This window comes from Euprymna scolopes, chromosome 12 (genome assembly GCF_053919585.1).
Source record: "Euprymna scolopes isolate OS-2025 chromosome 12, ASM5391958v1, whole genome shotgun sequence".
NCBI classification, from domain to species: Eukaryota; Metazoa; Mollusca; class Cephalopoda; order Sepiida; family Sepiolidae; genus Euprymna; species Euprymna scolopes.
Window position 1 is genome coordinate 31,866,117 of NC_136493.1, and position 72,089 is coordinate 31,938,205.

The window sequence follows — 72,089 nt, forward strand, 5'->3', positions numbered from 1 at the left end:
CGGTGTGTATGTATGTATGTATGTATGTTTGTTTGTAACGCTAAAACTTTTGACAGACACAACCAAAGTTGACAAATTAGGTAGCATATTGCACCTTGATCACCCGGATGACAAATATCGAAATTTCACGTCAAACGGACAACTAGAAGGGGGTTAACTGATCATTTTTCTCCCAGGGGGGCCCCCCAAAAAACCTGTCATTTTAACATTATTCATTAGCTGTCACGTGACGTGACGTCAGCTCAGTAAAATGTCGGCTACGCTGAGCCTCTGACGTACATTAAAGCTGCCTGCGAGGAGTATCATTGATACTATAACACAGTTAAATATTAGTTTAAGAGTCGAACCGTTATTACCAACGGATTTATCGCACTTCAAAAAGAAGAATCCCAAAATTACATAAAAATTGACGTAGGGAAAATGTTTTTATTTTTGCTTGAAGTTTTTTACCGGCGAAGAAAGATGACTATGCTCTTTGCTATAGTTTACCATGTAAACAAGGCTTAAGCCATTTTGTTTTTACCTCCTAACTCTGTTAAACTGGAAGGGGGAGGGGTGGCTATCAGTATAAGGCCGCTTAAATACACGAAAATTACTTTTATACGAGTTTGTTTTCTTATGAATGGAACCGCGTTTATAGGGGGGAGGGGGGAGGAGGCAATGTGCACAGTCTCCCAAGCATTACCTACTATAAAAAAAGATGCACATTTACCCTCTTCTCTCACCCTCTTTCTCTCTCTCTCTCTCTCTTTCTCTTCTCTCTCTCACTCTCTTTCTCTATCACCCTCTTCTCTCTCTCTCTTTCTCTTCTCTCTCTCATCCTCTTTCTCTCTCTCTCACCCTCTTCTCTCTCTCTACCTTTTTCTCTTCTCTCTCGCACCCTCTTCTCTCTCTCTCACCCGCTTCTCTCTCTCTACCTCTTTCTCTTCTCTCTCGCACCCTCTTCTCTCTCTCACCCGCTTCTCTCTCTCTACCTCTTTCTCTTATCTCTCTCTCTCTCAACCTCTTCTCTCTCTCTCTCTTACCCTCTTCTCTCTCTCACTCTCTGTGTACACCTTTTTCTCTTCTCTTCTCTCTCTCTCTGACCCTCTTTCTCTCTCTCTCACCCTCTTTTTCTGCTCTCTCTCACCCTTCTCTCTCTCTCTCTCTACCTCTTTCTCTTCTCTATCACCCTCTTTCCCTGCTCTCTCTCACCTTCATCTCTCTCTCTCTACCTATTTCTCTTCTCTCTCTCTCCCTCTGCTCTCTCTCACCCTCTTCTTTCTCCCTCACCCTCTTCTCTCTCTCTCTCACCCTCTTCTTTCTCCCTCACCCTCTTCTCTCTCTCTCTCTACCTCTTTCTCTTATCTCTCTCTCTCACTACCCCTCTCTCTCTCTGTCTTACCCTCTTCTCTCTCTCTCTACCTCTTTCTCTTATCTCTCTCTCTCACTACCTCTCTCTCTCTCACCCTCTTCTCTCTCTCACCCTCTTTCTCTCTTACCCTCTTCTCTCTCTACCTCTTTCACTTCTCTCACCCTCTTTCTCTCTCACCCTCTTTCTCTGCTCTCTCTCACCCTCTTCTCTGCTCTCTCTCACCCTCTTCTCTCTCTACCTCTTTCTCTTCTCTCTCTCTCACCCTCTTCTCTCTCTCTTACCTATTTTGTAATATATATATATAGATATATATATTGTACAAACTATTGTACAAACTATTACCACTTATCAAGGCCTATAGGCCACTCGAGGATGAAAGTTTAAAAGTGCACAGTAGTCAAATTCGGCAAAGATGACGGAACCGCTTTAAGAGGAGGATGAATTATTCAGTGACTCCAACCTATTTTGTTACATATATGTATGTATATATTTTTGTAAAAAATATATATTACTACTTATCAAGGCCCATAGGACACTCGAGGATTAGAGTTGAAAAGTGCACAGCAGTCAAATCTGGGAAAGAGGATGGAACCGCTTTAACGGGAGGATGAGTTATTCAGCGACTCCAACCTATTTTGGTATATATATATTTATATCTATATTTATTTTTAAATATATATTACCACTTATCAAGGCCCATAGGCCACACGAGGATGAGAGTTTAAAAGTGCACAGTAGTCAAATTCGGCAAAGATGATGGAACCGCTTTAAGAGGAGGATGAATTATTCAGTGACTCCAACCTATTTTGTTATATATATGTATGTATATATTTTTGTAAAAAATATATATTACTACTTATCAAGGCCCATAGGACACTCGAGGATTAGAGTTGAAAAGTGCACAGTAGTCAAATTCGGGAAAGAGGATGGAACCGCTTTCACGGGAGGATGAGTTATTCAGCGACTCCAACCTGTTTTTTTATATATATATTTATATCTATATTTATTAAAAAATATATATTACCACTTATCAAGGACAATAGGCCACTCGAGGATGAGAGTTGAATAGTGCACTGTATAAAAAATACGGTAAAGAGGATGGAACCGCTTTAACGGGAGGATGAGTTATTCAGCAACTCCAACCTATTTTTTTATATATATATATATATATATACTTTTATTAAAAAATATATATTACCACTTATCAAGGACAATAGGCCACTCGAGGATGAGAGTTGAAAAGTGCATAGTAGTAAAATTCGGGAAAGAGGATGGAACCGCTTTAACGGGAGGATGAGTTATTCAGCGACTCCAACCTATTTTGTTATATATATATATATATATATATATATATTTTTCATAAAATATGTATTACCACTTATCAAGGCCCATAGTCCACTCGAGGACGAGAGTTGAAAAGTGCACAGTAGTCAAATTGGGGAAAGAGGATGGAACCGCTTTAACGGGAGGATGAGTTATTCAGCGACTCCAACCTTTTTTTTTATTTTGTAAAAAATATATATGACCACTTATCAAGGCCCAGAGGCCACTCGAGGATAAGAGTTGAAAAGTGCACAGTAGTCAAATTTGGGAAATTTGTTATATATCTATTTTTTTGTTACTTAGGCATTTCCACTTATCAAGGCCCAGATACATCTCGAGGATAAGAGTTAAATGTGCACAGTAGTCAATTGGACAATAAGGCCCAGAGGCCACCCGAGGATAAGGGTTGAAAATGGCAGTAGTTAATTGGACAACATAGTAATCGTTAGTAATGGAAAGTCGGGAAATTTGTTATATATATATTTATATTTTGTTTAGATAGGCATTACCACTTATCAAGGCCCAGAGGCCACTAGAGGATAAGTGTTGAAAAGTGCAGTAGTCAATTGGACAAAATATAGTAATTGTTAGTAATGGAAATTCAGTAAATTTGTTATATATATATTAATATTTTGTTAAATACGCATTACCACTTATCAAAGCCCACAGGCCACTCGAGGATAAGGATTGAAAAGTGCACCGTAGTAGTCGGTTGTAATGGAAATGCGGGATATTTGTAATATACCTATTTTTTGTTACTTAGGCACAACCACTTATTAAGGCCCAGAGGCCACTCGATGGTATTACCACTTATCAAGGCCCAGAGGCCACTCGAGGATAAGCGTTTAAAAGTGCAGTAGTCAATTGGACAATATAGTAATCGTTAGTAATGGAAATTCAGTAAATTTGTTATATATATGTATATTTTGTTACATACGCATTACCATTTATCAAGGCCCAGAGGCCACTCGAGGATAAGGATTGAAAAGTGCACAGTAGTCAATTGGACAATATAGTAATCGTTAGTAATGGAAATTCAGTAAATTTGTTATATACCTATTTTTTGTTACTTGGTCATTTCCACTTATCAAGGCCCAGAGGCCACTCGAGCATAAGAGTTAAAAAGTCCACAGTAGTCAATTGGACAATAAGGCCCAGAGGCCACCCGAGGATAAGGGTTAAAAAGTGCAGTAGTCCATTGGTCAATATAGTAATCGTTAGTAATTACTACTTCTCAAGGCCCAGAGGCCACTCGAGGATAAGGGTTGAAAAGCGCAGTAGTCAATTGGACAATACAGTAATCGTTAGTAATGGAAATTCAGTAAATTTGTTATATATATATATATTTATATTTTGCTAAATACGCATTACTACTTATCAAGGCCCAGACGCCACTCGAGGATAAGGGTTGAAAATATTCAACAAATTTTTTATCTACAGATTAGAATATTTGTATATAGGGTATTCAGACATATGGAATATATCTAGCATAATCTATCTATTATATCTATAAAAGTCAGAATGTTTGTGTGTGTGGGTGTGTGTGAGGTAGAGAGAGAGAGAGAGAACAATTCTTAACCTATATATTCAACAAATTTTTTATCTACAGATTTTAAATTTGTTATAAAGGGTATTCATACATATGGAAATATATCTAGCATAATCTATCTATTATATCTACAAAAGTGAAAATGTGTGTGTCTGTGAGAGAGAGAGCAATTCTCAACCTATATAATCAACAAATTTTTTATCTACAGATTAGATAATTTGTATATAGGGTATTCAGACATATGGAAATATATCTAGCATAATCTATCTATTATGTCTATAAAAGTGAGAATATGTCTGTGTGTGAGAGAGAGAGAGTAAGAACAATTCTCACCCTTTATATTCAACAAATTTTTATCTACAGATTAGAAAATTTTTATATAGTGTATTCAGACATATGGAAATATATCTAGCATAATCTATCTATTATATCTATAAAAGTGAGCATGCGTGAGAGGAGAGAGAGAGAGAGAGAACAATTCTCAACCTATATACTCAACAAATTTTTTATCTACAGATTTGAAAATTTGTATATAGATTATTCAGACACATGGAAATATATCTAGCATAATTTATCTATTATATCTATAAAAGTGAGAATGTGTGGGTGTGTGAGAGAGAGAATGAGAGAGAACAATTCTCAGCTTATATATGCAACAAATTGTTTATCTACAGATCCGAAATATCACATTTGTATAGAAGTAGAAATCTGGATACCTATTCTGATACCTAATAAAAGAAAGGACACTCTTTGGGGCGGATTTTGATGATAACAAGTCACTAATAAGAAATTATAATAAACATTGAAATAATTTAAGAATTTTATCAAAATAAAATTGCATGGTAATCACCCAATTTCTGCCACAAAATTTTGATTGGCAAAACTCATAAACAGAAAATATATATTTTCTAATTTCATCTTTTTTTTTATATAATCTGATTTGATGTTTTCCTTAATATTCAAATCACTATATTTTGCTGCTTAATATCAAATACAGCAAATGAGTTATTTTTTATGCATCAAACAATTACATTTTCTCATTCATCCAAACTAATCACTGAACATCAATTTCATATTTTCTTCACTAAAATATTACTGTGCTTGATGTCATCAAGTGGAGCGGATCATTTTTTTTTCATTTGTTCACACATTTTTCCAATTTATATATATTTTGTCTAAGATTCTTAGCCTATGTCATTGCATACCAAGCTGTTTATTAAAAGTTACGGTTCACTGTAAACACATACGTTACACCAAAATAAAAACGCTTCAGATAATGTCTTGATATTCAATTAAGTTTCTCACATGACATCTTATGAAGTTAGTAGAAATGTTACAGACTTTTGAATCTCAAACACTTTCAATACTGTGCACTGATATTTTCTTTTTTGGAATATAAGCACATTCATGATTTTTTTTTACAAACGTCAACAAATTTCACAATGTGTAGCAATGTACTGAAACAATTATAAAAATATTTGTTTTTATTTTGGATGATGCAGGGCATCCGAAGAGAGATTTTTCTAACAAAATGAAAGTATAATTTTTAGCAATAGGTATCTAGGAAAAGGCCACTACATACGTTATAAATTCCAAATTTCCACAACCTGGCAAATACTGGTACACGCTAGCAAATTTAGATTTGCAATTACAGAATATGATTCTAATTTTTTCCTTTGCTCTTTATTCTAACACTACACTAAGTTTACTGTTTTATTTCGCTACAGTTGATATTGTGTAGAACAATAAGAAAATCATAGTGAACAATGCATTCAACAAAATTTCACACACATTTCTAGATACCTATATCTAATAAGTTCAAAAGAAAGGACACACTTAGGGAGGTATTTTGGTGGTCAAGTCACTAAATAGAGATTAGCTGGTTTCCCGGCATAGCCCAGGATGTAATAAAGATTGACTGAAATACATGTTCTAGCTGGTTTCTAGGCGTTGCCAGGGATGTAATATAGACACATTATGTTGTATATTACCTGTTCTCTTCTCCCTAAGGTAAAACAATTTCATATACATGCTGTAAATTACCTATGCTAGGGATAAAACATGAACAATACCAGTCCGGGGGTAGATAAAACAAATAATACATAGAGATGAAAGATTCGTCTCCCCTAAGAATAAAACATATGTTCAATATCTGCTTTTGTTTTTTCATTGTTTATACGGTCCCGAGCAACGCCGGGTAGCCCTGCTAGTCTATATATATAAAAGTCAAACGTCTGTGTGTATGTATGTATGTTTGTTTGTAACGCTAAAACTTTTGAAAGACGGAACCAAACTTGACAAATTTGGTATCAGATCGAAGCCCCATCACCCGGATGACAAATATCGAAATTTCACGTCAAACAGACCACTAGAAGTTGGTCAACTGATCTGTTATCTTCGAGGGGGCCCCCAAAAAACCTGTCATTATCTATATATATAAAACACAAATGTTTGTTTGTAACGCTAAAACTTGAGATGAAAGATTCCTCTCCCCTAAGAATAAAACATATGTTCAATATCTGCTTTTGTTTTTTCATTGTTTATACGGTCCCGAGCAACGCCGGGTAGCCCTGCTAGTACTTTCATAAATCAGAATCCATTTTCTGTAGGCTGTTTTTGAACCCAGTCAACGACGGGTACTTTTGCTAGTATATATATATATATATATATATATATATATATATATATATATATATATATATATATATATATATATATTTATATAATCACTCCTTTTTGCTCCTTAAAATAAACTGTACGCATATTCTATGTGATAAGCTTTTTGCTTATCACCAATAGTACTTCTCATTTTTCTGGTCACTAAATCAATTCGTGCCTTAATGAATATTTATGTTTGTCCCATTTATTTTGCAAATATGATTAAGTTGCCTGTTTCTCTTTTAATTCGTATTTTTTTCTCATCGTGCATTCCAGACTAATCCCTCGGATACTTGGTAATCTCAAGTCTCAAGCTTCTTTAGCTAATTGGAAATAAAACCCCTGGCGTATTTCAATCAACATACATATAACACAGATATACACAGACATACACGCGAACAAGTGCGCACACATGCGCATTGTCATTTATGAGTATGGCTTTTACACACACACACACACACACACACACACACACACACACACACACACACACAAACGCAGATGTATCTTTATATTAGTGAGGGGACGATTCCATTATTTTTTCCGATTCCGATACAATTACCGATTCCAAGTTCGATTCTTTATAAATCTCGAAATGTTAAACTATAAAATGGTTATTTTTCTTCCGATTACCCTATAAACACGTCTTAAATGGGTATATATACATTCTTAGACTTTAGAATACACTTGTGTGTGGGGAGGGGATGATCTATAGATTTTAATTGTACTGGAAGTTAAAATCCAAAAAGATTTATTATTTTATTATTACTATCAGTAGTGGAAGATTTTATCAGGTTGGCAAGAAAGTTCTTGCAGTTTTTCACTTTTAAAATCGGATGAACATGTCCTGGCTCAAACAAAAATTTATTGATCGAAATAAACACCATCAGAATGAACACACTTTTGCCAACTAAAAACAAGTGTATTTATGCCAATAACGTAAAAATCTTGCGTTCTGGTGGCGATGAAGTTGCTGAAGACGTTTTTAATATCGCTTTGGTTTTTTGAAGCATTTCTTATGCAGAAAGTTGTCGAGATGCTTGAAAACGTAATAATCGGTAGGTGAGAAGTCTGAGAGTATGGCGGATGAGGCAGAGTTTCATAACCCAATTCGTTTTACTTCTGCAGGGTCGATTTAGGCACGTTCCGTCGAGCTTTGTTGTTGATGAGAATTGGGTTTTTCTCTTGATTAATGCTGGGTGTTGTTGTCAAAGTTTCTGATGCATATCATCCATATGTTGACAGTACTTTTCCGCCGTAATGGTTTTGCCTGCATTTAAAAAAAAACTGTAATGGATGAGACCGGTCACAAACTATCAAACAGTCATGATGACCTTCTTTTGATGCATCTCTGACATCGGAAAATTTCGTGGAGCTTCGTTGGCGTCTAACAACTAAGCTGAGAATCGCCAGTTGTTGTAAAGAACCCATTTTTTCATCGCATATCACAACCCGGTCGAGAAACGGGTCGTTCTTGTTGCGTAAAAGAAGGGAAGATGTGTTTCTTTTGGTTGTCGTGCAGTTCGTGAGGCACCCATTTATCAAGATTTTTTTGTCTTTCCAGATTGGAAAGTGACTGGAATTTTGATGGAAATCGTCGTATACGTTACGTGTAATTCAGAAGCAAGTTTTCAAACAGTTGTGCATGGGTTGGCTTTGACTAAGGCTCTTAATTGATCATTGTCAACATCCGATCGCTGACTACTACGCTTACCATCTTCAAGGTTTTTGTCACCATCGCGAAATTTCTTAAACCACCATTGTGCTGTGTATTCAGTAGTGGTTCCTGGGCAAAACACTTCGTTGATATTGTAAGCTGTTTTGGCAAACTTTTGGCCTAACTTGAATTAAAATAAGTAAATTTTGCGAATTTGCTTATTTTTCATCTTGTATTCAATGCTCTGAAAAGAAGACATAATAGCCTTATCTTTATTGTTTGGATTCATCGGTTTACTGTTATCATCTTGAGTGTCATTTTCACAACGTTTTGGTCGGTGTCACCTCCGACCTTCTTCTGGTCGTTTCTGTTGAATTCGGTAATTTGAACGGAATTTCGAGCGGAACCCTTTATTTACTTCACGGGGGTAGCGTGTTCTTGTTCCATCAAAACATCGAAAAATACAACTGCGAATTACTTAGGACCTCTATTCCTTCAGCTAAAGAAGCACACACACACACACACACACACACATATATATGCACATTAATATATGTGAGACCCTCACAAGCACAAAGAAACACATTCACGTGACCATTTAAAAATACGTATTATTATAAACAAAGTAATAACAAACAAGAAACATATAAATACGCATAGCCAATTAAGAATAAGTACATTGTGTGCGCGCGCACACACTAACATACAAGAGATAAGTTGAATGCCTACTGGGGAGAACTTGAATGCCTACTAGACACCATCCTCAGGTGTCTTCGGTCTCTCTGTATCGAGATTTGTCACAGACTCTAACATGAGGATACTTTTCATTAAAAGCAAATTCCTGAAAAAATATATATATAAAAAAATTATTGTGGTGTCCTCTAAAGCCATCTAGTTTGCCCCACCCCTCCAGTTTCGGACGGGGGCACTCCCTTCATTAAGAGGGTAGCTTTGTGTTATACCGTGGTAAAATGTGTCCTTCCATCGTGAAAACCACGAGTTGAATGTGCAGGATTCTGTAATAATGTTTGAAAGCTCGAGATGAATTCCCGGTGTCTAGCAACTGAAATGTTTGGGTTAATAAAGTTATTAGATTCAGTTGTGCTTTTTCAAATTATTCCTGTTGCTGGGCCAGAATTTGTTTGAAAACTTCTGCGGGGATAGACATTTTTTTAAAAGTGTTTTTGTTTATTTTATTTCCAAATCTTCGTCCCCATTTGTTATATGGTGGGATGCGTTAGGATCAATATAAAGTAAAATATCTTACCGCAGGGTGTCAATAATAAATTTAAAAAAAACCGTTGACGATGAGGAATTATATATAAAAATATGAAGAAAAGTAAAAACACATACTGGCAGGCCAACACACAGGATAAAAAGGGCCCCTCAATCCGTTTATACACCAGGCGGGAAGAGATCAACAACAATATAAATTTTCTAGTCTTTAGAAACGACATTCTAGTTATGACAGAGGTTAACCAGGATCAGCCATCAGGCCTTAATACTAGAGGTCCTGGTCCCCTATCGCCATCATATTTAGCAACAAAGTATAATCAAAGGAGGAGGCTTAAAAGCCAGGCCATGGACTGTTGTTCAAAAGAAGGTGTTGCTATTTTGCTACCACTACTTAAAATGTGAAAAGTGAATCAAAACAGCAAATCAAATCCTGATCGAAAAGCATATACACACGACCGTTTTATTTAGGGGAGAGTCACTGTTTATCAAGGCGCAAAAGCCACTCGAGGATAAAGGTGAATAACTGCTAGGTGCCCGATGAGACAACACCATGATGGTAAGTAATGATGAAAATTGAGTAAAATCAAATTATTTAAGAGGACTGCACAACGAGAAATTTATTTAAATTGACCTTGAAACCATGTTGTTGCTAGCTGGTAAGCAGCAACGCGTTATAGTTTTCTACAGGCACGAAGTCCTAGAAAACAAACTTTGTTCATGGAATTTTCGTTTAGTTTTAGGCACAGATAAGAGAGTAGGGGAAATTGTTGACAGTAGTGGTAGCTAGACGAGTGTTTGTTGTGGTTTAAGAATGCTTGAATGACGTACGCACAGAAACGAAAAGTAACAGACACATAAATACGTGGACTGTAACGAATACACACACAGAGATACACGTATACACATAAGATCACACATTCATAGACATGTAAATGGACGTGACTAGCTACGAATGTGGAGAGGAAAAAGTATAGAAATTGAAATATTATTGAATTAATTTGGAATTCTTTTTGAGATTAGTAATTTTTATAATTTATTTCATTTTATTTATTTGTGGACTATTATCATCCTCTAGTTGTTCTACAAGGTTTCGGATGATTATTCCTCTGGCCTTCGTCAGGTGGTTAATAATATAACAATCGGTACGAACCCGACAATTGGAAGAACAAAATATATAAATGTGGATTTATAAGATTAAAAAATCAAAAAATCCAACCTTGATTACCTTCTGAACCTGTGGCACAGTGGATAGAGATGCGGAATATCTATGATTTCAGTTGAAAGGTAGCGGTTTCGATCCCATCCAAAGTCGGTCAGAGGATTAGTTGGCCAAACCGTGGTGAGACAGCAACAACTATGGAAAGCAATAATGTTACAGGAAAAAGGGCTGTCCCCTTTCCATGTAAATAAGAAGAACATTAGATAAGTGAAAATGAGATTAGGATATGGTGAGATTCGAACCTTGTATGCAAAGTTAGGAATTGGAATGTTATAGTTTAGCTATTGTTAGATTCTATTAGAAATAGTTAGATATTGTTTATATCGTAAAATGTTGTTCATTCTGTTGGAATCGGAATGTTAAAAAGGCCAGCCAAAAAGAATGAACAATACAAATTAAAAATATATTGTTATTGTTAGAGTCATATGCTGAGAGTTCTTGTTGTCAAAAGCGTGTGCATAGCCACGTGAATAAGTCACGTTTGGAAAAAACACTTCTGACGTCATAACGAAGGGGGTATTCTCAATATAGGAGCTAGAGTTAGTCAGTTCGGGGAGTTGAAGAGTTGGGAGCAGTTAAGTTGGGTTGAGTTGGAGTTAGAGTCCTTTGGAAGCGAAGGGAAGAACATTAAACTATGTAGATCCCAAATGTGAATTCCTGACGTCATCAGCATTTGACCGGTCCAATGAATAAAGAATCAATTGCCATGTGCCATCTTTCAACACCCAAAAGGTAATGTGTTAATAATCATTTGTAGTGTATTTCCTCTCCTCTGTGTTAAGAACTTGTGTATATCGCCATTCAGTATCTAGATGAAGTCCCTAAGAAATACCAGAACTGTATAAATATCTCCCCCTCATTATCACTATCGTTATGTCTGTAGATTAGTCCCGTTATATATGAATCCCCCGTTATATATCTTCAATATGTGTCCCCTGATATTCAACAGTAATTGCTGTGGATGTAGTTGGAGGATTCGACATTCCTATCCGGTCGCAGAGGAATAATTGTCCAAAACGTCAGAAAACAACAACTAGAAGATGAGGATAATAGTCCAAAAATAAATGAATAAAATAAATAAATAAACTAAAAAAATAAAACAAATGAATAAAATAAATAAATAAAATCAATAAATAAGATAATAAATAAAATAAATAAATGAGAAAATAAATAAAATAAATTAAATAAATAAATAAATAAAAAAGATAAATAAATAAAATAAATAAATAAGATAATAAATAAAAAAAAAAAATAAATAAAATAAATAAAAAAAAAATAAATAAATTAAATAAATAAATACAATAAAATAAATAAATAAAATAAATAAATACATAAATAAGATAATAAACATAATAAATAAATCAAATAATAAAATTAATAAAAAAGATAAATAAATAAAATAAATACATAAAATAAATTACATAAATAAATAAATAAGATAAATAAATAAAATAAATAAATAAGATAATAAATAAAATAAATAAATAAGATAATAAATAAAATAAATAAATAAAATAACTAAATAAGATAAATAAATAAAACAAATAAATAAAATAAATTATATAAATAAATAAGATAAATAAATAAAATGAATAAATCAGATAATAAATAAAATAAAAAAATAAAATAAAATAAATAAATAAAAAAATAAATAAATAAAATAAATCAAATAAATAAATAAGATAAATAAATAAAATAAATAAATAACATAAATTAAATAAATAAATAAGATAAATAAATAAATAAGATAATAAATAAAATAAATAAATAAGATAATAAATAAAATAAATAAATATAATATATAAATAAGATAAATAAATAAAATAAGTAAATAAGATAAATTAAATAAATAAATAAATAAAATAAAATAAATAAATAAAATAAATAAATAAAATAAATAAAATACATAAATCAGATATTAAATAAAATAAATAAATAAGATAATAAATTAAATAAATAAATAAAATAAATAAAATAAATAAAATGAATAAATAAAAAAATAAGACCAATAAATAAGATAAATAAATAAATAAAATAAATAAATAAATAAAATAAAAAAATAAAATAAATAAGATAAATAAATAAAATAAATAAATAAAATAAATTAAATAAATAAATAAGATAAATAAATAAAATAAATAAATAAGATAATACATAAAATAAAAAAAAATAAATAAATAAAATAAATAAATAAGATAAATAAATAAATAAGATAAATGAATAAAATAAATAAAATAAATAAAATAAATAAATAAGATAGTAAATAAAATAAATAAGTAAGATAATAAATAAAAAAATAAATAAAAAATAAAATAAATAAATAAAATAAATAAATATAATAAATAAAATAAATGAATAAGGTAAATAATATAAATAAATAAAATAAATAAATAAAATAACATAAATAAATATGATAAATAAATAAAATAAATAAATCAGATAAATAAATAAAATAAATAAAATAAATAAATCAAATAAATACATAAAATAAATAAAATAAATAAAAAAATAAATAAAATAAATAAATAAAATAAATAAATAAAATAAATAAAATAAATAAAATAAATAAAATAGATAAATAAATAAAATAAATAATTAAAATAAATACATAAAATAGATAAAATAAATAAATAAATAAATAAAAAAATAAATAAAATAAATAAAATAAAAAAATAAGATAAATAAATAAAATAAATAAATAAAATAAATAAATAAATAAAATAAATAAATAAGATGAATAAATAAAATAAATAAGATAAATAAATATAATAAATACAATAAATAAATAAAATAAATACATAAAATAAATAAAATAAATAAAAAAATAAGATAATAAATAAAATAAATAAATAACGTAAATAAAATAAATAAATAAATAAGATAAATATATAAGATAAATTAAATAAATAAATAAGATAATAAATAAAATAAATAAATAAAATAAATAAAATAAATAAATAAATAAAATAAATGAAATAAATAAATAAGATAATAAATAAATAAATAAGATAAATAAATAAGATAATAAATAAAATAAATAAATAAAATAAATAAATAAGATAATAAATAAAAAAAAATAAAATAAATAAAATAAATAAATAAGATAAATAAATAAATAAATAAATAAGATAAATAAATAAAATAAATAGATAAAATAAATAAGTAAGATAATAAATAAAATAAATAAATAAAATAAATAAATAAAATTAATAAAATAAATAAATAAGATGAATAAATAAAATTAATAAATAAGATAAATAAACAAAATAAATAAATAAAATAAATAAATAAAATAAATAAATAAATAAGATAAATAAATAATATAAATTAAATAAATAAATAAGATAAATAAATAAAATAAATAAATAAGATAATAAATAAAATAAATAAATAACATAAATAAAATAAATAAATAAATAAGATAAATAAATAAAATAAATTAAATAAATAAATAAGATAAATAAATAAATAAATAAGATAATAAATAAAATAAATAAACAAAATAAATAAATAAGATATTAAATAAAATGAATAAATAAAATAAATAAATAAAATAAATAAATAAAATAAATAAATAAGATAAATAAATAAAATAAAAAAAATAAATTAATAAAATAAATAAATAAAATAAATAAATAAGATAATAAATAAAATAAATAAATAAAATAAATAAATAAATAAATAAGATAATAAATAAAATAAATAAATAAATAAATAAGATAAATAAATAAAATAAATTAAATAAATAAATAAGATAAATAAATAAAATAAATAAATAAGATAATAAATAAAATAAATAAATAAAATAAATAAAATAAATAAGATAAATAAATAAAATAAATTAGATAAATAAATAAATAAATAAGATAAATAAAAACTAAATAAATAAATAAGATAAATAAAATAAATAAAATAAATAAATAAAATAAATAAATAAATAAAATAAATAAATGAGATAATAAATAAAACGAATAAATAAAATAAATAAAATAAATAAATAAAATAAATAAAATAAGTAAATAAAATAAATAAATAAAATAAATAAATAAGATAAATAAATAAAATAAATAAAATAAATAAATAAAATAAATAAATAAAATAAATAAATTAAATAAATAAAATAAATAAATAAAATAAATAAAATAAATAAATAAAATAAATAAATAAGATAAATAAATAAAATAAATAAATAAAATAAATAAATAAAATAAATAAATAAGATAAATTATAAGAAATTGAATCTTCTGAAAAATTAGTGGACATTAAAATGTCTTTTTGCCATTATAGCTCGCACCATATATTATCAACGGATAATGATTTCGAGATATTATAAACGAGCAGAGTAACAGAGCGTTCCCCGGATTAAACAGTGTTTCTAACTTGTAAAAACATTAAACACGTTTAAATATAAATCAAAATAGAACACATATGTAAAGATACGTTTTGTAAGCCATCCAACGCAAACAATAAACAATCTAAATTAATGTTTATCGATATATTTCGGTGAAGAAACTTGCCCTTATCAAAAGAAAAAATCTTTATAAGGGCGAGTTTCTTTGCCGAGATAGATTGATAAACCAGTTACCTTTTCCCCCTTGTACAATGTGCTCAAGGTCAGAAGAAAGAGAATCATAGTCATTCTTGCTATTGTCGGCCTTTGAAGTGTTGTCATAGATGATAGCATCGTCTGCATCGACGAATGATCTAAGAATGTGACTTCGGAGATCATTGATGAAGATTACAAAGAGAGCGTGGCCCAGGATGGAACCCTGGAGGACGCCAGCGTTGATACTATCAGCTTTTGATTTATGTCCACCAATCACTACTCTCATAAACCTATTAGAGATAAAGGATTTAATAATTGAGAAGACATTTTCAGCTATTCCATAGCTGGAGATCTTGTGAAGTAGACTTTTATGCCATACCCTCTCAAAAGCTTTTGATATATCAAAAGCAATTGCTCTAGAAATGAAGCTCGCGTCGAGAGATTCACTAATGGTTACAGTTAGCACATCACGTGTAGATCTTGCAAAACGGAAACCATATTGCATGTTACTAAGTGATTTCTATTGAGATGATTGACCACTTCTCTATTGAACACAGATTTCAACCACTTACGATACACAAGAGACTGATTGGTGTGTACTGAAGGGGAGATGATTGATCGCCTGAATTTTTAAATACAGGTCATACTGAAGAGGTTTTCTAAAGTGTTGGGAAGCATTTCTCCTTAAGACAACATTTAAACAGCTTTGTATGTATGGGAGCTAGTTATGGTTGATTATTTTTTAGCACTATAATTGGCATGCCGCCAGGGCCAGTTGCTTTACTGGAATCAAGGGTTTTGATATGCACACATATACTTGCATGCAGCATAAGGTGTTTTCAGTCACAGGAAGAAATACGGTGGGTAGGAGGTCCTGATCGCAGAGGGTAAAATTTGCGGCAAAGTTCTTTGCAAAGTGTTTTAATTTGTTAGATGCTGACAAGATTACTTCAGATCCATTGATGATGGTCGAGATAGAAGACCCGCCTCTGCTCAGGATCGTATTTGTTATTCGACAAAACTCACTGAACCAAGTCGCTACTCAGCTACTTTGGACTTGGTGGACTTGGCATATGACTCTCTCGCGTTTTTTAATACTCTTTTACAGTGGTTGCTACTAGTCTTGAAGGTGGCTTTAATCTCAGTACATCTATTTCACTGAAAGCAGTGGAAAAAGTGATTTCTGTGCACAATGGCAGCGGCATAATCTGGAGAGAACCACAGTTGGTTGTTGAGTTCCTGCTAGAATTTCTTGGATAGTATGAGGCAGTCTATGCCGACAACTAACCAGTCAGTAAAGTCTTATACCATAGAGAAAACGTTCATTTTAAACATGGAACGCAGAAGTATATCTGATATAATTGTACGGGAACTATCCCAATCAGCCATAGAGTATCGCTATACTATACGATGGAGAGGTACATATGAAGACTTACATTTTGTTTTTATCTTAATCGTGACAACTGTGGCCGACAGAACATAGGATAAGCATAGTTCAGGGCAAGTTGTAGTATAATATTTTTTCGTCATTTTTGACAGAGGACGTAGCTTAGTAATTTAATCATAGTTCATTATACCCTCTATGACGTCTTTGTGTTAAGTTTTGAGACATTGTGTTGAACACAGATGGCGGCGTAGTTCAGATTAGTAACCAAGATGGCGACCAACAATCAAATGCGGTCCGTCGCGTAGGTAACCTCTTAAGTTCTGAGATATTATGTTGAACAAAGATGGCGGCGTAGTTCAGATCAGTAACCAAGATGGCGGCGTAGTTCAGATCAGTAACCAAGATGGCGGTGAAGAATTAAATGCGGTCCGTCGCGTAGGTAATCTCTTAAGTTCTGAGATATTATGTTGAACAAAGATGGCGGCGTAGTTCAGATCAGTAACCAAGATGGCGGCGTAGTTCAGATCAGTAACCAAGATGGCGGTGAAGAATTAAATGCGGTCCGTCGCGTAGGTAACCTCTTAAGTTCTGAGATATTATGTTGAACAAAGATGGCGGCGTAGTTCAGATCAGTAACCAAGATGGCGGTGAAGAATTAAATGCGGTCCGTGATGTAGCAAATGGCGAACTGATTAAATCCAAAATTCGACGATTTTTATAATAATTTTGCGACGTTTTGATTGGTGGTTTAGCACAGCCGGTGGTTATACAACTGATTGGCGAATCCATTCGTCTCATACCCCACATCACAAGTCAAAAACATTTTACACTTTGTATATACATTCGACAACTACGATGACACACCGGTTCTCATCAGATCACCGAAGTTAAGCAATGCTGAGTTTGGTCAATACCATACGGATGAGCATTTAAGACTATCAAGGCGTTGTATATAAGTGGTAGTTGAGGGTAGTGCTCTTGCTTTCCAATGTGGCCAACGTGGCGGGACGACAACTATGGAAGGCAGTAATTATTGAAGATACAGTTAAGAGATTCAGCATTCCTATCCCATTACTGTTAACCTCCTGACGAAGGCCAGAGGAATAGTTGGCGAAACAGTCGTGGAACAACATCTATAAAGATGAGGATAATAGTCCGCAAATAAATGAAATATACAAATTACTCATCTCAAAGAAATCCAACAATTAAATAATATTAAGTTAATTCATTTTCAAGAAAGTCTTATGAGATATCCAATTGTATCAGTCCATGCGTAGCATTTACGAATACATAGTTTACACTCATAAAGACCATGACCAAACGAAGTAGTCCAACGGGTTCTGGTTGATGGAATAGAGAGGGGCAGTGAGAGAAAGGTGCTAAGTCATAGCACGCCTTCTGAAGCCAAGCCTGAGTCTCTTTGGACTTGCTGACCGATGCTGAGTCCTGTTGCCACACGCAGGGGTTGCCAGCAGCCACCTGATTTCACTTGAGGATCATCACACCTTTTAACACATCCAATTTTCCTCGTGTAACTCTGCTGCAGCAATGGTAACATACATAAATACGGCAACAGAAAAGACGACAAAAAAAAACAAACAAAAAAAAAACTCGTGGGTGCAGCAAAATATAAAGATGTCATTTCTTTGAAATAAATAAATATGTGATTGTTAGGAAAAGTTTATCATCTGGCAGGAAAGATTATAGATACTGTAAGACAATGATGAATAACCTGGATAAAATGTTTTTTTTTGTCATTTCGTTGAAAACTGCAATTTTTTAAGTGCTGTAAAAGGAAAGAGCGAAGCTACTGTTACTATTGACAGTCATCCTTGTGGTTAAAAAAAATGCCGTTTCTGCCTAGCAGGGTTTTAGATGAAAAAAAGCTACCGTTGGATTGTCTAATGGAGGTCCCATTTCGAGGCTAGAGCGAAAAAATGCACAATTTTTATACTGTTTTCTAATCTGCTGCTGATACAAGCTGTGATGGGATCTGGTTGATTTCTGTCACAGGTGCTAAGATGTTTATGAATTTAAGATCAATGCAGAGTCAAAAATAGCGTCAGCAAAAATTCAAAATCACAAAATGCAAGCACTAAAAAGCGACTGAATACACTACACCATAGAGCTCGACAGAGCTCTCATCTCATTGTGCACGTTGTCTAGATGTATCTCTAAACAAAATGTCAAAATGTGTCTTAAATTGGAGGGAGGAACATGATTTTTGTAGATGTTGATACATTTCACTAGAATCTACATTATGCATGGTGAGGCGGCGGCATATAGTAGTGACTGTGTAACCAATGTAACTATTTGAACGTTTTTATGGGAGTTACCCTCTTCCAAAGGGAATTTACATTTTTATAGATCACATTAGTTCTTTGTAATGAGGTTTGCAGAGGTATTGTTTTTTAACTAGGAGATTTTGGGGTTTAACATTTTATAGTAAATAATGAGTCTAATTTTATTGGTATTGTCAGTTGTTGATAATGATCTGTGTACGATATTTGTATGGCTCTTTCTTCTAATTTAAAGGCTTTCTCACTACAATTTATAGAAAGCCGGCATTTACTGGCATATATGTCAACTGGTTGTCTTTTGTACCAAAACCACGTAAGGTCGGCTTAATTAATTCTTTGGTACATAGAGCCCTCATGATTTGTTCGCCTAACAGATTAGACGCCGAACTCGATAAGATCAGGGAAATATTCATCAATAATGGTTATCCTGTTGACCTTATTGATGACTGTATTTTCAAAAAGGTTGCGGATTTTAAATCCCCTAAAAAGTTTGGACCCTTGAAATGCCAGGTTTATTTAAAATTACCATGGACTGGGGAAAAGGGTAACAGACTTTCCAAACAGATTCGCAGAAGTATTTACGACTGCTTTTATTCTGTGTCCTTGCGTTTGGTATATACTACAAGACCTGCTTTTCCATCTTTTCGCAAGGATAGTTTGCCTTACATCCAAAATAGCAATATTGTATATCAATTTAAATGCCAGTGCGATGCTGGTTATGTTGAGCGAACATCCTTGCATCTTTTGACTCGTATAAACCAACATGTTCCATCGAAGATCAGACAAGGGAGGATGGGGTCTGGTGGTCTCCCTCCTTCTGCAGACTTGGACTCTGCTATTGGCCAGCATTTGGTTGACAACCCGTGCTGTGCCGATAGATATAAAATAGAATGGTTCGAGGTGCTACATAGAGCGGACTCCAGAAACCATTTAAAGATTTTGGAGTCTGTCTCTATTGCAGTGCGTCAACCTTCTTTGTGCCGGCAAAAGGAAACATCAAACGCATTGTTTCTCTTTGAGGAACTTTGAATCTTTTCTCCTGTTTTTTTCCCTCGTTGTGCTAATATTTTAATCGTTTTTTTAACGTTAATAAATTTATTTTAGTGTCCCCGTACTTTTGGCACATTCAATAAGTTCCCCATTAGAACTCTTTATTTTCGACATAATATTATTTTGTCCGCTATCGATTTTCTCCTGATGAGATGATAGCCGAAAGAGCTCTTGAGAAACTTCCGCCTATTTTATTCAAAACTATATATATATATATATATATATATATATATATATATGAACTTTGTATATTTAGGCAGCATTTTTTCATTCAAGCAAACATTATTAAATGCAACAGAGATACTTTGCTTTATGATTCTTTTTTTTTTTTAATTTTTCGATTTTCCGTATATTTTTTTGTATCAAAATCAAAAATATTAATAAAAGTTCCATAATTGTTGTTGTCACGAGCGCTTTCGATTCGTCCACGAATCATCATCAGGTGTTGAAGTAAAAGTGCGAAAGAGCGTAAATGAAAATTAAAATTTCGCACTTTTACTTCAACACCTGATGATGATTCGTGGACGAATCGAAAGCGCTTGTGACAGCAACAATTATGGAACTTTTATTAATATTTTTGAATTTGATACAAAAAAGATTATACGGAAAATCGAAAAATTAAAAAAAGGTATCATAAAGCAATGTGTCTCCGTAGCAGTTAATAATATTCGCATATATATATATATATATATATATATATATATATATATATATATATATATATATATATATATATATATAGAGAGAGAGAGAGAGAGAGAGAGAGAGAGAGAGAGAATTAATTATCAATGGAAACCTATTTTCATATTTCTTTATATATAAGATATATAATACTCATACACACATGCATATATATATATATATATATATATATATATATATATATATATATATATATATATATACATATGCTAGCAGGGAGACCCAAGATAGTCCGGGATTTGATGATGATTAATGAATGTTTCACACTTCCATATTTGTATTGTCATCGAAATCGGAGAAATCGCTTAGTTCACAATACATTGTAGTCTACATTGCATTTTAAAGAGCTTCAGACATGATAGAAACTCCTATCCCTCATGGGATTTGTACACACCTAACCAACTAGTAGATGGTCTGCAAAAAAAAAAAAAAAAAAAAAAGAAAACCGGTTTTCATCAAAAGGAAATGGAATCGTGTCTTTTCTAAGGCGACAATTTTATCGTTCCACCCCGTACTTTTGTCGTCCAATAAACATTGCAATTCGTCGCATATTGCAAACCTTATTTTTCTTACCGGTGATCTAAAAATGTTAACAGGATTCTGTTTTCTGGTTCGAGCCAATAAATATCACTAAATTATGCCTTAATATCTCCATTGCCGAAAGACACGCGGTTTTGTCTTTTTTTAAATATTAGATTATCACACACAACACAAATAACAAACCGTCGACCTATTATTCCAACCTCTGCATATATATAATTTATCCTGTAACAAAAAATGTCAAGTCTGTAATCAGTTTCGTCCTTATAGGCCCAAAGAACAATTTTTTTGCTACCACAATTGTTTTATTCTATTAACAGTTATCCTTGATTGGTTCTTGATCTTAATATACTTAGAACCATTTAATAGACCAAGAACAACTCGAGAATAACAGTTAATGCACTGGAACAATTGTCAAGCGAAATTGATCAATACAATGAATTAGGTTTGATTACTAATGGAACGGTTCGTAACAAGCACTTGTTTAATTTATATTTGAGGACGACTATGTGTATTCTGCAGGGAAGCGGTTCTGCGATCTTTATCAAGTTTCTTCCCGATAAACAACGCAATAAGAAATACATATTTAGCTTGGAAATATTTTTATTCGTTCAAATTTGGATCTCGATAATAAAGCTTACTATAGAATGTAGATATTTCAAATTCGCCAATTTATTTATATCATTTATATTATTATACACTAGCAGAGCCCGATAGCTGGCGTATCCCGGTGGAAACATGACAGATCAAGAACAGAATCGTTACTGGCGACCGTAGCCCAAATGAAATAATCTGGTATTCACTGTCGAGCATTGGTTTCCAGTGGCAGCTAGTGAAAGCCACTGTCTGTGATTGTCAGCACTGTTAGTTACTGGCGATTAGTGTTGGTTTGTGGGGACAATCTGCAGGTGCTGGGTGATTTTTAAGAAAGCATCCATTAACTCTTTAGATTTAGTGAAAACAGATGTGGATATCTGCGTTCTAACGAAAACAGTATATTTCAAATAGCCCAGTGTTATTCTTCGCGGTATAGCGCAAGCATTATTTTCCTCCGCCCTAGCATCCACGCTTCTGCTCGTCCAGGACTACTGTACCCAGATGTCCCGGTCGTACTTGCAGAAACCCCGAATGAGTCCGACACCACCGTCGTCAATCCTCCAGTCTTACTGGAGAACATCCCGATCAGTCCAGCTACCACAACTGCAGAGGCCACAGTGAAGCATAACACACCCAGGGCCATAAAGAGGTTGAGACCACACAACCATCCCGGCATCGGTGAATTATAACTGAATTATAGGTAGACTGCCTACTTCTATTGGCAGGGGAGATGCAGACACTTTGTTCATACCCTATTATTTACATTACAGGTATCGTTGGGTGGTCTTCCATTTATTAACCAATTCTTTGATCGACCTCCTCTCCCGGTTCCTACTATGGTCCTGGATATGACCTTAAACTATATCCAGTGGTGAGGCCCCAGCTTGCGAACTTTGGGGAGTGTGGAACCACCCTTTAATTGCCATTGCTCCCAGGTCCACTCTGACCCGGAGTGGTAGTACCTGTAAGGGTCCCAACTATGGGTTAAATAGAAACTGACTTGGAAACAACAAATATATTCTATTTAAAAATGTTTCTTAAATCTTTGGATTCGGCATTAAATAACCTGAAAAGGGTTGATATGCCGTAAAACAAAAACAACCAACTAACTCGGTTCCTACAGTTACTGGTTATTAGTGTTGGTTTGGAGTGATAATTTGCATGTACTAGGTGATTTTTAAGAAAGTATTCACTAACTCTTTTGATTTAGCGAAAACAAAGGTGGATATCTGCCTTCTACCGAAGACAATATATTTCAAGTAACCCAGTGTTTTTTTCGCGGTATACCGCAAGCATTATTTTCTAAAATTAGCTGTAAAACATCTTCTAAATAATAAAATACTTAATAGAAAGTAAAGGTGTTAAAAACAAACAAATATATAACAAATAAACGTTTTAATAGTCAATATAATGTACGTTGAAACCTACTTGCATGATATTATTGTGTTTTAACTTATATCACACGAATAGGTCAATGTGCACTGGTAGTCCAACCTGCATAAGGTGTTCAATCCGAAAGCTGCACTTAACATGGGGAGTTGAAAATAAGAAAATGCTTTTCGGAATAAACACTCCTAATCTCCCCATGTTAAGAACGGCTTTCGGAATAAACACTCTTTAAAGGATAAACAACCAGTACACATTGGTAAACCAATGCTGTGTTTACATGTTGAGAGTGTTCCGTCCGACGAAGGAAAGAGCAATATGGGTTTGATTTCATTGTATGTGAGTTACGTGTGCGGAAGGAAACGGTTAACAATGCATGTTAAAATCCCAATAATTCTGAAAGTTTTTGTTAGAGCTCATTGTAACAAAATTTTAAATGTTCTAGTATGTAATTTAAATAAGGGTAAGCGATCATCAATACTTCTGTTGTGGTGGCACCCACTCATTTACATATGTGGATAATATTACACATAAATAACAAGACTAGGTTAGTCTGAGTGTGTGTTAACCATAAGCTACCAAAGGCCGAGCCGAGAGCAGATATGTTCTTCAGCCAAAACTCTCTTACTTGACAACCATTATGTAAATATACTGTAAATATACTTTTCCTAATACACTTCTTATTGATCTACCTTTGTTTTGTTGAGTCTTCATTTGTATTGCCTTATACGTTATTTGGTTCAACCTGCAAACATAACAGTTGGCGACGAAGATGAACGTCAAACATAACAACTTCCAAGAAGCTGTATGTTTTTTTTTTAGCAGTATTGTATCATATGTAGAGGTTGATTAATTTTTTATATCTGTGTGCGATTATCGAGTGTTAGAAGAGGTTATGTATATTTTTTATACTTATAGTGTAGTATCTGTTCTGATGCTACACTTCACCTTTTCTGTCCTCGGTCAGTGGAAGAGAAATCCTCCATGATTGCGACAATTCTTATTTTTATTTTTTTTTCTATCCAGAGTGCCCCTTTTTGGGAAGGTGGATTTTCCCCACGTTAAAAACCTAACTTGTGTGTAACTCTTCCCTCGTGGATAGGCAAGTAAATAAAAATAATAGGATAATGTTAAGGTTACCAGTAATTAAATTTATGTTTTTTGTATTTATGTTCTTAGCACTATTGCGCCCTATAGCATTTTTTTTTCCATTATAGTATCTGTTATTAATTTGTTAGGTAAAAGTATGCAATAGAAGCCGAACAGCATCCTCTTCTCTAGTTATTTCGGTTCGATTCATCAAATGAATCAGTCCAAAAAGAATATAATGAATATCCCAAGCTAGAAAGTATGAATAACAAAGTAAGCGAACACTATCCATCAAACCGCGGCATATATGTATTATGCAAAAATCGCCGCCTGCTTTTAGACGATCAGTATAAGAAAAGAAAGTTTTAGTCCTAATAAATTATTTAATGGGCATTTCTTCAGGCTAAAACCCATGTAAATGTATTAGACAAACAAAAAATAAGGTGGCTTATCAAATTTTGTTTATTGGTTCAACGACACTGGGTTACCCCGTTAAAAAATACCTAACTAACTCTTCCTCGAAAAACAAAAAAAAAACGATATTTTTATGCAGTAAATAAAAAGAAGAGGAGCTTTTATAATAAAATAATAAATAAATAAATAAACAAATTAAAAAAACAAAAACAAAGTAACAGTTGGCAGCGAAAAGAAATAAATGAAAACAATACTACGGTGGGCTGTTTGTTTTGACAGAAACGATATTCGTCAATTAAAAAGAAATAAATACAAACAGTATTATGGCAAGCTGTTTGATAGAAATAATATTTGTATATTAAATCAAAGAAAGGGAACTTTTATAACAAATTACTCAAAGGGCAAAGTAGGTATCATAGCGGCACCATATTTGAATGGTACATTAGCGTTTGTTTAGTATGCAGATACCGTTAATCTGAAATATAGGAATGGTCATCCAATCAGAAGGATTAGTATGGGGAGACGTTATTATTTTTGTAACGGAAAAGGGAAAGATTATGTTATGTCAATGAGTTTATGATCCAGTTATGAAGGGTGAAATCCCATGTCTGTCGAAAGGGCAAAATTTCTCCCGTGATGACTGGGGGCGGCAGGAAGACTTGTTGTTTAGAGGGGAAAATAGGAACTACTTCTTCGAAAGACGGTTGCGATTGTGATGATGTTGCTCCTCGAATAAAATGTAGGATTTTATTATAACTGTGTCTAAATTGGCGTTCTAAAGTTACATAAGATAGTGGCTAATAGTATAGACATAATAAATATGTATGTGACATCTGTTGTTGCAAAACTACGGTACTTTGGTTCAGAGGGGAATCTCTGCAGTCAAATTATTATATATGCAGATTAATTAATAGATGTATTTAGATAATTTGGTGCTATTCTGTATTTAGATATTCTGAGATATTAATTTGGTGCTATTCTGTATTTAGATATTCTGAGATATTCTTAGATATTAATATGCTATTGTAATGGGTTATCGGACACAGTTCGCTCGTCAAATAAACAGCCGAGTCTGTTGACATGTTGTAGGTGGTCGGCTTTGTCTTTAATTCTCTTGTTTTTCTCTTGTTTTTTAATAACTGTCATCATAGTTGCCGTGGGATTAAAACAGCAGTGTCTTTTCTTTTGTTCTTAGCTTTGATTGTGTAATCGGGTAATAATTAAAACAAAACATTATTGATCTGCGGAATCGTGTTCTTTTGTGGCTTCATTTTTTTACAGCATCACATGAATCACATAAGTTTCTTCTGTAAGGACTGGGTTCAATCGCTGTTTTTGGAATCTCGATTTTTGTTCGTTTCTCCCGGACAAGAACTCCGGCGGAGAGAAGCTTATATATATATATATATGTGCAATTTTGTAATGCAATTAAACATAAAGAAACAAACAGCATGAGACATTAAGCAACTCTCAGGTTTTACTGATTTAAAATTTCATCTTGAAACTGTTTTCGAAAATCTTTATTAATAGCAACAATGACTTTTTGTCTATGTAACTTGCTTCCAGCCGTCAATGAGCTTATAAATAAAGTTATTTTAAGTCTTGATGTAGAATATGAACCTAACTCATATTTGATCTCCTCGTGTGATGCTAACTTAAGGCTATCTACATTACAGCAGCTGAGATATCCGAACATTTAATTTAGACGCCAATCATTAAAAAAAAAACGAAAACAATTTAGAGTGGGAGCTCAGTTTCGCACATAAGTTTTGCAAATGATTCCCTTATTTCCGGCTCATTTTAGTGTTTTACGGCAGTTAACCAAAATATTGCTATGGTAAATAAATACAGTATATTTTGCAGTAAGTGCGAGATTCTACTTTTTTATGTGATTACATGTGATTATACAACATTGCTACTCAGAATTGTATAGTGGACCATCATGTCTTCAGTCCACGAGACATTAATGAGTTAAATTGGATATTTAGTTCAATTTTACCCCAAATAACATGAGATTCAGTTTGCAACTTCCATTGGAATGCTAGGGAATTCTAGCCATTGTTTAGCATGTGAAATCCCTAGAACGTTTACTAAAAGAAGTAAACTCACAGACGGATGGTATTGGGAATGCCGGAGCTGTAGGTCAGTTGTTAGCGTGCGAAAGGGTTTATATATATATATATATATATATGAACATTTGATTAACTGCTCTAAAATTATAGTATAGCCCGGAATCCCGTGACCAATTTGCATTAAATGTATATAGGAAACTGATCCCCTCTTTAAATTCTAAAATGATGGTTAATTTTTGTTTTATTTTTTTCCTTCCCTTTTCCATATTTTTCGGGTTGTTCGCACGTAATGGGCTAAAAAAATGTAGAAACTCTTTTTTTTTTTTTGGTTTGAGTGTGATTCTACTACAAGGTGTTAGCTACAAATGCACGCATATTTCCCTATTACAATGGTACGTCCTCATCTCCGTTTGTCTAAATGATTTTTAAATTTAAATGATAACTCCCGGTTAAGTTTACGCCTGCGTACTTTTGTGCATAGAAAAAAAAAACTTACATTATTTTTTACAAAGAATTTAAAAATATATAAAACTCTTTATTGGACGCATTAAAAATTATTTTAAAAACGTAATTTGTAGTTGGTGGTTGTATGATAGTGTATTTGGTGGTGGTGGTGGTGGTGGTGGTGGTGGTGATGATGATTGCATTTGCCATGAAAAGGAAAAATGCACGTCTCTCTCATCTTTCTAAATTACAAAATAATTCATATTTTTTATTTTTATTTTTTTTTCTGTATATAAGAAAAGTGGAAAACACGAAGTAATCATTTTAAATTGCTCTATAATACATAATCCTATTATTTAATAAATCGACATTCCAATTTTCCGTTTATTCATTTCATTATACAGCCATTTTTTTTTTAATGGACACGGACAGAAAACGGCCGATAAAAGGAAGGGAATCATGGGATTGCATTTTTTCTGTGTATCCCTCCGCTTACGACCAAATTACCACCTGGCCATGTTGAAGGGTGTGTTTACAACTACCACTACCGGGCCACTAAGATATAGTGCCACAATTAAACATTTTATCCTGTTAAAAAACAGACAAAAGTTATAGCCCGTTGACTGAGAATGAGTGTTTTTCGGCCAAAGTGATGGTTGAACTTTTGCTCAATTTTGCATTAAACACTAATCCCTATTGATTTATGTTGATCCCTAGGCTTAGAAATTTCCGAGAAAAACTGGAACGGAGAGACAGTTAAACAAACAGAGCAAAGAAATTCAATATAGACTGGACGTTTTAACCAGTTGTAAATAGGTAAAACTTTTAACACGTTGCATTAAAATGAGTGCTTCACGCCAAAGTAATTATTGAATATGGTTAAATTTGTGTTCAGTTTGTCATTAAATACTAACCAATATTAATCCTTAACTGTGTATCAAACGGATACCATAATACTTAGTTCGCTGCACCTTACGACATCAAATGCCCATTTCACAAAATTTTAGCTAGATCGTTCCAGTCGTCTCCAAGAAAAATGAAATTTATTGGAGTAAATGTGGTCTTATGGTGACTAGTCCTATTAATTCCTAACTGTGCATCGAATGGATATGATAATACTTAGTTTGCTGCACGTTGTCATAGCAAAGATCCATATACTATTTCATCCAGATTGGTTGAGTAGTTTGTGTGAAAAGTGGAATGGACAGGCAGACCATGTATTATATATATTAGACAATTTAGCTCGTTAAAAAGGGCTAAAAATTATAGACTGCTCAATTAGAATGACTGCTTTATGTCAAACTAGTAGTTCACTCCGGCTTTGCTTGGGCCCTACGTACTGTTCATAACTAAAAAGATTTGACTCATGTCCAGGTAACCTACATCTAAAATTTCAAGTGTTTAGACCCAAAATTAGCGGAGGAGTTTTGTAGAGCCTGCAAAGGTCAACTATTTCAACTTTGACCTCTTGACAGGTACACTTTCGCCCAAAACTGTGTAAAAATTTTGCTACATGCCTGAATACCTTTTATGTAACATTTCAAACGTTTAGACCCAAAATTGGCTGACTAGTTTGCTAGAGATCGCAAAGGTAAAATCTTTTGAACTTTGAAACCTTAACAGCCAAATTTTCCTTTAAAAACCGATTAAAAAACTTGTCCTATGTCTGAATAAACTTTTTGTAAAATTTCAAATGTTTAGACCAAAAATTGGCTGAGTAATTTGGTAGAGATCGCAGAGCTAAATTTTTTTTAACTTTGAGCCCAATTTTGATCCCTTAACATTTATTGTTTTGGGCTCAAATCAAATTAAAAAGTTTGATCCATGTCCAAGTAACCTACATTTAAAATTTCAAGTGTTTAGACCCAAGATTGACAGAGGAGTTTGGTAGAGTTTTCAAAAGTCAAATTGTTGAACTTTGACCCCTTGAGAGCCAAATTTCGGGCCGAAAACCAAATCTCAATACTCCTTATGTCAAATCTCGAGTCTGTAGACTGAAAACTGACAGAGTAGTTTGGTAGGGAAATATACACACACAGACACACATACAGACAATTTAACTTTTATAGATATATTGATTGATGGCTGATATGGTTAAATCTGTGCTCATTTTGGCATTGATTATTAATATATTAACCTCTAACATTTAGTAAGTACGTGTGTGCATGCATTCCTCTCTCATATGCGTATGTTTTCAATTATGTAAATTCTTGATTACGCAATAAGCTCGTGTTCAAGTAAGTAAAAAATTATTTATTAGAGTCAAAATAAAAATACATTTACATTCATGTGATTTCATGCAAAATTGATTTCTCAACTGAACTGAATTAAACGACAATTTCAGTGGGAATTTGTATAAAATTGTTTTTATGAGTCATGGCTTGGCAAAAGTGTTTTTTAAATTTTTTATTTAACGTCATGTCGGTCATACTCTAATTGTTACCGACTATTAGATACTTATTTAATTTTAAGCTGCTTTGAAAAAGGTTGATTAAATCTGTGTGAAAGAGCACAGTACAGCTTTGTATTTGGCCGACTTGATTCTTTTGTTGGCCTTTCGCAGGAGGGACTAGGTGAAGTTTTTCTTTTTTAAACTCTTTTTCGCACCAAACAAGACATACTACCACTTGGACCGTAGGAGGCTATTATTTGAAATTGTGTTTAACAGGGGACTGTGGAGAATTGTGCAAAAAGATGTCTGTTCACATTACATGCAAACGTATGTAAGTTAATACAGTTAGAAAAGCAGGAAACAGGGAGGGAATTCCAAAGTCTAGCAGTCCGGGGGGGGGGGACTATTACAGTAGAAGACTTTCCGTTATCTAAAGACCCCAACAGTGAAGGAATGGGAATTTGCTACTTGCCGTGTTAGTCAGGGATATGCACGTCAATAGGGGTATAAATGCTATGAGTTCATCAGAGCACATTTCTTTTACAAAGGGATCACCACATATCAAGTCCCGGAGGCCACTTGAGGATAAGAATTAATGTGTGTACGGCAGTCATTAGGACACTATCGTAGTAATCGTTAGTCATGGAAATTTGGTATAATTAGATTATTGAAGAGAACGGTGCATTCCATTCAAGTAATTGTAAAACAGTCACAGGGATGCAAAATTGCGGCGATGGGACAGTGGTTGGAGTTTGGCCGATAGTGCGGAACCTATTAAATTTGAGACTCTTTTGTAACCTGGTCTAAGAGTGAGAGACAAGTGGTAAATCCATCAGCCTAGACATGGTAACGTTACTCCACGTATGGGAGAATTCTGGTTTTGTAAAGATATAGGATGCTCTCTGGTGTAAATAATTTTTCTAGCACGATAGAGGGAGCCCACTTTCTTTAGCAGATCGGTGCCTCCGTTCAGTCTCAAAAGACAAAGGATAGCCACTGTAGGGGCAGCTGTGCGTGTAATTGTGAGGCAAGGACTACGCAATCTACAACCACACTTCTCCTAAATCGGCACTGCTTGATCCCAATGACAAGGAGAAGTCCAGGACGACCGGAAACACTGCCGAGATAAGCGGAGAGCACATACAGCACCTAAAAGTCCCAAATGATCACCCATTTAGTACTGACCAGGTTCAACATTGCTTAACTTCGGTGATCCAGCGGGAACCGGTGTGTCAACGTGATTATGCCGCAGTTTGGTAATGTCCTCAATATATTTGTTCGAATTTATGTTGCACGTGAATGTCAAGGTTACCGACATCAATAACTGAACGCTGTACTATGGAACCGAACTGGATCCTAACTTTGTACACCCAGTTCGTTATCAACCTAATCATCGTCATTTTATTGCCGCCATTAAAATGGGAACAACTGAATGTAGAACGGAAATGAATGAATAAATAAAAGAATATTATGACCTGAATATACTGAAATGATTAAAAAGGATTACAAAATGAATGACATAAAACACTTTGTTCATTCTATTCACCATTTTTAATCCTCTCATATTATTCTTCATCATTTATATATTGTTGGTCTCCCTAAAGACGCAGGACTCCGAATAATGGGAGATTGTAAATGTTTGTGAATAGAAAAATGTTTGGGTGGCAAAAAGAATGTTATCGAAACGAATTAGGTATTTTAGAGAGATGAAATATTCATGATAAAATTCATATGACATTGGATTTTTAACATAAACAAAAGCATAGAATCCTTTGAAAATAGGCGTATACAGAACAGTGCTAACAATCGTCTGATTCGCAAATGCGAACAAAGTCCAGGACCGGGTTTACAAAATAATCACGCTTACTGTTAAATATGTGAAAAATCGTACCTATCTCTTGTTGGCCTCGAAAGCGATTTGCGTAAATGTGCAAAATTTATCTTGCACCCCAATAATGTCACTGCAAGCCAAATTGATCGGGTGTGCCAATTTTGTGGCAAAATCTGTCGCAGCTTAGCTGGCTTGAAGAGTCACCTGCAAACACATTCAATTTGAGGAGAGAGTAAAGGGGAGAGAGCATTAAAAAAAACGAGATGATCACGCTCGAAACAAAGGGGGCAGCCATCACACACACACACACACACACACACACGCACACACACACACACACACACACACACATATATATATACATATATATATGTATATATATATATATATACACCCCCCACACACACACCGTGACCCGTTGTGTCAGTATGTTATATTAGCTATGGAACTCATGTATGAGCGTGACACTTGTGACGTAAAGAAAATAGGTTGTTTTTTTTCGACATAACAAAAACATTTCTATGGAAGTATATTAAAGTGAAAAATCACGGACGGATCACTCAAACATGAAAAAAGAAATCCTCCCTATTCGTGTAAAGTTACCTATTTTTTCGAATAATCGCCCAAAATTAGAAAATTAAACATGATTTTCCTACGAATCGAACGCCAACGAAAGTCATTAAGCAGCAAAAACGCACATGAACCTACCGATGAGAAATATAAGAATGAAAAACCTATATTGGAATCCTTCAACCAAGTTATAGAAACTTAAAATCTAAAAAAAAAAAATTAGTTAATAAAACCTGAAGCAAAAAAATAAAACCTAAATAAGTAAAATAAAACTAATATTTAAACATATTAGTAAATGTGTCAACAAATTCACCATTCTCACACAACTATTTTGTATCTAGAAATGTAAACAAAAAATAAAAAAGAAGGAAGGAAGGAAAAGGGACGGATAGAGATTAGTAGTAGTAGTAGTAGTAGTAGTATTGGCTTTACTCCAATTGTTCTTATGTTTATCAACTGGTTAAAGTTGTTTAGTTGTAAGAACATAGTGACAGTATAGTTGTAATAAAAAATAATTGCAAAACACCCCCACTCTTCCTATGTTAAATAATAATTTCGAAATAATAACGTTAATATTTCAGTGCGCAGGTCAAAATCTGCAAAAGAAGCGATTTGTGTTTATTTGTTGGCGTTGTTATGGGTTAATGTTTATGCACGCATGCGCAACCGGATGGCGTAAACTGGAAAGTGGGTTACATCACTCGTTACAAGGTCATTTTAGTTTTATAATCATATATATATATATATATATATATATATATATATATATATATATATATATATACGTTATATTGTTTGTCTCCCAGAAAACGGTAGACCCCTAATTATGGGAGATTGTGAATGTGCCTGCGAATAGAAAAATGTTTGGATGGCAAAAAGAATGTTATAATTGTCCCTGTACGCCACGGAAGATATTGGGCACAGAAAATAGCTAGAACATAGAAACAAGGAAAAGCGTATAATTCTAAGATCGGGGAACATCTGTAAATAAAAGTTGCATACAAATATAAACTGAGTCTTGATGGTCGTTCTCTTAGGATTAATTTTCATTGCAGCTTTTGCAAACCTGTCGAGGAAGACAAGCCAACGTTTGCTTTGTCGTTAGTCTAGTGCTCTCCATCACTTCGCTGTTTTGATACCTCACTGTAATACAGATTTCTATTCCAGTAGCCTTTTTCCAAGAACCACAGGCTTGTGGATCTCTGCTGATTGTTTTCCTCCTAATTATAATAATAGCTTTTAAGATTAAGGTAAATAAGCTTCCCTTGTCTTTGGGATAATTTGTTCTTGTTAGCTCCTTACATCAAGTAGCGTCACACCTTGTCTGGAGCGATTTCCATAAAGAAGAAGAAGAAGAAGAAGAAGAAGAAGAAGAAGAAGAAGAAGAAGAAGAAGAAAGACAATAAAAAGACGAATTATAATGATGATAATAATAAGAATAAGTAGTAGTAGTAGTAGTAGTAGTAGTAGTAGAAGGAGGAGGGGGATGGGGTGGAAGAGGAGGAGGAAAGGAAAACGAGAAGGAAAAAGAATAAGGAGAAAACGAAGAGAAAGAAACAAAACGACGATGACCAATATAAATGGGGAAAAAATTGAGGAAAAAAGAGGAAGAGAAAAAGTAGATGAGAAAGAAGAATAAGAAGAAACAAAAAAAAAAAATAAATAAAAAATAAAAGAAGAGGAAAAAGAAGACAAAGAAGTAGAAAATAGAAACGAGGGTGGAGTAACCAAGACGATTAAAACTGAGTTAAACAAGTTAATAATTAAACATATAAAGTTATATTGTAACATTATATAAGTTAGACCCACATAGCATTTAAGCGGACATATCAAACTTTGATTCTTACTAGCCAGTTCTTAATTGTTATCGTTGTACCATGTTATTAGCATTATAATAACGTACTTCGTTACAATCTATTTAAAGAACTGATGCGATTCCACCCGGACAAATTATATTATGAAAACATTTTCGATTATAATTGAAAAATCAAAATCGGCAAAAGTGAACAACTCATATTTTAATTGAAGAATATAACTTTTATAAATCCTATTTATAAAAATAATTAAATCTGACATGATGCACATCGGTTCACGGTAATCAATGAAACTGTTATTGACACAATTAAATTAATCAAAATAATTAAAGGATACAATGGGCTTTGTTTAATATTTTCTGTATTGTGTCTATTTGGAGAAAATTAGCTATCATGTCAGCCATTTTTTATTTGTTATTGTTATACCATGTTATTAGCAATATAATAACACATTCCATGAGTGAAAGATTTACTTTCACCATGACTAATGTTTGTGCAAAAATTCGAAAACCATCCAAGCTGTGGTTCCTGAGAAACGTGCGAACAAACGAACGATTTTGAGGCAATTGTACATATGGCCATTGGAGAGGGGCAACCAGAGTTATCTCGGAAAATCCGTCCAGGCAAACATTTAATTTCACCATGACTAATGTTTGTGCGAAATTTTTTTAAAAAAATCCAAGGCGTGGTTATTGAGAAAGTGCAAACAAACGAACGAACGGAAGTGAATTAGTAGGTTCAATCCCTCCTTTGTCGGAGCAACCAAAAATATATACTTCCTCTAGGACAATATGGCAACGTTTTTCAAATGTAATCAAAAAATCAAAACTAACAAGAGAAATAACTCATATTTGAATTGAAGAATATAAAAATCGTTCTATCGCAAACAAATAAAATGTTATTTCTTTGTAAAATTAAATGGTAGTTTGCTTGAAGCATTGCTGGTAAAGGAATATATGGAAGTTTTAAAAGCCAAAAGCAATGTGGAAAAGACAAGAATCACAAGAGTAAAGAAAAGAAAAACAGAGAAACAAATAAACAAACAAATAAACAAAAAAATAAACAAACAAATAGACGAGTATGTTCAAGTAGAGAAATGTCTAACTGTTCATTCATCTATCATCCCTCACCTCGTTACATAATTAATTTGTAACCCAGTTGTTGGTATGCTCGGTGTATATAAAGTCCGTTGGTGGTATGAAACTTTGATTAATTTCGGGAGAAAATACCTCCCCTTTTCAAAAAGAAAACAAAGGTACATTCAAGATGGCGGGAGAGAACATCTTTTTATATATAAATTTAAAAAAAAACTACAAAAAATAAAAAGTAAAATTAATTCGTATTATTCGTATTATTCGGACTCCTGTTTTCATATTAAATTGTTTCCTCACAAAATTTCGACGGATGAAAACTTTGACCTTCTTCAACCCATCCTGTCGAACTCCGAAATCTTTTTATCGAACTTAAATATCCATGAGGAATTTCGAATTAAACGCTGTATTTAACTTGTATATCTTGTTCCTGTTCATGTCAGTCACATAGTACCATGGCGTAATGGATAAAAGTATTAAGTTCTAATCAGTTATAGCTGACAGTCTTCTGGAGGTTGAAAATTCAATCATCACAACAGAGGGTACTAAAACGCTTCAGACTTCTACGATTATGACTACCGAAACGGGGATAAAATAAAGAGTTAAGTTCGAAGTACTCGAGTTTGATAAAAAAAATAGATTCCCGAGTTCAACCATATGCAGCTAACGTGAGTCGGGTGCTATATCGGCTGAAACCTTATGAGAATAACATCCAAGATGAGAACAGTAATCCAAATAATCCAAATAATATAAGTCATCCATCTTTATTTTGAAAATGTCTGAATGATAAACTGATTTTACTGCATCCCAGGGGGGGGTAAATCTGGTAATAATAAGCCTATGTAGCAAACTAGAAACAATTACCACTAATGATTACGTAAAAATATATTTCCACAAGAAAGTAAACGTGTTCAGAAAAGTGACATCACGTACAGGAAGTATCGAGCGACACGTGGTAAATAAGCGAGATTAATATTTGTATTGAGCGCTTAATTGTGGTTAAAGTGATTGGTTTGCTCTATCCGTTCTAGAGTGATAAACTTGGAAAAGGGCCACAAGCTATTATTTACCACTAATATACACTGTATACTTTAAAAATAAATAAAAATCTAAAAAAAAATAATTATGTTCATCGTTTGAGCTGTTTACTTTTTATATATACACGCTGTTTACAAAGCGACACCGTTGTATTATTCAGATTGTTACACACAGCTGAGGAAGAAGGTAAAAATAAACACGCACAACGATGACTACTACTGTCACAACGTGTTTTCAACACAATACATCTGCATATAATGCGTAGTAGAGTTAATTTAAGTTAGGTTCTTTTTCAAGTTTTATACGATTTTAGAACAATTTAAATTTGAAATGAATGTAATCGAAATTTGATATCAGCGACACAAGATATTTTTCAATATTTTTAATTTTGAATGTAATATTTGATGATCGGACGATCTTCTTTCTACTTTATGTAGGCGCTGAATATGATATCGTACGAAAACGAAGGCTCAAGCGTTTGTTTCTTCTTCTTCTTCTTCTTCTTCTTCTTCTTCTTCTTATTATTATTATTATTATTATTATTATTATTATTATTACTAATATTATTATTACTAATATTATCATTATTATTGTTGTTATTATTATTATTATTACTATTATTATTATTACTAATATTTTTATTACTATTATTATTTTTATTACTGTTATTGTTACTATTATTATTACTATTAATATTATTACTATTACTATTATTATTAATACTATTATTATTATTATTATTATTATTATTATTATTATTATTATTATTATATGAATCGAAAAAGAAAAGGAAATGTCCATTATAATTCACAGTTATATGACACTTGCAGCCGTACACAAGTGCAAAGAAAAGAAACCCTAAAGCACTCGAGTGTGTTATAAAATATGTAATATATCAAGTTTTCTGTCTTCATAGCGACGCACAAAAATGCGCGGCAGCCATATTGAAAATCTTTCGTTGTTGAAGATGACGCGAAGTCGAATACGAACATAATAATAAAAGTTAAAATTTTTATAGTTATTTTTCACACTGGAAGTGATACGATCCATATCCATAAAAGGGATAGACCTTACAAAAGTAATTACTAAGGCTATGATAACAGCATATTCTTTTTTTTTTCTTTTTTTTTTATTCAATTTTCACCCCAAACAAGGCACAGTGCCACTTTGAAGCAGGGGGATACTATTAGGGAATTAATTAGCGGGGTCATTATGAGGGGAGAAGAGTAGAAAGATGTTTGTTAACATTACACTTGAACTTCTGCATATCATTGCAGTTGGGAAAGCAGAATCCCGGAAGGGAGTTCTAAAGACCCGCAGTTCTGGGGAAGAAACTATTGGAGTAAAAGGCTTTCTTGCACCTAGGGATCTCTACTGTAAAGGGATGAGACTTAGTAGCTTGTCGGGTTTGTCGGGGGTAGTTACGTCGGGGAGGTACAAGTGTTTGCAGTTCGTCAGAGCATTCACCATTAAAGTATTTGTAGAACAGGCAGAGGGATGCAACATCTCGTCGATGGGACAGAGGTTGAAGCCTAGATGACAGTTCAGGACCTATCAGGTTGGCGACTCTTTTTTTAACCCTGTCCAGGAGCGAGAGACAAGCAGCAGATGCACCAGCCCAGATGTGACAACAGTACTCCATACATGGGCGAATGGTTGCCTTATAGAGGTATAGGATACTGACAGGCGTAAGTAGTTTTCTAGCACGGTAGAGGGAGCCAACCTTCCTTGCAGCAGCCTTGGCAATGCTCTCAATGTATCTATTCCAGTTCATATTCCCTGTAAACGTTAGGCCGAGGAGTTTAAAAGAAGTACTTTCAGGCAATGTGCTCTTGGCCATTGCTATTGGTGGTAGAGAAGGTTTCTTGTAGTTATTGAAGGAAACAAGCTTAGTCTTAGCAGCATTGAATGTGACCAACCATTTTTGTCCCCATTCCACTACGGATGGGAGGTCGTCCTCTAGTGTTTCTGCCATTTCCTTGGATATGTGTTCATATGTTTTCCCCTCATATCTGTTATAGAGAGTGGTGTCATCGGTAAATATACCCATTTCCGAAACAATATTATCAGGGAGGTCGTTTATGAATATCAGGAATAATAGAGGTCCAAGGATAGACCCCTGAGGTACTCCCGCATTTATGTCATATTGTTTGGATGTATGTCCGTCGAGGACAACTTTGATTTTTCTATTACTTAAGAAGGATTTAATTACATTATGAATTCTTCCAGTGATTCCATATGATCTAATTTTCCTTAGAAGACCATCGTGCCATACCCTGTCAAAAGCCTTAGATATATCAAGGGCCACCGCTCTACCCTCCCCTGTTTTATCCAATGAACGGTATATACGTTCAGAAACTACAGTTAAGATATCTGCTGTTGAACGGGCTTGCCTGAATCCATATTGTTTGCCAGTCAGGAGTTTAGCAGCTGTTAGGTGCTGGACTAGGGCTTGATTAACTAAGGACTCAAATATTTTGGCGAAAAGCGGGAGGAGGCTAATGGGGCGATAATTTAGTGGGTCAGTTCTTTCACCAGAATTCTTGAAGACTGGTACCACAGAGGCGGTTTTCCAGCAGTCGGGAAAACAAGATTCGTTAAGGCATTTATTGTAAAGTTTGGACAGAACTGGAGCAACCTCGGCAGAGCATTTTTTTAATAGCACAGCCGGGATGAGATCTGGTCCACATGCTTTTGAGGTGTCTAGGTTTTTTATAATAGCATGTACCTGAGAAGGGGTGATTTTCAAATCGTCAAGTGTGGCGTCTGTTCGCAGAGGAAAATCAGGGAGTGAGTGGTGTACCGAGTTCAGTGTGGAGTTTGAGGCAAACCGACTGGCAAGCAGATTAGCCTTGCCAGTTGCCGTGCAAGCAACCTCATGATTGTTTGTTAGTGGGGGAATAATTGACTGTCCATTATTAACTACGCTGTTGTAGATTTTCTTTTCCTTGTTTTGATTCTCGGGTATATATCCATTGATATTTATGTTTTTTTTTTTTAATGTAGAGTGATGTGGTTCTCGGTTGATTAATTGTGTCTAACTGTGTCGGATATATACTCGAGAGTCAAAATAATGAAAAGAATATGCTGTTGTCATAGTGTTGTGTAGCACATTAACAGTTACTCAGAACAGATGACGATGATAATGAGAGACATTTATATCTGACTGGGATGGTTCTTGTTAACACATATTAATACGGTTGGGAGATATATGCAACAACAGTTCTTATACACATATAGAGAGGATGATGAGATACTTCACTCATGATGGAGGGGAGGACACATAATACTTGAAAGGGTTACACAAAGTTCGTTACAAGATGATGATAAAACATATTTACCTTTTCTGTTGTAAAGAATGACGACACGAGACAAACAGTTACAGACATAGTTGGTTTCTTCATTCTTCAATCGACCGATCGATGACGTCAGGAATTCAAATTTTGATTTACATGGTCTATTTTCCTCTCTTCGACTCTAAGGAGCTCCCACTCTCTAACTGACTATTACCGTGTGTGATCTGCTCTGAATATCTGATCCTCATCAACCCTCTAACTAACTTCGCACCCTCAGATTCCTATATGGAGAAATCTCCTTTGTTTATGACGTCAGAAACGTGTTTACCAACGTGACTATATCACGTTTTCTACACATGTCCGTCCAACACACTTTTGACAAACAAAGAATCCTTAATTCTAATTCTAACCTATTTTTAAACAATATATTTTAACTCGCATTGTATATTCATATAACTGACATATTTAATATGCAGATTTCCAAAAGAATGGACAATCGACTCTTTTTCCGACATTAAAAATATTTAACTATTTCTAATAATTAACTGAATTTCTAACATTCCATTATCTATTATCTTTAACACTTGCCTACAGGGTTCGATTCCAGCATTTTCCTAATATCATTTTCACTTATCTAGTATGTCTTCTTACTTACATGAGAAGGGACAGCCCGTTCATGTAACAATAGACCTAGTAATTACTAACGAGAGAATCAATGTTAAAAGTCTCCAAACGCAAACGAAATGCATGAATTGCCAGGGAAAACAATTAATAAGAGATAAGTATCGGCGTTGTAAAAGAACATACGGCTTACTTAGATATTAATTTTAAAGCATGGTGTGAAACAAAGAAAGATCATGCTAAAATACCTACCTGAATATTATAGTTAAGACCCGTAGATAAAAGCAATGATTTATAATATATCGAGGAATTATAGCTGTACGCGGTATATAGGATATCTGAAGAGAAACGCGTCAGAGGTGTGAAAACTATATCAAAATAGAGCATTAGTTCGGACGCGTCCGGCTAGCATCTATCCACATGCCGAAATCAAGAAAAGCCTAGTCTTTAATTTCACGTCTGTCTAGAGCGAGTAATTATTTAAACTTAAGAATAAGAGATTACACTCTTGGTTCCTAGTATAATTCAGGGGGGTTAACTTGGTTCAAGAGAAATGATTCTTGAAAATACTAAGCCTTTTCTGAATTTAAATGTTCGTTAGAGTATTTTATAATGATTGAAATTTGAGAATTTTTGGAATTGATAAAATTCTGTCTTTTACTAGTGCTTTTGTTATTTCTATTATTATTATTATTATTTATTTATTTATTTATTTATAAAGGTTAAAAGCCACCCAGGGACAGTGTATTGATATATCGTCATTCAAATTCTGATGAATATTAAAAAAGGGATTTACGAGAGGCGTGCAATAAGTAATGCCCCTGACCCACTTCCCATGGGAGTAGAGCAACGAAACTTGGCACAGTTATTAGTCTTTCTCTACATAGTAATCATCCAGAGTTATGTATTTCTCCCATCGTTTGATGCAGCTCTGGGGACCGTTTTTGTAGAACACCCCAAGTTAATCCTCCAACCACGACGACTTCAGAAATCAAGGCTGCATCATCTGGGAAACGCTTTCCTTCCAAAAACAACTTCATGGCTGGGAAGAGGTGAAAGTCGGAGGGTGCAAGGTCAGGAGAGTAGGGTGGATGGGGCAGGATTTCATACCCACACGCCCGTGCTTCTGATCTGGCGACATGCGAGTTGTGGACCGGAGTGTTGTCCTGCAGGAGGAGGGTACCTTTGCTGATCTTGCCTCGCCTCTTGATTTTGATAGCTTCCCTTAATTTCCTCAAAAGTGAAGCATAATATGCTCGTGTAATTGTGGTACCCTTTGCCAGGAAATCTGTCATCACTACTCCGTCCTGGTCCCAGAAGACTGTGAGCATGACCTTGCCAGCAGAGGGCTGCACCCTTGCCTTCTTTGGAGTTGGTGAGTCCAAGTGCTTCCACTGCATTGACTGGGCTTTGGTCTCTGGATCAAAGTGATGGATCCAGGTTTCATCCTGTGTAATCAGTCTTTTGAGAAACTCTGACTCATCTTCTTGGCACATCTCCAACTTTATTCTCGAGCACTCGGCGCGTTCTCGCTTCTGGAATTGTGTAAGCAAACCTATGCATATGCAAATGGTCATGAATGATAGTTTCCACAGACCCTGTACTAATCTTGACATCTTGGGCTATTTGGCGAATAATAATGCGTTGATGTTCCAAAATGGCAGCCTCAACTTGACGGACAGATGCCTCATCAATGGCGGAAGGGGGGGGGCGACCAGGTCTGGGAGCTGTTTCCACAGACTTCCGGCCATGTTTGAATTCACGATGTCAGCGTTTTACAAGGTCATATGATGGGGCATTATCACCACGTTTCTTTCATTTCATCAAAAGTCTCCTGTAGTGTGTGTCCTTTCAAATACAAAAACCAGATCACTACTCGACATTCAACAGGCTCCATTTAACACCTGACTCAGTTCAAACACCTTAAAAACAGAAACCACAATTAGTTCAGAGCTGTAATTTGTCACATAACCCATAGAGATATAAATCATCGCACATGCAAAATTTCAACTAGATCAGACAACTTGAAGTGGGTCAGGGTATTACTTATTGAACGCCCCTCGTAAATATTAATGGAATGGACATCTGAATTCTTTTGAGAAAAGTTTATAGCAAATATGTGTTGACATTTGATTTGATGTTGCAGTCTACATGGAAGCAGTCCAGCGGCAACGTGTTCTACAGCTGGTAAGATTTTGGAAAGGAACTCTGTTTAAAAGAAAACAACGAAACAGTTTATTTCGAAAGAAGCGGGTCTGTGTCCGAGGTGAAAGAAGGGGTGAAAAATAGAAAGTTCTGGGATGTTCTCGTGTCAGGAGGGAGAAACTTAGAGTGTCCTCAGGTTGTTCAGTGGAGGTCTTCACTGAAGTGGTCGAAGCCTGGGGGGGGTCGGTGGGCAGAAAGTGAGAAGAGAAAAGTCTGTCTTCTTTAGTGGCCTGAGCTCCTCTGATTACACTGTCACTTTGATGTAGGGAGGGGGATACTATCGTGGCCATAAGTTGCAGGGATGCTATGTAGGGAGTTGAGTAGCAATATGTCTGTTCACATCACACTTGAACTTCTGCATGTCAGTACAGTTGGGAAAGCAGGAATCAAGAAGATTTTCCAAAGTCTAGCAGTTCTAGCGAAGATGCTATTAGAGTAGAAGGACTTCATATATCTAGGGATCTCTATTGTGTAGGGGTGAGATTTTGCTACTCGTCGGGGTTGTCAGGGGTATTCACATTGATGGGGTACAAGGACTTGTAGTTCGTCGGAGCATCAACCATTAAAATACTTGTAGAACAGGCAGGGTGATGTAACATTTCGTCGATGGGACAGAAGCTGAAGCCTAGATGACAGTTCAGGACCTATTGGCGACTCTCTTTTGGACTCCGTCCAGGAGCGACAGACTAGTAGCAGATGCACCAGCCCAAATGTGACAACAATACTCCATACATTGTGTGATGGTGGCCTTATAAAGGTACAAGATACTTTCAGGCGTAAGTAACTTTCTAGCACGGTAGAGAGTGCCCACCTTCCTTAGCAATTCTCTCAATATATCTGTTCCAACTCATATTTCCTTCGAACGTTAAGCCGAGGATTTTGAAAGAAGTTTTTTAACCAAGCTTATAACTAAAGTTATATCTATATATTTACATGAATTGTCTTCCTCGCTAATTAGTACTGCTTTTCGTCTAGAAACAACAACACCATCTATACTTTCATTACAAGGGCTCGCAGACTATAGTAATTTTGGGAAGGCTTATTGCCACCCAAAATCAAGAGAAAACCAACCAACAAGAAAGTAATGTTAATGTAACGTTACACACGTTTACAGACGTGTTCACATCTAGGAACTCAACACGTTGTAGACTCCGTCACAAAGAACATAAGAAAGAAAGAGGAAAAAACTAACCTTGCTATTACAGGTTTTAACAAAAAGAAACACCTTCATTCCTCTTTTCCCGGCCACGTGTGACTTCTTGTCTCGCTGTGACGCCATTTACGTGTCTCTAACGTGAACATCGATATATGCACACATTCTTCTTTTTATAACCTTTTTCCTTTTTTCTTGCGGCGATGTTACCTCGAACACAGCTCGGTCATTTGCATGCAGCTGCCATACACGCGTCCGCGTTCTATTGCAGTAAGCGGCTCTTGCAACCACGCAAAATAATCAATAAAAGTTATTGAAAGAAGTGGGGGGGTGCTGAAAATCCGATGAGACTTGTTGTCACTCAGACTTTAGGAAATAGCATTTGTTATCGCCAGAGAGCAATCTGTGAAAAAAAAATAATTATAGACAAGATTAATATTGAACCGATTCATTAGACATAACGGTAGAAGTATCCGCTAATGAGCCAAGAAACCAAGGTTCAATCGTCGGTCGCGTTATATCTAAAGATTTAAAAATCATACTTGATACTTCTTTGGTAGACATTAAATGACATAAGGTTAAGATCAAGGTTAAGTGTTATAGCTCTGTTAAGGGCTGCAAAGGAAAAACAGAACGCTAAAATAAAGCAACAACATATATTGCAAAGCATACAATAGGTTGGTTGTTCGCCGTAGCCGACGAACGACCAAGGTTGGTTCATCGGCTATCGATTTACGGCCTAGTCTTCCGATATTTATTGAGATTGGAATAGTCTATTTGTTGGTAACAGAGGTTAGTTCCGCCACAGCAATAAGTGGAGTAATCCTGGGAAAGGATTCACGCCCTCCCCAACACTTTGATGTAGTATCTAATGAAAAAAGGAGCCTTCAGGTCGCCTACGAAAATGGTCGGCTATTTTACTAGTTGGAGAAAAAAGTAAGGATCAATCTGACATTCATAAATAGATGTTTGTTTGAATCGATATAAAATACATATCGCAGTTCACTGATCCAAAACGTCTTACAAAAATTATATAAACATATTTTCTCTTATCAAGCGGCCATCTTACTTTGCTGACGTATTTGTTTTTTTTTTTCTTGTATAACTTAAATTAAGTCGTGTAGTTTTTCACTCTGTCTTTTTTTTTTTTGTCAAATAAGACATTTTTTTTTTGCGTGTGATGCCAACAGTTCGTTCCGTACTTTCTCACGCCTTACAAACCACGTGTTAGCACACGATGTTGGGAAAGCTCATTTCTGTTGCACATGTGTTTCAACGTATAGGAAGACATTGACGAGAGATTATCTACGGCCGTTTTATTTTTGTTTTTTTTACTTATTATTATTTCACTCACACAGGTCATCATCAGAGATTGCTCACTGACAAAGACCGGTGATGTTCCCGGGAGTCCAGGTGACAACAAGTCTCCTCAGATTTCCAGTAATCCTCACCTCTTTCGACAACTTTTGCAAATAAATTTGCGCCATTGCAAGAGTCGCTTGCGATTGATTTCTCGCTGACAATGACCTTCACTGGAATTTGGGTGGCATTAAGCCTTCGCAACGTCCCAGTCCCCTCTGCACTAATGCAGTGGAGGTCTGGCAAGTGCTTTCACTCCTCGTTTTTTTTCATCCTTCTTGACCCTTCGACTATTTGATGTAATGCCAGCATCGGCTGGCACTATAAAAAATTTTTTCCCTTTTTGGGGGGGGGGTGGTGGTGGTGAAGGGGGAGAGGAATATGAGTAGAGAAAGGTTAGGAAGATGGGAGGGGATATAGGAAGGGGGAGATGGGAATGGGGATGGAGAGGGGAATTATTACAATGACCATTGGTTTTCATTGGAATTTGGGGGACAATAAGCCTCCCCAACGTCCCAATCCTCTCCGTACTAATGCGGTGGAGGTCTGTTTTCACTCCTCGGTCTTTCCATCCTCCTTGACCCTTCGACTTTTTGATGTAGTACTAGCATCAGCTGGCACTATAAAAAAATGTGTCCCTTCTTTTGGGGGGTGAGAGGGAGAGGAATATGGGTAGTGGAAGATAAGGGAGATGGAAAGGGGAGGGATATGGGAAGGGGGAGATGGGAATGGGAAAGGAGATGGGAATTATTTATTTATTTATTATTTTTTAAGCAACGTTGAGCCTGGTCAGTACTAAAATGGGTGACGATTTGGGAATTTCAGGTGCCGTATGTGCTCTCCGCTTATCTCAGCATTGTTTTCAGTCAGTCTTGAGCCTCTCCTTGCCACTGGACCCAAGCAGTGTCGATTCAGGAGAGGTTGGGTCGAGTATTGCGCAACCTTTGTCTCACAATTACACGCACGGCTACCATTACAGTAGTGTCCATTGTATATTGAGACTGAACGAAAGATTTTGATGTCTTTATTTTCATAGCAGCCCATTGGAAGTGCTCCTATAAGCTGATAACCATTTGTTTCATGTGCGATCTGGATTCTGTGACTAATGTTACGTCATCCATGAACGGCTTCATAGAAGGTATCTTTCTTATTTTCGGTACTATGCAATATCAACACAAACAGTAGTGGATGGATAACACATCCCACCATAATACCAATATTTAACTTTTACAAGTTAGTTGAATATTCGTTATTAAAAAAATTCATATATGTACATTTGAGATATGCTAATATGAGATTTTTAATATCTTCCTGAATCCAAAAAGTTCCATTGCTTTCTCAAGTAGAAGGTATCTTAGTGAGCAATGTGCGTTTTCTAAGCCTGACCAAATGATATGACGTTCAGCCGATTACATTACAGCGATTGTACCTTTTCTGTTGATTAATGCTGGGTGTTGCCGTCGAAGTTTCTGATGCATTTCATCCATTTGTTGACAGTACTTCACCGCTGTAATAGTTTCGCCTGCATTAAAAAAAACTGTAATGGATGAGACTGGTCGCAGATTACCAAACAGTCAGTATGACTTTCTTTTGGTGCAACTCTGGCTTCGGAAAGTGTCATGGAGCTTTGTCGGCGTCTAACCACTGAGTTGAGTGTCATCGGTTGTCGTAAAGAACTCATTTTCATTGCAAGTCACAACCCAATGGGAAAATGGGTCGTTTTTTGTTGCGTAAAATGAGAGAAGGTGACATTTCATACCGGCGTTTCTTTTGGTTGTCGTTCAATTCGTAAGGCACTGATTTATCAAGTTTTTTTTGTCTTTCAAATCTCTGTCAAATGATTGAAATCATCGTATGCGTTATGTCTAGTTCAGATGCAGGTTCTCGACCAGTTGTGCGTGAATTGACTCTGACTAAAGCTCTTAATTGATCGTTGTTAACATCCGATGCCCGACCACTCACAGAAGAGATGTTGCGAATTTGTCTCTGCTTTATCGTTATTTTCATGTAAGTGTTCGACTGAGCTTCAATCTATGGTCTCCCCTCGCCAAACTTTCACAAGAAACACTAGACTAGCTGAAAACACTATCGATAATTCCCCCCACTCTTTATCTGTGCCTAAACCTAAACGTAGATTCCATGATCAAAGCTTCTTCCTTAGAACTGCACGCCTGTGGAATTGTCTTCCGTTTTCCTGCTTCCCAGCTGTCTATAATATGGTTGTCTTCAAGTCCAACGTGAACAAGTTTCTGATGAGCCGTTACACTTAAGTTAACAAATTTACCGAATTTCTATTACTATCGATTACTATATTGTCCTTTTGATTACTGTACACTCTTTAAGCCTTATCCTTGAGTGGCCTCTGGGCCTTGATAAGTGGTGACGTCTATGTAAAAAAAAAAAAAAAAAAAAAACTACGCTCATCATCTTTTAGATTATCGTCGCAGCCACGAAACTTCTTAAACCACCATTGTGCTGGGTGTTCAATAGTGATTCCTGTGACAAATGCGTCGTTGATATCGCGAGTTGTTTCAGCAGGTTTTCGGCCTAACTTGACTTGAAATAAGAAAATTGTACGAATTTGCTTCTTTTCATCTTGTATTCAACATTCTGAAAAGAAGACATGATTAAAAAAAAACGGTTGCAATTTAAACGATTAGGTAGAGCTAAAAACGCGCTTCAAAATGATACATAAAGTAAAGGTATTATGACGAAAACCTATATGAAAATACATGATTTGAAATCAAAATGTAAAATTCCGCAAGAACCTGCTTACCAACCCAACAGAAAAGGATATATAGATACACATAATTACGACGTTGATATACAGCACTGCTCTTTCTGCATTCCATTCCCAATATATGTTCTCACCATCTTGAAGACACAACCTGCAGTTTGTACTCAGAAAACGCTCCATTTTCAGCCATTTGCATGTAATTATTACGTAGGATAAGACTTCACTCTCCAATATTTATTTACAAAAATAATAACATAAACATGAAATGATATTCGTTATTCTATTTTTAATCTGATCAAAATCACGTTTTCGTCGCAAAATGAATCAAACGCTAATTACTTTGTTGTTTACGTCTATCGGTGCGTGACATTTTCAGCGTCACAAATCCTCTTTCCAGCTTCTGTACGCTGTAAATGTGAACAGATCTCTTATTCACTTTGAAATTTGAGCAATATAAAATGAAATAAAATAAAATAAAATAAGATCGCCGTAATAATAAATCGTTATATTAATCGTCACGGGATCAAAAATCGGTAATGGTCTAACTTATAAATTATTTAATTTTGCGATGTTGAAGACACCAGCCAAGTTCAAGGTAACGAAAAGGTAAAAGTAGCACGTTTGTCTATAACTTCGGGTTTTTCTTTTTGATAGTAGGGACGCGCTACTTAGTCCATACTACAACCGATGACGTCATTTGACTTTTGATACTGAACACTTTAGGAATTTCGACAGGATTTAAAATTCTTATATTAGGTTGGTGCAAAAATAATCTCGTTTTTGACGTATATAGATCTGATAAAAAAATATTTAAAAAAAAACGACATTACTTTTGCACCAACCTAATATTTCCAAATTTGATTTATGGATTTGACGTTGTTTAAACACTTATCAACAAAAAATTTATTGTCTGCGTTTTTCAGCGCGTTTAGGACGAATATCATGCGCCGAATCGAAAAATCACATTAGTTTTGCTCAGTCAGGTCAAGTTTTTAAGCTATGGTAACATGTTCGAACTTCAATCGGTAGTCCACTTTGCCGGACTTACAAAAAAACAAACAAATAAAAAAAAAACAGACGATTAGCTACAACCATTATCATAAATTTCCCAACTTCCTATTTATGCCTAAATCTACACGCAGACTACACGAACAAAGCCTCACTGGCCCGCGCGCCCTCCGGGGTCCAGGCGACAAGATCAAAGTGTAGTATCTGTTCCGGCAAATGCTGCAGGCTATGACTAGCTATGACTAGCTATGACTAGCAAAGACCAGATGTGGGGGCAACCCCACATGCCTGACCTTTAACCAGCTCCCATTTCCCACCTCTCGGGAGCTGGTCCCCTTTTTCCCTTCCCCCTCCCTTCACTCCTCACATTAAAAATTGGCCTTGTGCCTAATTTGCTCGGTGGGGGAGCAAATAAATACCATCTGTTCCGGCAGATACTGCAAGCAATGACTAGCTATAACTAGCAAAGACCAGATGTGGGGGCAACCCCACATGCCTGACCTTTAACCAGCTCCCATTTCCCACCTCTCGGGAGCTGGTCCCCTTTTCCCCTTCCCCCTCCCTTCACTCCTCACATTAAAAATCGGCCTTGTGCCTAATTTGCTCGGTGGGGGAGCAAATAAATACCATCTGTCCCGGCAGATACTACAAGCAAAGACCATATGTGGGGGCGACCCCACATATAAGACCTTGGTCAATGTAGGGGCAACCCTTCATACCAATTGTCACTATCCAGCTCCCCTACTCCCCGGGGAGTTGGTCCCCATTTCCCCTTCACTCCTCATTTTAAAAATTCGGCCTTGTGCCTAATTTGCTCAGTGGGGGAGCAAATAAATACCTCAAAGTGTAGTATCTGTCGAAACAGATACTGCAAGCAAAGACCATATGTGGGGGTAACCCCACATATCAGACCTTGGTCAATGTAGGGGCAACCCTTCATACCAACAGTTACTATCCAGCTCCCATTTCCCACCTCTCGGGAGCTGGTCCCCCCTTTCCCTCCCCCCTCTTTCTCCACATTAAAAACGGCCTTGTGCTTAATTTGCTCAGGGGGGAAGCAAATAAATACATACATGAACAAAGCCTCTTTCCTAGAACTGTCCACCCGTGAGACATTGTTCCGCTGACCTGTTTCCAGTCGGCAAAAATACCGCAGTCTCAAAGTCCAATGTAAACAAGTTCTTGTTGAACCATCTCTAATAAATAATCAAATTCTACCTAATTTACACCATTAACGATTGCTACAATAATTTACATTCATTAACACTTATCATCAAATGGCCTTCGGCCCTTGATAAGTGGTCACTCCTTTCTAAAAAAAATGTCTTTTTTACGTTTTTTTTTTGATACGTACGCACGTGCATAGTAGGACAGGTTGATTTGCAACTTGTTTTAAGAAAATCAACATGGCACTGGTGATGATTGTTGGGATTTGATGTGATAAGAACATATACCAAAAATTAGATTCCTATCTTGAACAGAAAGTTGAGCATTTAATTTTAAAAATCGTGTAGAAAAATGCTGAAAAATCCTTCATTTTCATAGCATTTTTCACAACACTGACTTTAAAATTTCACTATTTTTTATAAAAAAAATTCAATTAAAATTGATATATTTACATGAAATACATTGAAAGAAAAATAAATACATGAATTATAATTTTAATTATGAATCACAACTAGCAAACAAAAATTGTAAAAAATGCTAATTAGCAACGAAGTCTTTTAAATTTCACAATTCAAAAAGATATGTAAAGATGTATTACACAATATAACAACTTGATACAAGTTACAGAACGATGTATTTTAATTTTTTATTTAATGCAATAATAAAAAATGTTATAATAGAACTAAATTGTTCTGTGTAATTTCCTTTTGAAGAAAATGAAAGTCTAATTTGCTGGCACGATGACTTTGTAATAATGTGTCTATGTCTTGTTTCCTGCCCATATATAAATTTTTGAGAAAAATCAATTACATTTGACCAGTGTGTGGCTGCAAAATTGATAGCAGTAATCTTTTTCAGTCTTTGTTTATTTTATTTTATTTTGTTGTTCACTATTTCTGGAAAAAACAACACAAAAAACCCCGAATTATTTGAAAAGACTTATTTTCTTATATTTTTGTGATGTAATATTCATAAAACTGACTATTGTTTGGGTAAATTGAGAAAACCAATAAAATTTAATGGATAAATATTTATTTACCTAATGGATAAAATCGTTTGAATGCCCTATTTTTTATATTTTAAACTGTTTAAAACAGTAATTTGCATTTCAGTTAACCATTTTTTTCTCTGAATCATATTAAAATATACTGTTGTTGATTTTTAAAAATGTCGGTTTTAATCTCAAACCAACTAACTGGATACACTTGGATGATAAATTTGACCATAATGTTTAATTTATCATAGTTTGAGGAGAGACACCTCTGGTCTATAAACACATTAACATTGTGACTAATGTTAGCCATCTTGTTTGATTCAAGGGCCCAATTTTTTAAGCTGCATATCTTAGGTTCACTTCTCGAGAAATTCCAACAGCATACTATAAAAGTAGCCTCTGGTCTTCACTTAAATTATTTGTTTCTTTTGCTGTTAGATAATGATGATCGGGAAGGGCACTATTTTTTTTTAGAATTCTACTTGAGGCAAATCTTGATAATTATTGATACAAAGTTTCCCCAAAGGACCAGTAAATGTTGTTTAATTAATTTAAAATTTGCTCTAAATGGTAGTTCTTCTAGTGGAACCTGAAAATAGCAAAATGTGCATGTTTAATAATAGAGCCAGATTACATAATAAATATCAATATATTATTTTTTTTCCACAAAAGAAAGGAACATAATTGCAGGTGAATCTATAGAATTTATTTTATCTCCTTGTTAGGAGGAAAAGTGCAGACTATGTGCCTTTTTGAGAATTTTCTGTCTCGCACTTAACTGCAAAGTCATCACATCTCAAGACAGGAAGTTTACAGCTACAAGAAAATATATCAAACAGTCTGTCTAGCAGTTCCTTCATTCTTTTCACTTTCGTTGCTGCAAGAGATTTCCTGCCAATCTGTTTGGGTCTCTTATAGCAAAATATATTGATCTTCTGTCATATATAACGCTAACCTTAACAAGGGCAATTGTGAATTAACTGCTTACCAAATACTAATTAATTCTTTAGCAATTAATTTAGAAATCTCAATATTTTTTTCAATGGAGATAACTGTTTTCGATGAAATAAGTAAACTAGATGATTTGTCGTGAAGTTGGAGGTGCTGTTTCATCCAAACGACAAGGTGGACCAGCAAATTTTGTGGACAACAGATTAAAACTGAACATTGTGCTTTTACTGACATTCTAATCTGAAAAGTAAAATAAATAAATAGATTATAACTGAAGGAAACTGCTTTAGGCTATCTTCCAGTTTCATATGTAAAAAAATAAGTGCTAGTTATAAGAAATAATGAAAAACTTTATAGAGTTGAATTAGATGTATTGAAGAGAGAGGGCCAAACCAAATCAGAGGCATAGTAGTGTTTAGTTTAGACATTTTTAGCAGATTTTAGCTCTGCCTTCGATAACATGGATTTATCCATAAATAGATTCATTCTTGCTGTAACTGTGCTGTTGTTAAACGAGTGGTTAGAGTTTGAAAAACCAGTGCTTGTGCATCTATGTTACCATGCTCTTTTTAATCGTATTTGCTTTTTTTTTACATAGGCGTCACCACTTATCAAGGCCGATCAGCCACTCAAGGATAAGGGTTAAAGAGTGTAGAGTAGTCAAAAGGACACTATAGTAATCAATATTAATGGAAGTTCGGTAAATTAAGTGGAACGGCTCATCAGAAACTTGTTCACGTTGGACTTGAAGACAACCATATTATAGACAGCTGGAAAGCAGGAAAACGGAAGACAATTCCACAGGCGTGCAGTTCTAAGAAAGAAGATTTGATCATGGAATCTATGTTTAGGTTTAGGCACAGATAAAGAGTGGGGAAAATTATTGATGATGTTTTCAGCTAGTCTAGTGTTTCTTGTGAAAGTTTGGCGAGGGGAGACCATAGATTGAAGCTCAGGTATTTTTGTTTATTAAATTGTAAGGTGAAAATACAGATTAGTTACAACACAACGTCCCATCCTCCCCATGTTAAGAATGGCTTTCTAAATAATAAAGTTATTTTAGCACATTAACACAGATTCAAAAGTACCGAAAAACCTTTAAAGCATTTTCCTTACCCACTCGTGGCTTATCTGATTTTAAAACTATAATTGTAGAAGAAAAAACTGCTTAAAAACAATTACTCCCTAAAAAGAAATAAACATTTGCCATTAATTTTCTGCAAAGTATTTTTTATTAAGTAGAAAAAAATTTGAAAATTTACGTCGTTATGTTTCATAAAGAATGCGTAGAATAAAATTGTATGGGCTATTTTTTTTAAACATAAAACTTGAGTATTACCATATTTTAATAAAAAATTAAAATAGAATTTGATATGAAATATTAGGTTGCCGAAAAAACAATATTTTTTGGCGTTCGTTTGGACGTCCAAAAAATGACAGTTTTGCACCAACTATATAGGAAAACAAATTAAAAAGATAAAACAAATAAGTTTAAACTCACTGTAGACACTTGAAATATTTAGTCTTTTAAGCCTAAAAATCGTAATGTTTTTAAACAAACGTTAATTTTCAATATCAATAACGAGTGTGTTTTGCAACGGTGAAATCTAAAATGTTCCCACCCAAAAAAGTTCCTGAAATGAAAAAGCGAACTTTGGTCGCTATTATTTATAAAACATAATTTTGCCTTTACAGTTAATATTTATTTAATTAATTCATTATCCTCACTCATTTTATTTAAAAATGTAGTTTAAAACATATTCTAAATAACGATTCCAGTTTCTTAACAGTACGGATTGTTTTGATGATGGGACGTTCTTGACAATTCACCGGAAAACTTTTAATAGCTTCAATTTTTTAAGGTTTAAAGTCATTTCCTCAAGCAAAGATAACGAGTTTGAAAAAAATATTTCGTGTAGGTCTTTTCTATGTCGAACCCCCAACTATCATCACCATTGCATCACCGGGGTTCCAAAATCGACCTGCTCTAGGGCGTAGCAATTTAGAAGCAGGGGGTAAAATGCTATGTTTTGATTGGGAATTATTATTTTAATGAGAAGTATTCAAGTCCGATAGTTTTGCGTGAATATGTCGAAAAAGACATAAAGTCATAAAACATCGAAATCTTCCAAAATTTGCTGCTCAGCATGCACGAAGAAGGAATGGCCTGTACGGAAGGAACTGGTGCTTTGCAAAGGAAAGAACGTCATGAATGAACCTACTCTTCTCACCGCTGCATATCTTTTTTTTTTTTTTTTACATAGGCATCGCCACTTATCAAGGCCAAGACGCCACTCGAGGATAAGTGTTAAAGAGTGTACAGTAGAAATTGGACAATATAGTAATCGTTAGTAATGGAAATTCGGTAAATTTGTTAACTTATATGGAACGGCTCATCAAAAACTTGTTTAGGTTAGACTTGAAGACAAGCATATTGTAGTCAGCTCGAAAGCAGGAAAACGGGAGACAATTCCATAGGCGTGCAGTTCTAAGAAAGAATGGAATCTACGTTTAGGTTTAGGCACAGATAAAGGGTGGGAGAAATTAGTGATAGTTTTTTCTACTAGACGGGTGTTTCTTGTGAAAGTTTGGTGAGGGGAGACCATAGATTGAAGATCAGTCGAACACTTGCCATGAAAATAACGATAAAGCAGAGACGAACTTGCAACATCTCTTCTGTGAGAAAGAGGTTGCAGCGAAAAGAAAAAGACATCCCCTACGAGGCTATGAAGTCTATTTTGAACTCTATCAAGGCAGGATAAGTCCTTCCTAACAGCTCCTGCCCAAATGTAACAGTACTCCATTCTTGGACGTACCTGGCTCTTATATAGATAGAGATTTACATCAGCAGTGAGATATTTACTGGATCGATCAAGCTCAGCTCAATCAAACAGTTCACTAAGGATCTGGACAATGGTCGTAACTGCTTCATTTACTTGTGCCAGGCTTTTCCAGGATTGACCATGGAAATGTTGAAAGCTGGCATCTTTGGCGGTCCTCAGATCTGGCAGCTCATTAGAAATCAAGAGTTCGAAAACTCAATGAACGAAGTGGAACTAGAAGCGTGGAAGGTATTTGTTCTGTTAGTGAAGAACTTTCGGCAGATTTGCCGTTTAGTTGTACAAATAGCCTTGAAGCCTATTATCACAAAAAGGGACACGTTGGGTCGACACCGGCATAACAGCGCTTAATGTAAACCACGTTCTTTAACAAATAAAAAAAATGATGACAGATAAAGTTTTAAAATGATTAAAGAGTTTTATTTTATAATTTAAAATTTTATTTCATCATTTAAAATTTAAAACATTGAACAATACAAATTATACGTTGTTTAATAAATAATAAAAAAGAAATGATGAAAGATGATGTTTAAAACTTCATCTTGCATTCTTTCTTTTTTATTTGCTAAACAACGTTATTAATTAAATTAAATTTTAATCACGTAAATATAAATAAACGTGTGTGACGTTGGGTGACGACCCAATGTGTCATTTTTTTGTGATATTAAGCTTCGAGGCTATTTGTACAACTAAACGGCAAATCTGCCGATCTTTCTTGGCAACAATAAATTCACTGACCAGGCAAAACTTGTCAACAAAATGATGACTGCTTTCAGAAACCTGAGCTGCAACATGGGCGTCAAGATGCACTACATATTTTCAAATATGGACCGGTTTCCTGATAACCTGGGTCCAATGAGTGACGTGCAGGCGGAGAGATTCAATCAGACACTCAAAGGGATGGAGATCAGATATCAAGGTAACTAAGATGTAGCTGTCATGGCTGACTCCTGTTGGAAGCTGAACAGAGATCTCCCTGCTGAGCATTTCAGGGGTTCGAAGAAACGGAAGTTCAAGCCTTGAAGTTTGAACAATGGTGAAACAATATGCAATTTAAGTGTACTTACTTTTATAAGTTTATAGTTTATAGAAATGAGGTATTCTATATATGCTGTTGGCAAAACATTTTTCCCTTTCAAAAGCATATCTAGGATGATATCTGTTTACAAAACTCAGCTGATAATATTGCAAAAATGTAATCGATTTGTTGCAATATCTGGGTTTTTTTTTACCAATTTAGTACAAAAAAACACACAAACCGGTTATTAAATTCTAAAATTTTAGTATTACTAAAAAAAAAAAATAATAGAATAACAATAGAGTTTCATAACTAACAAGACCTGTGTCCCAGGGTTGCCCGAGATAGAATATAAAATAATAATTTAACTATAAAAATCTATTCATTTTGAAATAATGTATGTTGGTTAGGGTTCATACAAGTTTAGAATTCGAATAAAACTATCTATACGGCGTTAACGGACGGGACAATACGTTTCTTGGGTTACTTTTTGGACACGTATGCATTGGGAATTATACTCTTTAAGTCGATCGGGTGATATAAGAAAACATAGAAAGACGTTTAAATAAACGTTCGTACTGTTCTCTCTGTTATGTTTTTAGAGTGATCTCCCTTGCTTGTTGTTGTGGATTATTGATTGGGAAAACATAGACGGGGGTTTAGATAAACGACTGTATGTCTAGGATCCGAATTATGTGAAACTAACACCGCCAGTTTTTGTGGCTTTATTTTCTGACTTGTTGGAGAGTATCTGTTTTGTTGTTGTAGGACCGTCCTCCCAAACATTACCTCCGTATTTTAGGGTAATGTAGTTTATATTCGTGCATAACTTATGATACAAATGCTATTATATGGATTTTTTTTTTGTATAAACTCTTAAACTTATTTATGGTCGTGTTATTTTTGATTATTCGGACTGTTGTTCTCATATTGAGTGTTATTATCACAATATTCGGTCGATGTAGCCTCCGAATTCTTCGGGGGGGTTCTCGAACTTGGAATCACGAAACGTTATGAAAATGACACTCAAGGTGAGAACAGTAGTCTGAATAATGCAAATAATATGAATTATCAATCCTCATCTCAAAACTTCAGAAACATTATTTAGAGTCCTTGACTTTTATTTGCACGCGGCCATATTGTTGTTTTGCTGTTATCAGTGCACCTGTGTATTTCCATGTCATAGGAGTTGCTGGGAGAAAAGAAATGCATTGATAGGTGACCTCAAAGATTGATTCAATGAAACTAAAGGCAAGTAATTCAGGACATTGCACATAAGTTTTTACATTTTTTACTGCATTATTAAAAAATACTAATTATACGTTGGTGAACAATTAAAAAGGAAATAACAAAAGATAATGTTTTAAAATGGTTAAATGTGTTTTATTTTATAATTTAAAATTTTATTTCATCATTTAAAATTTAAAACATTGAGCAATACAAATTATACGTTGTTTAACAAATAATAAAAAAGAAATGATGAAAGATGATGTTTAAAACTTCATCTTGCATTCTTTCTTTTTTTATTTGCTAAACAACGTGATTAATTTAAATTAAATTGTAATCATAGGATTAATTTAAATTAAATTTTAATCACGTAAATATAAATAAACGTGTGTTTAAATTAAGCGCTATGTACCGGTGCCGACCCAATGTGATAGGTGACCTCAAAGATTGATTCAATGGAACTAAAGGCAAGTAATTGAGGACATTGCACATAAGGTTTTTACATTTTTTTTACTGCATTATAAAAAAAAAATCTGGTTTATCTACAAAGTACAAAAAGCTCAGTCAGTGACACATTTTTATCGGACATACTAAGCCCTTAAGTGATAAAAAGTTGAATATCTAGTAGCAAGTCCTGGGAACATATACCGGAAAGAACAGTTGGAAATAAGGCATACACGATATGTCATAGGACTATGCTATTTCCACAATTACGTTCCTAGAAAACAGAGCTATTGAACCTGACATAATGATATGGATCAAAAAGGCTTAGTAGACGTTATTTCCCCAATTATGCTGGCTTAAACAGAGCTTAGAGAGAAAACCTAACAAAATACTAAATTTTTATGCACGGCATGAAAAGAAACTGGAATCTTAGGAAGATCTCCATCATTCTAGTAATTATAAGAGCAACCGGACACATGAAAAATAATTTCAAAAACTAACTGGCAAATATACCCGGTGAACCAAGTGCAAGAGAGATAAAAACAATTGCACTTTGAGATAGTGGGCTAATTTCCGGCATCCGGTAGACTGCCCTATACTCAGTTAGAAGAAAATGATAAAAATTAAAACAGCAACAAAAAAGGTATTCTTTAATTAATTGGAATTCTTATTGAGATGAGTAATTTGTATTTTTTATCCATTTTATTTATTGCGGACTATTATCCTAATTTTTTAGTAGTTGTTTCTCGACGTTTCGACCAACTATTCCTCTGGCCTTCGTCAGGTTCCAGGTGAGCATTGTCTGAAGATAGCGGTTTCAATCCTACCCAAAGCTGACCAGAGACTTAGTTGGCCAAAATGTGGTGAGACGACAACAACTATGGAAGGCAGTAATTGCTGAGGATGCAGTTAGGAGACTCGGCATTCCTATCCCTTCGCGGTTAACCACCAGGTGAAAGAAATTGTTGGCCAAAATGTCGTGAAACAACTACTAGAAGATCAGGATAATAGTCTTCAATAAAGAAGTGGATAAAAAAAAAAAGTGTGATGAAAAAAAAAACATACAATGACGGCAGGCATGTAAACTATAACACGATAAATAATTCGGAACAAGATCAAAGTGTAGTATCTGTTCTTCAGATGCTGCACTTCAATTTCTTGTTCTCTGTCAATGGAGGAGAAATCCTTCACGACTGAGACAATTTTTATTTTTGTTCCTTTTCTCCACGTTAAAAAACGACCCTGGTGTCTAACTCCGTCCCGTGGGGAGGCATAGTAAATAGGAACAGATAAATTGTACGTGCAGTTAATAACAGGTTTCAAAAACAACTGAACCCACAATATTGTAACCAAGGTAAGGAAATCACGTGATTTACTTATGGTTCGTTTGTAGGCACCTAGACTCTGTCGGTCTGTCATGTTCGCTGAATAGCAAGAAAAAGTAGAATAAAAGATAAAAAATCTAACTCAAGAACACCATAATCTTACGAAAGTAGAGACGAGGTAACTTATATTCTAAAGATTTGGGCGTTTTCCAGGCATCTTGCTCTCAAAGACACAAGTGACATTAAAACTCTATCCTCCCAAAGCAAATATATTTTCCTTTATTTTGTCTTTTCGGTCCTGGATATGATCTTAAACTAGATCCGATAGTGAGGCGCCAGCTTGCAGGCTTTGGGGAGTGTGGAGCCACCCTTAATTGCCATTGCTCCCAGGTCCACTGACCTGGAGTGGTAGTATCTGTTAGGGTTCCAACTATGTGTTAAATAGGAACCGACTTGAAAAAAAAAAATTCTATTAAAAAATTTTTCTTCAAAATCTTTGGATTCGGCATTAAATAACCTGAAAAGGGTTGATATGCCGTAAAACAAAAACAACCAACCAACTTTATTTTGTCTTTTACATGAGAAATATTTTTTGAAAAGAAATGAGAATTACTGTTTAATGGTCAGAATCGATTCATGTAACACTTATCCGTGACTAGTTTTATATTTTAAATCTTCAGGTACTATTTTTAGCTCTTTGATCAAGTGGCTTCATATTTGTCTGGAGCAATTTCCATTAAAAAACAAACTTGGTCGTCTCTAGAGGTTGCACATACAGTTAATGCACGTCACAAAACTATTGAATTAAAAACTTACTTATGAAGATTTGGAATCTGTCTGTCTAAGGTTAAAACTATACTTGGCTTGACTTTGTGAATGCAGATCCTATGAAGGGGGATGGCCACGTCGCCTGCAGGCTTGCTTGTGGCTGACAAGCCCGATGTGGGACAAGCAGATTTGGCTGCAGAGGCTGCAGTCAAAAGTCACATCAGGTACGGCGGTTGGGGCTTCCCGGATCTTCCTCTTGCAACGTTTCTCCCGCAGATTCTCTGTGCAGGACACCTCAAAGGAAGTGACAGCCTTGTGGACAGTGCGTCGCCAAGTGTCATGGTCAGCAGCGAGAGTAGACCACTAGAGGTAGTCAATGTGGCACCGAGGGACTTCTTCAGAGAGTCTTTATATCATTTCTTCGGTGCCCCTCTCTTACGGTGGTCAGTAAGATGACGTGGTCAGTGAGATAAGGCGGTCAGTGGAGTAAGTTGGTTAGTGAGATAATGCGGTCAGTGGAGTAAGTTGGTCAGTGAGAAAAGGCGGTCAGTGGAGTAAGTTGGTCAGTGAGATGATGTGGTCAGTGAGATAAGGCGGTTAGTGATGTAAGGTGGTCAGTGAGAAAAGGCGGTCAGTGGAGTAAGTTGGTCAGTGAGATAAGGCGGTTAGTGAGGTAAGGTGGTCAGTGAGATAAGGCGGTTAGTGAGGTAAGGTGGTCAGTGAGATAAGGAGGTTAGTGAGGTAAGATGGTCAGTGAGATAAGGTTGTTAATGAGGTAAGGTGGTCAGTGAGATAAGGTTGTTAATGAGGTAAGGTGGTCAGTGAGATAAGGTTGTTAATGAGGTAAGGTGGTCAGTGAGATAAGGTTGTTAATGAGGTAAGGTGGTCAGTGAGATAAGGCAGTTAGTGAGGTAAGGTGGTCAGTGAGATAAGGTGGTTAGTGAAGTAAGGTAGTCAGTGAGATAAGGCAGTTAGTGAGGTAAGGTGTCCAGTGAGATAAGGTGGTCAGTGAGATAAGGCGGTCAGTGAGGTAAGATGATCAGTGAGATGACGTGGTCAGGTCTGTATTCAACGTTCATATTAGGGAGGGGGGTTCTGAGGAGATATCCCATTTGACGTGTCATCAGCACATCAAGGAACTGGTTTTCTGAAGTCAAACATTGACAAAAGAATCTGCCTGTAAATCCGTGGTCGAGGGCACTGTTTCCAACCTCATTCATGATCCTTTTGCTAAGGGTCCATCGTAGACTGATGAACCACTGCAGTCGTTCAGAGAATGCCGAGTTGTGCTTAAAAAGCTTCCTTGGTTCAGCAACCTTTTTGGTCTTATAGAAAGGAATTCTACAAGGGATTAGTAATAGGATCAGCTGAGGATCCGTCCATCAAGCGGTTCGGGTAGACAGAAGAGATCTGCTCCAAATGGAGTCATCTCAAAATCTCTCTAACCTGACCGCATTGTTCATGCACCAACAAAAGGTCATGATCATTACTTGGTATCTATATATTAATACGTAGTACCTTTAATGTACGTACGTGTGTCACGGTTCCCAGATTATAGTCCATAAACTGAATGAATGCACAAATTATGAAGCCTCATCTCAAAGGGACCCCCACCCTCAAAATAAGGATAGACATGTTTTATCGCTTTTGATCAAGGATAACCAACGACCCTCAATTCCTTACATTTTTGTGACCTTGTGCCTGATTTGTATTGAATATGATTTTTTAAAAATATTTTGTGCAAATGAAGTGAAGTATAATATCCGTTTTGTACTATATTTTAATGAGGTGTGGCATATTATCTGTCTAAGCATTACCTCTTCCTTTGGGGAATAGTAACTGTTCTGTTGTTATAATGCCTCCCAGGCACTACCTTCTACTTTTTGTGTGTTTGTATGCATGCATGTATCGCAGGTATTGTAATGTTTGTAATGTTCTGATGAAACCATCCTCCCAGGTCTTACCTTCTCTACTTTTGGGGAGAAGAGGAATCTTCCCCGGCATTACATTCAGCTTTATAGGGTAGTATATGTTCTGTTATCGTGGTACAATCCTTCCAGACATTAACTGTTTCTTATTGGAGGTGGAGGCTAATATAGCATTTCTTCTATGGTTATGACTGTGCAGAGTGGAACGATAAAGTTGTCGCCCTAAAGAAAGCAACACTACAGCTTTATTTTAAAACTTTTATTGAAAAAAATCAATTCAGGTAACTTGATTATGTAGTAGAGCTGACATCAATTCAATGTAGCTGCATTCAGTCTTAATCATTGCCTTGATACAGGTTCAGAACTGGGTGCATGATTTTTCCAAAAGGGCCGATAGTAGCTCAACAAATAATTGGCGGATGGCAGTGATCAGGCTGACTTTGGTGATGTGGGAGGTCATGTCGGTGATGTTCTCGATGTATGACCAAACAAAGTAATCCAGTGGGCTTAGATTTGGGTAAGGAGGGGGCATAGTGAGAGAAGGGTACAAAGTCGTAGCACTCCCTCTGAAGCCAAGCTTGGGTCTCTTTGGACTTGTGGGCCAGCACCAAGTCCTGCTGCCACACCCAAGGTCTGCCAGCGGCCACCTGATTATACCAGGAGATCACCACACTCTTCAGCACATCCAAGTACACTTTGGTGTTATCTTTCAAGATAAAGATCTTTGAAGATGTGAGGTGGCATGATGTGACCACTGGAGGGTGCTGGCAATGGTCCTGTTGTGATAACTTGGATCGGTAGAGCATGAGTTGTACAGCGGCACATCTCTGATCTTGCTCGTTCAACATTGTGTCAATCTCAGACATTAAAGAAGGATCCTATCGCTCTTAGGATTTGTACACAATTGGACAACTAGTAGATGGTCTGCAACAACAAAAGAAAACCGAGTTTCGCCAAAAGGAAATGGAATAATGTTGTCTTTTCTAGGGCGACAATTTTATCGTTGCATCTGTAGTGTATATGCTCGTTAGACATGTTACTATCTTCCCAAGTATTACTTCATACTTTCAAGGTGCAGGAACAAATCACAATTTCAGGCCATATCAACCCAACATATCGGGGGTACACCTAGTAGATTTTATTTTGTTTTTTCAAACTGTTTTCTCGCTGGCGTCGCGAGATCGACATGAGATCTTCGCTCATTGTTTATGCATGAAATATGATGTACTTTATAAAAATAAAAAACTATTGGATCAATTTGCGTGATTTTTTTTTTCTCTGTTACGGGTACGTACATATTTTTGCATACTTTTCTTTCTTTTTTTTTCAGGAGAAGGGAGAATTCTAGACAAGCACCATAGAATGTTATTTAAATTCACCAATCCTGACTACTATGAAAGATTATTAAGAGTCGCTGTCTTTCTTTTGCACACGGTCATTTGAACAGTACTTTTCTCGATATCAATGTCGTCTCTATATTTGCAGGACACGGCATGTGCTGAGAAGGGAAATGTGTTGATAGGTAGTGTCACTGACGAGGTCAAGGAGAAGCAATGGAGAGTTCACGGACAGGCGGATAAATAATGATATTCGTATTATCTTATAATCAATTTTCATGTATATTAAGATATGAGTTTATCAGAAATTAAAAAAAAGGTCAGTCATGCTTGCTTACATGAATCGACATGCTAACCAGCACTGCCTTTTTTTTTTTTTTTTTTTAATATTTTAATTTTATACTTTTATTCACGTCCAATAAAGATAGGTGACGTTAGTTTTGTGGTTAACGGCACGGACCAGTTCTTTTCACAAAAATCACTTTCACTTAGGATGTTGGCAACCTTCTCGTGGCTCATCCCGTAAGTACCCGATATCTCTTTAGAAAGAATTCTGACTAAAAAATATCGGGGAAACCAATACCAACAATATAATCTCTGGATTCACACAAGTCACATTGCCATTAAGACGTAAGGACTGCTATGAATTAGGGACCATACCTATGGGGGCACTCTTACGCTATGCTAACATGAACGGCACCAATCTAAATGAGTGTATACGTTTCCTATTTGTTTGTGACGAGTCCTTAATGCATTACTAATGTCTTAAGTGGTTCTTCACTTTCTGAACCGTACTCGTCTATTTATGTTGTGTGATGTATATATACACGTTTTATCTCCTGTGATCATCTAAATTTATATGCACGCGTGCGCGCGCGCGCGTGTGTGTGTGTCATATATCCGACATACTTTATATTCACTAACCCATCTGGAATTCATCTTCTTGGAGGAGTTGGAACCTGTTGAACGAAAGACATTCACTCCAAGGCGATAATTGGTTTTAGTTTTTTATTCACTTTCCTGATGGCGACGCAGATGAACATGGAAAGTGAGTTCTTTTCTTGTGGTCTTTACAGTCTCCATTGAGAGACACGTCACCTTCTTTCGAAAGGAAGGGGGAAGCAATCATTAACCCAACCGCTGTTCACCGTGTCCAAATTCCAACTCCAATTCATCTCCAGCTAACCTGATCCACGTGACTCACAAGTAGTTCCGATCAGCTGATAAAATCTTCTGGTAAACTTGCCTATGATCTAGCTTTGTTATGTTTTGACAGGTTTTATGAAAACATCATTATATCCATCACTTATCTACCTCTCCAGATAGATAGATAGATAGATAGATAGATAGATAGATAGATAGATAGATAGCAACAAATCAGATAAATAACTTATTCTGTTCTACCTATTTCATAACATTAGTAGGAAGTTGAGCGACGAGATGTCTGTTGGTATTTCATATAAATTTCTGCATATTAGTATAGTCAGGAAAGCAGGGAACATGGAGGGAATTCCAATGTCTAGGTAATAATTCGAGGGAAAGCTTTGTCAATTGGAGAGTTCTACAGTGAAGGGATGAGATGTTGTTGCTTGACGCGTTGATCGAATTGCTCAGAGCATATTCCATTGAAGTACTTGTAAAACACACACAGGCATGCAAGATTGCGGCGGTGGGACAGAGATTGAAGCTGGTTGACAGTGCGGGACTTATTAGATTGTAGGCCCTTATTTGCATAGTTTAACAGGGGAGACTAGTGTCATTTGTACCATCCCAGATGTAGCAACAATATTCGATGCATGGGCGAATAGTGGCTTTGTAGGGATACAGAAAATGGGTAGGTTAGCACAGTAGACCGAGTCCACTTTTTTGCAGTAGCCTTGTCAATGTCTTTTATATATTTTTCCTAATGCATTAGATTAAAGAATTCAAGAAAACGCACCTGAAAACGTTACAAGAAACGTCGATAAAAATGTTGTGAGAATGACAGCCTGTATAAGAACAGTTGTTATGGTGTTGTTAGGTGAGCCCCCACCCTTCTCAAAAAAAAAAAAAAAAAGACAAGAGATGAATTAAGTGTCGGTCGACACTAACCCTATTCGGGTTTAACTGGCTTCCTCCAAAGAAGGAAGTTTCATAGAAGTATGTATATCCCCGTTAGTGGAGATGACGACGTTAGGTTTTTGCAACTCTTGCAGGGAGGTGTCGACGTCCTCCTACATACAGCGCCTGGAATTGCCAAATTGGTCACCCATTTTAGTCATAACCAGGCTCAACGTTGCTTAACCTTATTGATCTGATGGGAACCGGTGTGTCAATGTGATTATGGCGTGTACGATGAATTAAGTAAACAAATATATAAAAAAAAAAAGAACAATAGTACAAAACATAAAGAAATAGTCGGTTCGGTCTGAGTGTGAGATGTTTGCTGTAATATTGACTTTCTTAATAGCAGTACGATCTGCGATTTAAGGTGAATTCATGCGTGTATGGCTAAATTGTCATAAACATTTAACATTACTTTTTCTTCTTTTTCTTTCTTTTTTTTTATTTTTCAGTTTTCATGTCAATCGATTATCTTTCTTTATTTTTATACTGTTACGCGCATTTTTTTTTTCTGTTTTTCCACTGTACTTTTCTTTTGTTATCTTTCTTTTTTCTGCTTTTCCTTTCTTTCTTTTTTTTTTTCCTTATTCCTTTCTTTGTTTATGTGTACCGTTATATAAACAGACTAGCCTGGGTGCCCGGCGTTGCCCGGGTGTTTGTAAGTGTGTGCTGAGCAAAAATAATAATAATAATAATAATAAGTTGTAGTAAGCAGGCAGGTTCGAACCCGTGATGCGAAGGAGGAAAAAAAGTGGAGGTGTGTGTAAGGGTGTTGGTTGAGCAAAAATAAAATAAAAATAAAAATAAATAAATAAATAAATAAAAAAGGAAAAGTGTAAGCGAAAAAAAAGTGTTAGTGAGCAGGAAGGCTTGAATCCGTACCGCGAAGGAGGAAAAACAGAAAAAACCTCACGCATGAGCTGCTGTACCCATCGCCAAACCGGAAATGACGTAGGTTTAAATTAAGGCTAGACAATCGAAAAGAGGCAATGAATTTCGAAGATATTGACGAAAAAAGCTACCCTTCCTTGTGGAAAAGTGCCTAGTTGAGGATGAAGTAAGTAATGTTTTTGGCCAATTTTTCGATATTTGTCGTCGGAAGGATGGAGCTTCAAAATGATACCGATCTTGTGAAAATCCGTCTCCTCTGTGGAAAGTTTTTGCGAAGCATACATACATACATACATTTAAACAGACAGATGAGATTTATATTATAGACTAGCGGGTGGGGTGGGGGGGGTACCCGGCGTTGCCCGAGTGTTTGGAGGTGTGTGTGGTTGTTAATGAAAACCTAAGAATAAGCGAAGTAAAAAAAGAAAACCGAAAAACAAACGTTAAAACTTATTTGAACAATAAAGCGGGGGTACCCGGGCGGTGGGTAAACAAAACATCGGAAAAAAAACACACAAAAAAAAACTAACGTAAGGCAAACGAATGATGGTAAATGTAAAAATCGAAAAAACAAAAACAAAAAAGAAAACAGACAAACGAACGGTAAAACTGCTTTAAAAAAACATGTGGAAAATGGCTTAAATAAGCCTGTTTTGATATTAAAATTTAAAAAATCGGTGGGTACCCGGGTGTTTTTGGGTGTGTGTGGTCGGTCGGAGGAGGGGTGTTAATGAAAACCTAAGAATAAGCGAAGTAAAAAAAAACAGAAAAACGAACGTTACGTGAGCAGGGGAGGGGGGTAATCGGCGTTGCTCGAGTGTTTGTAGGTTTGTGTGGTTGTTAATGAAAACCTAAGAATAAGTGACGTAAAAAAAAAAAACAGAAAAACGAACCGGACGGTGGGGGGGGGGGGTAATCAAAACATCGAAAAAAAAAACCCCAAAAAAACAAAAAAAACGTAAGGCAAACGAACGTTGTTAAATGTAAAAATCGAAAAAACAAAAACAAAAAAGAAAACAGAAAAACGAACGTTAAAACTAAAAACAAACAAAAAAAACACGTGAAAAATGGCTTAAATAAGCCTTTTTCGATATTAAAATTTAAAAAATCGGGAGTACCCGGGTGTTTTGGGGTGTGTGTGGTCGGTCGGGGGTGGGTGTGTTAATGAAAACCTAAGAATAAGCGAAGTAAAAAAAACAAAAAAAAAAACCCAGAAAAACAAACGTTACGTGAAAAATGCCTTAAATTAAACTGGTTCAATATTTAAATTTAAAAAATCGAAAAAAAAGACATCTCACACCACGATTCGAACCCAAAACGTATTGATAATGATCTAACCAACTGAGCTAATACGACGTACATGAACTTTAGTCGATTCTGCAACTATTTAAACTAAATCAGGTCATGACGTCATCTGACGCATGCGTAGAACCGATCTCGTCATGAGAGGACGGTTTTTGTTACCCCTCCCCTGTAGAAAATTGTCGATTTCAGGGTGAAAAAAATTAACGTTTTTGGCAAATTCTTCGATATTTCTCGGGCGAATGGTTGGAGCTTCAATATGATACCAAGTTTGTGAATTTTTGTTCTGTCTGTCGAAAGTTTTTAGCGGACACACAAACACACATACAAACATACACACACATACATACATACATACATACATACATACATACATACATACAACATGCATACATACATACATACATACATACATACATACACACATTTTCGCTTATATATATATATATAGATAGATTACGTTCCCCATTATCTGTCTTAAAAGCGTTTCTCACGAATCAACATTGACACAGAATGGTGCATGATTTAATTATGTCTGTTTTCTCTAATAGCGGCCAACGTCGTCAGCTATTCTTTGAGAATAGAATAATTGGTTTCTGGAAGAATTTGCTCGTGGATGTTTAGAGAAACCTAACAGAGATTAAGTCTAAAATTAGTAGCAACTAATTACATGATTGAAATCTGAGAAATAAATAAAATCACAGTTACCTATACACTTTACTTATTTTGATCAATGTCGAAATCAATTTTAAGAATAAGATGGTAAAAGATGAAGCCAGGTTTATCCGTCTTCATCTTTTACGCTACTATAATTAAAGATGAGATTGTGCCTATCCATCGCCATCTTGTAAAATTCTATAATTAAAGTTGAGAAATAACGAGAAATGCTTCCCAACATTCTAGAAAATTTCACTAGTCTGCTCCGTATTTAAAAATCCCGGAGATCGATAATCTGCCTCTCAGTACAGACCAATCATTCCATAAGTAAGTTGCTGTAATCTGTGATAAATAGAGAAATGGTCAACCATCCCAGCAGAAATAACTTGCTCAGTGACATGCAGTATGGTTTCCGTTCTACTTGATCTACAGCTGATGTGCTAACGGTAATACCACACAGGATTAGTGAATCACTCGACAGAGGCTTCGTTTCTAGAGCAATAACTCTTGATATACTCAAGGCTTTTCATAGGGTATGCCATAAAGGTCTACTCCAAAAGATCTCCAACTACGTAATAGCTGGAAATATCTTCGCAATTATTAAATCCTTTCTTTCTGACTGGTTTATAAGTAGTAGTGGATAAACAGAAATCAGAAGCTCACAGTATTAAGGCTGGCGTCCTTCAGGGTTTCATCCTGGGCCCAACTCTCTTCTCGATATTCATCAATGATCTCCTAAATCACATTCTTAAATCATTCGTAGACATTTATGCAGAGGAAAATGCCATATAAAAGTTAAAAATGTCGAGGATCTCTCTGATTCTCTCTGCTCTAAGAGCAACGAAGATAAGGGTAACTGGTTAATTTTAATGCATCTAAAACCAAGCGTTTTAAATGCCTCTCGCCTTGAGGACGCTTCGTGTTTTGATAAGCTTCTAGTTTTGACCTTAACTCCTGATATGAAATTGAGCACATACATCAAATTTGTTGCCAAGGTAGCTTGAAAATGGTTGGATCATTCTACCTCTCCAGCAGATATTTCACTACCGGTGCAATCTTCTACTTTCAAAACCTGATAGGTAACGCCCTTTTTCTCATCCCTGCAGCCTCTTTCTCACAGAAGAGACGTTACTAGCCTGTCTCTGCTCTATCGTTATTTTATTGGCAAGTTTTTGTCCGAGCTCTAATCTATAGCTGCCCCCTCCGTCTGCCAAACTTTTACAAAAACACTCGTCTAGCTAAAACTACTACCCATAATTTCCCCCGTTCTCTATCGATGCATGAACTTCAACGTGGGTTCCATGAACAAAGCTTCTTTTTTTTTAGAATTGCTAGACTCTGGAACTTTGTTCTGCTAGCATGCTTTCTAGTTGATTACAACGGTCATCTAAAGATCCAAAGTAAACATGTTCTTTTTGAGCTGTCCTCTTAAATAATCAAATTATGCCAATTTCCACTAGTAATCGATTACTAAACTGTTGTCCTGATGATTACCGCACACTTATTGACCCTCATTCTCGAGTGGTCCAAATGAAAAAAAAAAAAAATTAAAATAAATACAGAACGGACTTATAATTGTTCCTCATTACTATTCAGCCTTTGTTTGCGTTTGATACTGACTGTGACGATATCGTTCTGTTCTCTGATCTTCTATAACGCACACAGACACACACACACACACACACACACACACACACATACACACAGCAGCAACAGCAACAACAACAACAACAACAGATACACACAACCACGCACACATACACAGATACACACACACTCAGACACACACAGAGACACACACACAGACATACACACACATAGGACTATTTAGCCGTTATAACAGGAAAACGTTATACGCCGTTCACTTAGAATGAATTTTAGAGACTGTGCCGTATTATCATGACTAATCCCTATTAACCCCTTAACCCGCCTAGACGAATACCATGACAGTTACTTCATAGCACTGAATAATAACAAAGGTTCATGCAAATTTTCAGCGAGATCGGCTCTCTAGTTTCCGAGAAAAAGTGGAATGAACAAACAGATAAACAGAATAAGAGAAATACAGCGTATATATATATATATATATATATATATATACATATATATATTATAAAACAAATAAATGACAACAGTCAATATTCCAAATGCCATAATGTTGACCATCTTATGATTTTGCGCTACGAAGCAAATACTGTCAAGAATTGTGAATGCCAACGTACTTAAAGGAATAAATTTTAAGATGGTCAACATCATGAAATTTAGAATATTGAGTTTTGTCATTTATTGATCATATGCTCTGTAATTACATTGCGCTTCATGAATTAAGGATTGGTATAAATAAAAGGTGAAATATAATTGAAAAATCTATTTCCCACAAATATATATATGCAAAGTTAGTCCTGGTCAATACTAAAATGGGTGACCATTTAGAAATTCCAGGTGCTGTTTGTGCTTTCCGCTTATCTCGGCATTGTTTTCAGTCGTCTCGCACTTCTCCTTGCCACTGGACTCATAGAGTGCCAATTCAGGGGAAGCGTGGTTGATTACTGCGCAACCCTTGCCTAATAATTACAAGCGCAGCTAATTTTATAGACAGACAGTATCTATTGTCCTTTAAGACTGAATGGAGGCATATATATATATATATATATATATATATATATGTGTGTGTGTGTGTGTGTGTGTGTGTGGTTGTGTGTGTGTGTGTGTGTGTGTGTGTGTTATTTGAGAAGGAAAACCGAGAATTAATAAAATATTAATCAACGTTTCGTCCCTATTTCAGGGTATAGCCTCAGGATTTCACAGACCACATGCGAGTGAAAAAGGAAAAAATCCTTAAGTCCTCATTCTGGGTAGAATATATAAAGTGGGGAAAGTTTGAATTATTCTATGCATATATATATATATATATATATATATATATATATATATATATATATATATATATATTTAGTTTTTTCATTAAGAGTGAGTCTTAGAGAGAGATGCTTAGAAGGAGTCTTATTACAGTGAGGGATGTTGTAAGACTCAGAGATAGAGAGAGAGAGAGAGAGAGAGAGAGAGAGAGAGAGAGAGAGAGAGAGAGATTTGATGTACTCCGAGAGAGAGAGAGAGAGAGAGAGAGAGAGAGATTTGATGTACTCCGAGAGAGAGAGAGAGAGAGAGAGAGAGAGAGAGAGAGAGAAGTTGTAAGAGACTAGATAGATATTGTTCATGTTATAAGAGATTCTTATATATTAAAAGTTCATTCCTTAATTGTGTTGAATGGAAGAAGAAGAAGAAAGCTCTTTGAGTGAGGACATATAGTGTTCAGACAGTTCGGACATGATGATGTTGAGACGTGTATGTAAAGACATATAACACAAATATATAATACAATTCCACTTGACCTTTTTGTAAGAATCATAAGACACAAGACGAGCTTTACAAAAAAACACTTGATGGTTTATTCTTCACACGACCGTGATTCCATCATCAAGAATTCAAAGTCTCACATTTTTTTCTTGAAGTGACGTCTTGCTTCTAGACGTCGGACTCCCTCTGAGTTTTCTCACTGACTGTCTAACTCTAAAGTTTTTTTCTCTATTCCTAGAACTTTCTATTTTCCGTGACGTCATACACATGTTAAAACATGTACCTTCTTTCACGTGTTTTGGACATACGTGTCCAAAACTTTTCCTATTTCTACAAAAGGAATTTTAACCTATATTCAATATGTTAAAAACATTATCTTAAAAGCTGCATTATTTCAATTTAAAATTTCATAACAAACTTGATAGTTAACATTCTTTCCTTGAAATATTTATCTATATTCTAAACAAATGTTTGTTTTTCATTTTTAAATTCTTACACGTAATCTATTTCTAAACTAAATTACGAGGTTCGAATTTGTCTATTGCTATTTCATTTTCATTTTAAACTAAATTCTCCATTTTTATACTTACATGAAAAGGAGACAGCCCTTATCGTGTAACATTAAAACCTTATTCATATGCATATGCATGCACATTTACTTAAAAAAAATTTGTTATCTTATTTATTTTGTTGAAGTTATATGAGAAGAGACGGTTAAGGACATATAGACCGATTACCCAGGATCTGTATTCATATTTTTCTCTCTGATTATTATATTTCCTATAATAGGGGCTAAATTGTAGAAACCCTTTCTTTGCATGATGGTGCTAGTATTTGAAATAAGTGCTGATTCTAGAAGTCTTCGTTTAGCTCTATCTACAACGAACTTGATAATTTTTGCATGAGCAAAGTCAAACGAGTGATCATGTTCAGCACAATGGCAGAAAAGTGCATTTAAGGAGTTTCCCCTTTTATGTCTCTTCTATGTTCATTAACTCTTATTTCTAAGTTACGTTGTATTTCTCCTATATATGTTTTGTGGCAGTCATTACAAGGGATAGAGTATATGCCGGCGTTGGATGTGAGGGTTTTGGGAGAGTGCTTAGTGGTTTTCAATGTTTGTTTTATTGTTGAAATTGTTG